Source organism: Epinephelus lanceolatus, chromosome 1, assembly GCF_041903045.1.
Source record: "Epinephelus lanceolatus isolate andai-2023 chromosome 1, ASM4190304v1, whole genome shotgun sequence".
NCBI classification, from domain to species: Eukaryota; Metazoa; Chordata; class Actinopteri; order Perciformes; family Serranidae; genus Epinephelus; species Epinephelus lanceolatus.
Genome location: NC_135734.1, coordinates 44740028 through 44812116, shown reverse-complemented (window position 1 = coordinate 44812116; position 72089 = coordinate 44740028). Strand labels below are relative to the sequence as shown.

Here is a 72089-nt window from a genome sequence, read left to right as displayed (position 1 = left end):
TTCTCTAGTACTAGTACTTTCTTCTTCGTGTCTCACTAGAGCTACGTATCGGGTAGTGACAGCAACACTGCCCCCACGGTTTCCGGTGGTACTGCTCTGTTTGGCCCGTATCCGTAAGCTTTATGGAAACGTGCAGAAATACGAAATGAATGCAGAGCACTGACAGAAGGCTCCGTCTGTATCCGGATCTAACGTCAGGATTTAATGTTGAGCATAAATAGGCCTTAAGGAGTCAGATGTTCTGTTTTTCTGGTAAATAGTTTACAAAAAAAGAAAAATTATGGTTTTAAGCCTGTTTTTGCTAGCAAAATTTAGCATTAGCATTCTCACAGTCAACCATAGCTGTAAACGCACCATGCTAATCAAGCTAGCAGCTTGTGTTAGGGTTAGCTCCACCCTCTTATCTAAATATAGTCATTTCTGACCTGGAAAATCCAAGATGGCGACTGCGAAAAAAAAAGCCAAACTTTCAAAACGGGAGTCCACAAAGCAGTGGCTGACATCATGGTGGCTACATCCATTTTTACAGTCTATGATTGAAACATCATAATTTAACTTTTGTGGTATGAAGTAAGTCCTTTTCTTCATAGTCGTTACTTTCTGATCGCCTGGCACTTTTTGTATGAAATGTGCTCTCCTTCAACTCCAGGATTATCTAATTCTATAATATCCGTACCTGTTTGATTACTTAACGGTAGTCAGTATTTCTGTTAAAGTCCGTAATTCTGTGCTTAGTCCTTCACAATTAAATATATCCTTATTATCTTTTTAATTATGTCAAATGATTGCATTACCAGTCAAAGTGCAGCTGTAAATATCTGGAACTGGAGTTCTGAGCAGTCTAAAGTAAAGCTGAGATATCCTGAGTTTGAGTTACTCGTAAAAAATCTCCTTCATATAACCTACGACACAGTGATAAATATATCACTAGGGGCAGATATCTGCATGGATATCTAGAGAGCAGAGTCAGGTATTAAACCTGTGACGAACCCTGACCAATCATTTTTTATTATTTTGGTCTCGAGGCGGCGAGCTGCAGCCAAAACATTCCTGCCTGAAATAGAGTGAGTGTAGGATTTCACCGACCTGACCCGCTCGGCTGCATTACACAGATCGTATCCCCAGTGATGACATAGTAGCACATTTAGCTCCGAATGAGGCGTGGGCGGGGCTTACTGCTGCTGCAGGACAGCCAGCCAACCGGCAGCGTCGGCGCCATCTCTGCTGAAACACATGATCAGGAGTAAAGACTGGATCACCGGGACTTTGCATTAGTGTTAAGTGTAAATCGTTAACATTTAAAAGCGCTGCATGCTTTTGACTTTGTGAGTAGGAATAAACACTTTTCCTCCACCATTTTTAAAAGTCATATCTAAAGATGTTCTTCTATTTGAGTTCTTCATTCTTCAACATGTCTCCAAAGTGGATACAATGTACTGCAGGTTGAAATTAAACCTGACAAATATAGAATGACTCTGCAGCCAAACACAGTTTAAGCTCAGTGTCACTCCTCGAACACACGTCGCCTGAAGAAAGAGAGAGTGAGAGAGAGAGAAAAAAAAAACTCCCGCCAACCAGCTGTCCACAAAGAGTGCTGCTGCTTTTGAGTCCAAGAACCACCCAGTGAACCTGAAGGAGGAGGGGGTGGAGGGGGGTCGTCAGGTTCTTGGGTTCAGTCATGGTCACATAGAGAGAGAGGGAACAGCGGGGGAATGTGTGTGTGTGTGTGTGTGTGTGTGTGTGTGTGTGTGGGACAGCAACAGGCTGCCAAATATGGCGAGGGGAGACGAGCATCCAAACATGTCCGACGACTACAGTATGTTCCCCTCACACTGCGGGTGATGAGTGTGTGTGTGTGTGTGTGTGTGTGTGTGTGTGTGTTGCTCTTGCTCTTTATTGGTATCAGCTGATGTTGGACATGTTTCATGCCTCCATCCAAAGACAAAAGCTAAGTAAAGCAGACTCACTGAAGTGTCCCAGTCATGTGAGGTCAGAGCACAGATGGAGCAGAGGGGTACTTGCCAGTAAGTCAGGATGTTGCTGTAATCGTTCCTTCTAAGCAATCTTTAAATGTCCCTACTGACAATATTGCTTTAAGAAAAACAAAGATATACAAAGTTGTTGGCCAAAAAAAAGCTGAGGAGAGAGAGTTGCATATAGATATTTATATCTACGGACCGGAGATGTTACAATACCCATAAGTGTCCACAATGTATAGAGAGTAAGCACTATTTTCAGCCTGCTCTCATTCCCAACTTGTCAAATACCACCGCTAGTATCTGAGATTTCAGCGTGAAAAGGCATTTTTCGCAGTGATGTGATACGCTTCCAGGTGACGTCAGTTGGTAACGCTGCGGGGCAGTGTGAGATTGAAACGCTACTGGCAACTACATAATGTAAAGAGCTGGAAAGTCCCTATAGGGTGAGAGGGAGGGGTTGTGTATGGGTCCAACGCTTCCTATGTGAATGTTGAGCCTAAACCTAACCACATGCTTTGTTGCACAAGGAAATAAACATAAAAACAAGTGTATGTATTTAAAGAGCAGAGACTGAGCATTTCCTGTGAAAACAGAAGTGTATTTTGAAAAGCCACAATGCATGTAACAAATGTGAATTGACACGGCATCCCAGAACTTTCACGACAGATGCAGGAGGCTACCTCGCGTGTCGTATTTAGACGTGAAAGTCCACTGACAAAGCAGCAATATTTGATGAGCTGCGAGGTCATGCTACTATTTTACACAAGGGCATGCTGAGATCAAACAATCAGATCAATAAACTGGTGAGGTTATCTTTCAGTAATATGTATACAAATTTTTTTAGGTTTTTATATTACTCTGCAGCTTTCCAGTTGTGTTACTGATGTATTCAAACCTGTAAATTCAAATTTTGGTTAAAGTGTTTACGTTTTAGCCTTAAAAATACTATTTTCTCAAGCCTCTCTAATGTTTTGTTTACACTAGGTGTGAACAAAACAATTCGCATGAGTAAATAACATGTAAAGTCATTGTAAAGACATGTTAACACACGAATTCCAGGCTGGCGGCACGATGGATGTGATGCAAATGACTCAAAATATGCAAATTAAGCAGCATGAATGAAGCGAGTTGCATGATTTCAAGAGTTGAAAAATTTGAACTTCCGCAACCAATTTGCGCTGCAATAGCCAATCAGCATTTAGATCCTCTGGGGATGTATGAAGCCAAGGATGTATCGGCAGAAGTTCATTCCTGACAGGAGTTATTCGCTCATATTAAGCGAGTCAACACATTAAAATTTGCATCACGTTTGGTGTGAAAACAACATAAAAACTTTTACTGCTGCTCCCGCCCACAGCCACCAGACTCCACCAGAGACAAAAAGTTACTGGTTACTACTGCTGCTGATTGGTTAGCAGCTTCTGTTATTCTGCAATTCTGTGCCCCAGTAGGCTACTTCTGTCTGCTGCTCCACACTGGGATCAGTGATGCAGGCCTCAATTACATCACCACTTTTTAAAAATGGTCAAGTGGGAGTTTTCATTTGCACAGGAAAAGAACGGAGATCGACCCACCTTTTAACTTCCCCCATAGAGTCTTGCCACCGTTGTCTCTTACGTTTATATTTTGTTGCCTTTGCAAAACCCCTGATGACTGAAGGTTGATTGCTGACAGTGTTAGTTGGGTTTTGGTCCGGCTACTCTTTGAGGATGGAGTCAGGGTCAAAAGTTATGTATTCTGTTGGATGGTGAGTTTTAAGATGGGAGCTAAGATTTGTGATGTTTCCATCTTTGGTCCCAATTTAGCATACAGCTTTCAAATCACTTTGTTTATGTTCTCTGGCTCTCCTTTGTCCTTTGGTATAAAACCAAAGAATCGCCAAGTGGGCACATTTGCATTCGTCTTGTTAACAAGAGCGGACAGTTTTCATGCTAGAGAGATATGAGACGGAATTGTCAACGCGAACTTGGTAAGTGGGCAGATTCCAAGGTCTGGACCCAGGCAAGGAGGTAGGACTATATAGGTTATGATGTACAACATCATATGTATGCTAGCATATTGTTATTTTTTTAATATGTTACAACAATGCGATGATGAGAAAGAGACTTAATACCACATAATTCATAACAGGTGTTGCATAGTTTAATGTCTTTCTTTGGCCGTGGACACGTAAGAGCCATTGTTGTGGCCAACCAGTGTTGTATTTAACAATCATCTTGTCATATCCCCCTCAGCCGAACTCCTCCTGGTCACACTGGCCATAAAAAGATCCAAGACTGCAGTGATGTATGAAGCTACAGCAGAGTGACATCAGGACACTCTCAGGACCTTTGAGCGGAATAATCTGCTAAAATGCACAGACGTATAAATATTTATAATAATAAAGATAGATCAATTTATTTCTGCATGTCTTTCTCCCTCTCTGTGTCTCTTTCTTCTCATAGTCCTAAAAATAAAGTCCTCTGGTAACACCACTCCACCACACTAACCCTGATCTCCCGCCCTGTTTCCACTCCTCCTCCTCCTCCTCCTCCTCCTCCTCCTCCTCCTCATGGTTCGTTCCTGAAGTTCCTAGAATCTTCCACAGTTCCACTTTCAGGGAACGTGGGGAACGTCCAGAAGCTGCCAGCTCCAAAAACTGTGGTTGGCCTCAGACGATCCCTTGTTCCTTCTGTCTCTCCACATGTAGTTCACATGTGAGACTGTACGTCTGTTCAGCTGCCTTATTGGCTGACAACAGACCTGTCTGCTTCTGCAGCATTTGCACTGATCAAGGTTTATATCCAATTACACATATTTAAAGGAATACTTCACCACAAAATGACCATTTGTATCTCAGTTACTCACCACATTACCTTGAACTTGTGAAAAGTATTCTCGCATGCCTCCACGGTGAACTGAGAATCCAACATGGCGAACAGTCTTCATTAATTGAAGTAAATGGGGTCCACATTCAACAACAGCAAAACTATCAAAATATCCTTGAACAAACTCCCACACAACTTGTGGAGTACAATCCATGTCTGATTTATCCAGTTCTCCAGTTCACAAAGATGTTACAATATAAAACACTTCAAGGCCAAACTTGATTTCTCACCTGAAGAGCCGAACTCCAGAGCTATGACCCTCCAGGCAGAATCTTAGTGGCCATGGTCTTTATGATGTCGGGATTGTGGGTTGTTCAGCTCGAGATATTTCTTGACCTCAACAATGAGTCTCTCCCCATCTATTCTTTGTCACAGATGAGACACAGCAGCAGTTACAGAATTGACCTATGGCTAAGCCACGCCCCCTCCACTCACTCTGACAAACCATCAACATTCAGTGACCGGCACTATGGCAGGTGTCACAGTACACGGCATTTCACAGGAGGCAGTTGATGATTTTTGGAGACATAACGATCAGATGTCATTGAGAAGTAGCAAAAGGGCCTAAACTACGCATTGGAGGGATATATTAATCATTTTATTGTTGAGAAGGTCGATGAAAAGCTTTAATTACAAGACAAAATTTACAGGTCACAGTGTACGCTTGTGAACCGCATCTCGTTGCCGTCGCCATCAAAGACAACAAGTTAAAGTGCCACTGAAGTTAAGGTTTTTGGCTCAGAATATGAGAAAAGGATAACGGCCTTTTTACCATCTTTACCAAGAGTGTCTCTCCGTTAGTTTGGTGCTACAGTATTTACACTGAATCATTCAGCATAACGTTTGCCAACCTTTGTTATCTCTGCCATTACTGATAAGTTAATGAAGCTAAGCTCCAGAAGTTAACGTTAGCTTAACTAGAGCCCTTTGGACAACAGCTAACGATGTACGATCACCAAATAACAAAACTAGAACAAAACAGGCTAATGAACTCCCAGCAAACAAGGTGACATGATGAACAATGCAGCTAGGAGCTAACGTTAGGCTAACTTTAGCTAACGTTAGCTAGAGATGTTAAAGATAACTTTATATTTCTTTCCAGCAAAGTGACAATATGTTGCCTCAAACACAATGTTGACTTACCTTAGAACAGATGTAGACATCATTGTTAATCTTATTCACGTTGAGTTGATGTTGTGGTCTAACGTTACCACACAACTTTATCCAAAGGAGACACTTTTCTCGGTTGAGATGTGGTTTAAAGTGTAAAAAATACACCTGGTCGCCCAGCCTCTCAGGATACCTTGTGTTGGAGTTGCATGTACCCCATGCACACCGTTTGACCATTTTAAAACTTCAAATCTCTGAAAAAGCTCATAAAACCGAACAAAACTGACTTTCTGTAATGCATTTCAATGAACGTCCAGGCAGAGAATGTCCAAGTGTATGGGAATGGCTATACGCACTGTGATTGGCTCATCGCATTTGAGGGCAGCACTAGCCATAGGTCAATTCTCTTTATGCATCCATGGTGAGGAGAGGAGTCAAGCTGCCATAGGAGCAGAGAATAAGAGCTGCTACAGGAGCTGGAATGTACAAGCAGAGAGCGTGTGGTGGAAAAAACATTTAATTGTAGGGGCAGTGAGGCTGGAAATAGGACAGTGGTGTGAAGTGGTATGTGGTGTCACGTCCAGGAGTGCTGACATGCATTTTGGCCGCGGTGGGGTTGAAAGTATTGGGGCATATTTTTTGATGTGCAGCATTCACTGTCAGTGTGTTTGAGCCTTTTGAGACTGTCTGGTGAAGACAGTGGAGCTTTTAGCAGCTAAAGAGACAGACATTTCCCTCAGGAGTTGGTGGGGACCAAAAACAGAGCTAAAAGGACAATAATTATTTGTTAAATTTGTTGGGGGACCAGACACACAGCTCCAAATGAATAATAATGTTGCTCTATGTTGGCTGGATGTGTGAATAAGCAGCTGGAGACATATAATATAATCTGTAATGGTGATGATACGTCACTGTTGTATTTACAGTTTGTTGCTCTGTCCCCAGGTGGCTTAAAAAATCAATTATTAATGCTTTCAATACAACAAGTGAATGAGTTAATGAACAAACCCTGACTCAACAGCAAGCTGTAAATTTTTATGTCACTGTAACATCAGTTTTCAATGTGGGAGTGGGACTGCTTAATATTTATGCACAGTAGTATGCACAGTAGTTATAGGCTATGGACAAATTATTTTGAAACAAGTCTTTGTCTGTGTTATCTGCCAAACATCTATAGCTGTGAATTTTGTTATTCGGCAACTGAATGATGGCCCAGTGTTGGCTCACACTTCAACTTTAATTTTCACCCATGAAACAACATCTGAATCTAGCAGCAAGACTAAAGCCATGACTGACTTCATCTAGGCAAACTTACAGTCTGAAAATACAATGGTTTTTGAACAACACAATGGGCAGCACTGATGGCGGTGTGTTGTGTGTGTGTGTGTGGCACTGGTAAGAAAACTATCATTTATTAAATACAACGTGCAGTATTCTTTAATAAGTTGCATCAATGTCTTTCTAAAACAGAGGATTCACTCTTCCCCTGCTACAGAACATAAAAGTGTCAAATCGAGTTAAACGATAAATGGATCGTGAGACAGAATGTTCCCAAACTGAGATGTGCCAGGAACCGTGACATTAAAACGTCCTGGAGCTCCTTCCTTAAGTAATATAATAACCAACCGGAAAAAAGGACATGTGATGAGACACGGGAAAAATGTCTCCACGGGGCTGTAGGGGTGTTCGATCACACAAAGGAGCATCTGTGACTGTGTGTTTAGAGGCCTGCAGGGGATTAACTTGTGCTCAATAGGACAGTGTGTTTTGTTTATGTGTGTGTACAATATTGGCTGAGTGACAATAGGGGCAGTGTAACTGAATGACTGTACCATAAGTGGGGCAGGCCGGTGGCTCAGCAGGCGGGAACGACTCACTCTGAGCCGGCGGCAGTTCGACGCTCGCTACTGGCTTTTGGCCTTCTCAGAGAATCGACCGTGAAATGTCATGAAAATTATCTTTTAAAGAAAAATGGTGTCTTTATACCGCAAACATTAGAGGGTTGTATCAGGAGGAAATTAAATGTCAGAGCAATTCTTAAGGGGAGGAGATATTTATTTATTGCCCTTAAATCTTGTTTTGATATGTGTTAATTCACATACTATTTAGTTATTTACTCTGTCCTCCTCTTTGGCACTAATTCCTGTGATGTACTGCTAAAGATGACAGGTCGCTGCCCTTTTCTTTGTCTGTTCATCTCTGGTGGCTAATGTTCCTACAGCCACAGCTGTACCAAAATGTCACTTCACACATTGCATTTACTTTATATAATCTTTTTAATGATATAATAAATAAGTGAATTAAAGCTGAAATCACCCTTTTTAAAAACACTATTACACAGTTGAGGGTGTCAGAGTTGCATACGAACAGGAAGTCCTGATTAGAATTCAATGCAGTCTCAGGAATTTCTGGGCAGACATTTTTCAATTGTACAGTAGTATATATATCAAACATTTAGTCCCCAACTCTCTCACTGTGATACTGGGCTGTTCTGATTACTCTTTGACCCGCCCGCATTATTACAGCGAGCTCTTTAATTTGGTATAGTCACAGCAAAAATGGTTATTTGGTGAGAATGGAAACTGCTTCCCCTCCTTGCTTTACAAAACGGATAAATGTCATGGTGTCTTGTCTGCATCTTGAAGAAATTCAGTACACTCTGTCTCACCCCCTCATCAAGTTTTCTAAAATCTGGGGACATTTTATTGAACACATGAAACAGATGAGGAGTCAGGCTGACTAATTGAATTGGACTACTTCCTTATACTGGACTGTACACTGTGCTTCAATCTGCCAGTACACTATGTCTCCATTGGACCTTCCCTGACCACTCATGGTCTTTACCCCATGGATGCTATCGCTCTCTCTCTCTCTGCCCCAACCCTCCTATGGACATAGTACAAACTGGTGTATAATTGTACTGTTTTTCCTCTAGCTGGCAGTGTGTTATCATTTAACTTTATAATTTTTTATCATTATCATTACTTCTACTTTTCCTCATTTGATTTATTTAGTTTGTGTTGTCGTATTTTTCTCTTTTTTCTGTCCTGTGTTTCCTATGTCCATGTTAGTGTATTATTAAAATGTTAAAAACTCAGAGACAAAGTCTATTAAAAAAAGAATTCATATTAGTTCATTAATTCTGAGCAGGTCTTTATGTAGTTTGCAAATAAGATTGTTTTGGAACAGTTTTTTCTCCACAGATTCAATTCATCCAGATATGAACTACTCTATACTTCTATAGGGAGCACAAGCCAGGGTACACCCAGGATCTCTGCCTGGCAACCATTCATGACACCTATTCATGACAGCTGCGGCATGTTGCACAGAGCACATCGCTTTCCTGCTCCAGGCGCTGTATGTTAGATAGAGAAACAGTATGAATATGAGGATTTTTTTTGATAACTAAAACACAGTCACAAATCTTTGATCCATGTCATTCATAATGGGCTTTTAACAGTTGTCAGTGACAGCATAAAAAAAACAGGCTTTTCAACAACTGTGAGTCAGCGGAACCACGTGAGGTCTCTGAGCGTACAGTTATAAATGTGCACACAAAATATTTTAGGGGTTGGCCCAGTACTTTGAGAGATTAGCTGCAGATAGACGGATAGAGATACACACACACACACACACACACACACACACACACACACACACACACATGCATGACACACTCATACACAAACTACTAAACATATGATCCTCCCCAGCTTTACACCTGGTGACCATAATAACGATTCACGCAATCATATATAGCTACGAGCAACTGAGAGTCACTGGCCTGTCTTTGGATTTTGGGAGGAAACAGTCGTACCCAGAGGAACCCCATGCAGACAAACAGAACATGAAAACCCCAACGCGTTCTCATCCTAAGTTTTCACCTTGTCAGTGGCCTTTCACATCTACGTATTACTCGCTACGTATCCTCCTGCATCTGCTGTGGACGCACTGGGATGCTGCTACCAACGCTGGGACGTCAACAAAAGCACATGGTAAGGTTTAGACAAAAGCATCAGGGTGTGGGTCTACGTCCACATGGGAAGTGAACACTGGTCTCCCAGGAGAAAGTCCAGGGTTTGTTGGATCTCTTTCTGTCTGTGGTACAGGAACTCTCCAGCTCCTTATGTCCGTTACCAGCGGGTTTCAACCTGACACAGTCCAGCCACATATCATACCACCATGACAGCTGCCATCCAGCCGACCTGCAGCATATCATAGCACCGTAAAAGGTTCCATCCGGTGCCAAAAAGCGTCTTTTGGTGTCAGGTGTCTGACGCCTAAATCACTGACATTGTGGCGGTATTTGATGACTTCAGAATGAAATTCCACAAAGACTGAATCCAGCCGGCTGGTGCATTCAAACCATCAACTATGTAAAATAATGGACGTAACCACTGAAACATCACCCACTTGTTAATGAACTCCGGTTTTGAAGCCTCGAGTCTGGCATTTTGGCTGTTGCATCTTGGATTTTTGGAGCAAAATGTGACCATATTTGGACAAGGGGGTGGAGCTGTGTAGGAGAGAGGGTGGTGACACTCATGCCCTTAATTATGCTTAACTTTAAGCCTTAATGAAACTTAAAAGGGTGTTTTATAGAAATTCGCCGTTTCATGAACTGAGAAATTAGCTATAGAGACCAAAACCATTTTTGCACCAGGCTGTAAAAATGTTAATTTCTGCTGTAAAGTTGGATATTTTAACATAGGGTGGTTTTAAGGGGATTGACTCGCTTCTGGAGCCAGCCTCAAGTGGATATTAGAGGGACTGCAGTTTTCGGCACTTTCATTTTGGCTTAATTTTTCAGCCCCGGAGGTTTGCCACGTGGTTTGAACCCAGGACTGCCATGCTGTTAGCCACTTTAAGGCCTTATTCAGGCTGTCAAAAAGTTAAACCTCGCTTAATTTTACCATCACAATGCTGCATTGGCCAATCAAAAATAGAGAAAGACAAACTCCTGGTAGATGGAAGATAAACCAATTGTAGCTGCGGTAACTTTCCATAGATGTAGACTGCTATGTTATAGTAATATTCTATATAAATACACATAACTGTATAATAATTATACACAATATACAAAACTGTCCGGCATGTAATACAGAAAAAGGATCTGTTGAAACCCTGCTGACTGTTCCTGTTAACAGCTCTTTACTCCTCCCTGATGACAAAAGGGTTGGGGTTGGTTTTTTTAGGGTGTTCTCAAAGACAGACATATATGACCTGCTGTCTGCATGCAACACATTCTCAATTGTGACACGCAGAGTCCAGAACATCCTATATTTTCTATTATTAAGCAGAAAGAGGAAGAGTTGGTCGGGCGGTAAGGGTGATGGAGGCCTCTTCCTCTTCCTCCCTTTCCTGTTGCATGAATGAGCGGGTTTCAAGCTGACTAAATGGAGAAGTGGCGCGTGTCTGTGCAGACTGCAGGCTGATCTCGTATCATTCATGTTTTTTATCTATTCAATATGTGTATGAATGTTGGCTGACTTTGGTGATCCACTGACTTTTCATCCAGTGACAATAAGAGGTTGACATTTCTCAACAACTATTGGACGTATTTCTATGAAATTTGGTGCAGATATTCATAGTGCCCTGAAGATGAATGCTAATGACTTTGGTGATCTCTTTTAATCTAGTGCCAACATCAGAACAAATTGGTCCCAAACAAATGACATGCCAATCATCATCAGCTGTACTTTATTGTTAATCAGCAATGTTAGCATGTTATCTGGCTTAAAGTGAGTGTTGTGAGCTGACATTAGCATTTAGCTCAAGTACTTGTGCTTGGTGCATGGTTATAGACTCTTAGTTTTGTTTTATTATTACCAGCATAGACATTGTTTAAATAAACTGGACCCTGGTGCCTGGTTTTACTGAATTCAACTCCAAACCAGCTAAACCTTTAAATTAAAACTGTCCATTTAACTGCTACTTTCAAATCCTCTGTTACCCAACTGACATACCCAGTTTGACATTACACTTTGTCCACACTTTGTCTTTTGGAACAGTGGTATTCATAGATGTCTTCAGCAGAAGTGATGCGGATTAAGATCTCACTGATGTGTATAAAAAGCCTCACAGTGAAATTTACCGCAAGTTCTGGTAGCACAGCTTCCTCTCAGCAAAGCTAATAAGATCATGTCTAAAGGCCCTTTAGGTCTAAAGGTCCTTATCAGCTCTCTAATGTTTGTGTGCTCCTAATGCTGCCATACAGTGACACATAAAAGTCAACTTATTGCTCAAAAAGCACCAAGAGTACGAAGAACACAGACTGAAGCACTGATTGACGACTGATGATTTAACATGTTGCTTGCAGAGCCAGTCACAGAAGGAACATTTTGCATTGTACATCTTTGCAAAACACAGATATGTTACATTTGCACCTTTCATATTAATGATATCAACGTTTCTAAAGTGATGTTGTATATGAGCTGACTTTGTCATCATTAGGTGGAGGGGTTGCTGGATGATGTGAAACCTGCCAAGCGGCAGACCACTGTTCAAGACCAACAAACCAAATAAAACCAGTTGTTCTTTAGTGATTAATATTTGTGTATCAAGCAGCTTTTTAGCCACAAAATGTGGGTATTTTTTTGCCACTCATCATTTTTCCACGAGGGACAGTGGCACAAAAAGTGATTGTTCTTTACTGAGACATTTACGGCTTCTCCAGCCATGATTGTGCCACCGAAATCATGCTTTTTAAGCCAAAACACCGTAACCGAGTAGTTTTCGTGCCTAAACCTAACCAAAGTTCATTCATTTAGGGCTGGCTCAGGCTTGCCTTGCACCAGCCCCTAGTTAGACTGACTTAGGCCTAGTCTGCCGTGGGACCTCCTATAATACACCGGGCACCTTCTCTCTTTCTCGCTCTCTCTCTCTCTCTCTCTCTCTCTCTCTCTCTCTCTCTCTCTCTCTCTCACATGTCCTGTTACTACATCTTGCTAACTTGGCCGTACTGCATGTCACTAACTCGGCTTCTTATCCGGAGCCTTTGTGCTCCACTGTTTTGCAGGTTAACTTATATTGCAGCGGTGCCTGGATAGTGTGACGTGTGTGGTTGTGCTGCTGCCGTGGTCCTGCCAGATGCCTCCTGCTGCTGCTGTTATCATTAATCATACTTCTACTGTTATTATACACATATGATTATTGTCACATATGTATACTGTCAGATATTGTTCTTTCAACATATTGCACCACAATAGCCAGAATTATAATTATAATATTATTACTTTCATTAATGTTGTTGTAAGCTACTGTCATTACCGTCTGTCCTGCATCTCTCTCTCTCTCTCTTTCTGTCTCATTGTGTCATACAGATGGAAGAGGGATCCTTCCTCAGTTGCTCTTCCTGAAGTTTCTACCATTTTTTCCCCAGTTAAAGGTTTTTTGAGGAGTTTTTCCTTATCCGCTGCGAGTGTCATAAGGACAGAGGGATGTCGTATGCTGTAAAGCCCTGTGAGGCAAATTGTGATTTGTGATATTGGGCTTTATAAATAAAATTGATTCATTCATTCATTTTCCGTAACTACTTATCCTTTTAGGGGTCACTTGGGGACGAGACACAATCCCTGCTGACACTGGGCGAGAAGCGGGCATATCCTGGATAGGTTGCCAGATGATCACAGGGCTGACACATAGAGACAGACAACCACTCATACCTGCGGTCAATCTAGAGCACAGAGCTCCACACGGACAGGCCTGAACCCCACACCCCAGGTTTGAACCAGGAACCCTCTTGCAGCTAAGTTACAATGCCAACTACTGCACCATCGTGTCTCCAAAATCAGTTTCACCGTTACAAAGGTCAAATATCTTTTTTGCTGTGGCCGCAGGGGATTTTGTGGCCACTGTGAAATATTGGCTGCAAGGCTGAGCAGTGTTCCCGGGGGCCTGGTCTGGACCAAACTGTAGCTTCTGCTGGTCATTACTGACACATGAGGGACTGACTGACATCCGATTACACGTTGCCTAGCAATGACAGCACTGCCAAAAATGCATCAGTGTGATGGGAATCAGAGCTGCAGGAAGTCTTTGTGTAAGTGCCTTGATTTTTTTTTTTTTTTTTTTTTTTTTTTTTGACTGATCGTCCCATGAAGCCGCCACCACATCTGCCATCTTGGTTGCTATGGGTACAGGTATAGCTGAAAGTGGAGCCTGTGTTTACCTACTGATAAACACACATAATAGTACTCAGGCAAGGCAAAGTTCATTTATTTATACAACAAATCACAGCAAGAAGGCAATTCAAAGTGCTTTACATAAAACATCAAAAGCAGACAAAATGCAAAAGAAACACATTATAAAAGGACATTTAAATACAATTAAAAACGCCATTAAAGAGCCAGAGGATAGAAAAGTGCAGTGCAGTGTAAGGAATGGAGACATATTTGATTTAATAAAGTGGCAAACAGGAAAGTCGGGGTGATTCATACTGTAGCAGAAGATCAGAAATGTATTTGGGCCCTAAACCATTTTGTGCTTTATAAACCAAGAGTAGTATTTTGAAATTGATTCTGGAGTGATGCGATCTACTTTCTTGGTCTTAGTGAGGCCCTAAGCAGAAGTGTTCTGAATAAGCTGCAGCTGTCTGATTTTTTAGGGATACCTGAAGACATCGTACAGTAGTCAAGTCTACTGAAAATAAAAGCATGAAGAACTTTTTCCAAATCCTGCTTGCTCAAATTATTTGCCAGTTTACAGGTATATCATATCACTGTTACGCTGACGACATTCAACTGTATGTCTCTTTTAAGCCTGATAACACAAACTTGCTTTCTTCACAACTCTTTGATTCCCATCAAGGAGTGGATTCAAACAGCTACTAACAATTAAACACAGACAAAATGAAGGTACTGACAATGGATAGTATAGCTTCAAAGATTGTCCATAGCATTGGGTCCCTTTCGTCAGCTATATGGTCAAGTTTTAGGAATCTTGGTGTTATTTTTGATCAGGCCATGCACTTTGATCATCATGTTTAATCACTAACCCATACTTGTTTTATTCAGCTAAAAATTATTACAAAAAGCACGGATAATCATCTTCAGCCCAGGTCAAGACACCAAAGACCTGGGCTGAAGATGATTATCCGTGCTTTTGTGTCCTCCCGTCTGGACTACTGTAATTCAGTTTATACTTGTCCAAACAAATCTCCTCTGAATCGTCTTCAAATAATCCAGAACGCTGCTGCTCAGATGTTAACCACGTCCAGCAGGTCGACCCACACCACTCCTATTTTAGTTTCTTTACACTGGCTTCCCATCAGGTTCAAGGTTCACTTAAAGACGTACAGAGCCCTCCACTGTCAGGCACCTGAATACATCAGTAATCTCCTCCATTCATATTTCAACAGTAGGTCCCTTAGGTCTTCTGACCACGACTACTGGCTGCCAACCGCTCCAGACTCAAAACAAAAGTTGATCGTACCTTTGAAGTAGCGGCTCCAAGACTATGGAACTAGGTTTACGATCTGCACTCTCCTCAGAAAGTTTTTGAAAAGCAACGGATGACCCACCTTTTCAAGATGGCCTTTGTCCCACTCTAAATTGTCCAGTGCTCGCTCCCTGGTATGTTTCTTTTTGGGGCTTCAGTAGCCTGTATTTGCTATGTTTTACTTTCTTTCCATTGCCTTGTTTTATTTGTTTTATTGTCACATATTCTGCACCGGATATTCAGGAACTGACTGCTTCTTTAATTTACTGAATTTTGTCAGTGAAGAAGAAGGCAAATTCATTGCAGGCCCTGGCGCACAGAAGTTCAGAGACTACTGACACAGGAAGGTTTGTTGGCTGTTCAACAGAGGCAAACGAGGCATGTGCATTGTCACAGTTTTGCAATGATGTCAGAGAAGAAGGAATACCTCTCATTTCTCAGTTCTATATTATGAATGCAAAGTCTCTCTGTATAGATGTCATAAGCGGGTCACTCTGAGCTCACATTTACCAGACATACAAGGTTTGCGTGTGTGTGTTTATGTTGAGGGTGTGTGTTTCTGAGGAAAAAACACTTTCTCTAACGTTTCTTCACTTAAACAGAAGTCAGAAGTTTCAGTAACCGTGATAATGGTCAAGTGTGTGTGTGTGTGTGTGTGTGTGTGTGTGTGGTTACAGGCAGGAGGAAGTGGAATGTGTGTGTGGAGTCAAGTGATAGTGTGTGTCTGTGTGTGATCAGATGCCCTGTGTTGCATTATACGGCCAGCTTTCTTATCAATGAGCTCGTGTCTGGTGTGTGTATGCCTAACGTGTGTGTGTGTGTTTGTGTGTGTGTTTGTCTGTCAGGACAGCAGCATGTTGTTTCTGATAGCACTCCGGGGATGAACAGTGTTTTTCTGTTTTCCATTGATTGTCAGTCAGGATTCACTTATCTGTCCTGACACAGCAAGCAACTGATTATACACACACACACACACACACACACACACACACACACACACACACACACAAGCAACTGATTTCCTCTCTGTTGAAACACAACGGTAGTACAGAGATGGAGCTTTCCCGTAGCAGGAGGTTAAAAATCAACCAATTAGCTGATATCTGATGATGTCATTATTACAGTTAGACTCTGACAAAACTGCAACTATTGTTTTAAAAAACGGATGCACTCAGACATTTTACATTTCGGTTTTCTCCTTATACAGTTCCAACTGCTGTCATGTAAATAACTTCTATAAGCCGAATCACAAAGAAAAGTTTTGCCAGTAATGTGCATGTATGTACGTTTGTGTGTGGGGGGGCTTATTGGAACAGTGTTTCTAATAAGAAAAGGAGGAGATGTGACAGAAGGGAATAGACAATGACATCATGGCACACTGCATTCTGAACAGTAGCTCCAATACGTTAGGACGGGTCCATGTCATTGGTTCGACAGCCCATTGGTTCGACATCCCATTAGTCCGACTGTCCGCGGTGCTGAACGGCTCGCGGCGGGGGTATGGTGCGCCGCGACCAGCTTGAGGCGGAGCAGGCTCACAGCTTATGTGTTTGTCATTTTCTTTTTCATTTTAACCCACACCATGATCTTTTCCTGACCCTAACCAAGTGTTTTTTTGTGCCTAAACCTAACCAGACCTTAACCACAGGGCATCATGATGATTTTGGAACGGACTTAGGAACAATGAGTTTAATATGGTCGGAACAATGGGCTGTCGAACCAATGGGCAGTTCCCGTTAGGACACGCTTCTTTAACAGAGACAAAAAAACAAAAATGGACTGATCAAAGAGCAAGTTCAACACTTCCTAAGAGAGAAGCTGAACAAGGAAGCGAAAATTAAAGGAAATAAACCATGACCATGAGGTCAGGCGATTCGGGTAAGCTTGTAAAAAAATCATTAGTTTCGGGCAGGTTTCTAACAAACGACGATCTTTTCCTAACCCTAACCATAACCAAGTAATTTTTGTGCCTAAACCTAACCACACATTAACCACAGCAGTGTTGAACCATATAGTCTTAACATATCTGCTATATAATAACATACAAATGTTACGTATGGGTGGTTTGCAGAAACATACAATGCCAACATTTATTCTGGCAATTGGGCTGCTTCTGTCTAACATGCACTTAAAATCACCAAAATTCAAACTTGGACTTAATATCGACCTCTCCTCTCCTGTCTGAGACACACACACATCTTTGTCCTTATGAACCCATGCAGATCAGTCTGCTTTTGTTTGTTAATGCACAAACACACACACATTACTGGGAATCTGTACTGTGTTTTGTGTGCGTGTGTGAATGTGTGAATAGATATAAATATCTTACAGCTGATTTCCGCTCTCCGATCAGCTGATGGAGCTTCAGGATCTGAAACTGTTCTTCAGGGGGAAGGAGGTTCTGAATGTGCTGTTGTGTGCTGACTCTTAAAGTATACAGTGTTACTGACTGCTCAGAGCTCTGAGCCCATTGGTTCCTACTGTATATCAATATATAGTTTAATTTTTGAAAAATGCTCATTCATTTCCTTGAATCGTTGGTCATTGTTGTTTTTATCAAATGTCTCTCAAACAGGAGGAAATAGGGGATTTGTTGGACTACTTTAACTATTTTCAGCAATGGATTAATCCACATTTGGTGCTCTGGTGAATATTTGTGGCAACAGGATAGTGTATATGAAGTCAAAGTAAACTACAGTGTGTTTGTTCACGGTAATGAAGGAACATGTCACCCAGTGCAACAGTGCAACCTGGTCTCACTCTGAAGTCATCGAAATCCAGCATTTGATCAGGGACTTCCAGCTTCAGACACCGACAAGAAAAGCTGTTTTTTCATGTTGGCATGATACGCAGCCGGTCACCATTATTGTTTAACAGCACCCAACAGCATCCTGGGGAAACGCGACGGGTTTAACAATGAAAGTTAAGGCAGCTGAAGTCCCGGAGAGGAGGGTTGGTGGATGGGTCCAACAACCGCCGGGTTTCACCCAGGAGGCTGGTGTTAGCAAGATTGTTATCTCAGAATTCTGAGAAATATATTAATGGAAAAAATCTGCTCTTGCTTTTCTTAATGAATGCAATAGGAATGTTTTTCATTATGGAAAATGAGAATTAAGATTAGAGTTCGTATGATATCCTAAGAAAATGTCCACGTCTGTTCATAAGATATCCTACAAATTAGCAGCCCACAAATGATGTGATGTTTCCAACATAAGGTTACGTTTTAAAGTTAAATTACTATAGTTAAGTTTAGGGAAAGACATACTGTGAAATGACTGAAATTTAACATGGTTCATAACACCGGTGTCCTGGGGAAAGTCCTGTGTTTTATGACCCATCAACCATCCCAACCTGCCTCCTAACTAGCCTGTTCAGGACCACTTCCTTCTTTACACCTGTCAGCACATTGATGACGTGATTGCAGCCTTTTAAAATACACAGATTATGCGCAAATTATTGGCTCAACATTACATGGTTTATGTATGAATTTTGGTGCATTACTTTTCGTTGGAAATGTACAAACAGTGCATGAGAATCGCCCAAATAACTGTACAACTGTCTCCAGAGTATCTCTTCAGCCTGCTGCTGTTTGATAATCAGCTGATAACACTGGCTGCCTCCTGCCTACACTCAGCTTTAAAGGGTTCCCTGGTTTACTGCTGCAGTCAAATGGAGCACAACCATTGCTGCACACAGCACATGAAAATTCCCACATGTCAGCATACACGCTCAGCTGCTACCTGAGCAGAGGTCTGATCAGACAGAGTAACTGAAAACACCTGTGTGAGAGTGCAGGGCTGACAACCAATGTGTCTCCTGCAGAACTGACTGCTATTTTTTAACACATCCTGTGTTGGTCCTTATAAGGACATAAGCACAGGAAAAAACACACACACACACACACACACACACACACACACACACACAGAGACAACCCTGGAGAAAGTGCAACAGGATGCACTTTTACTTGTTCCTGGCAAAGCTGTGGTTACTTCCTTTGATGACTACCACCAAGCATGCTGAACCACACATACCAGCACACACACACAGGCACACACACCACATGAAGGCTGTTCCCAGAAGGAATGCTCCACGGCTGCCGGCCTCTCTTTCTCCTTTTTCTTCCAGCAGCTAACTGAGGTCAGACGGACGTTCGTTCCCATTAAAATCCTTAAGGGAGAAACTCCACCCAAAACCACTTAAACCCTTTAAAAACCAGCTGCTGGTGGTCTGCCTTAGATTTTCCGTTCTTTCATTGTATTGTTCTTTTTCCTGGCTGTGAAGTCAAGTCCTGATATTTCCAGTATATTGGCACATCATGTTTTCCCTGGTCTGAAAAAAATGTAACTGTTGGAATTTGGTGTCAGTTTTTATAAAGATTTCCACGTTCCGAAGTTGTAATGAAAGCTGGTGTTTTTTTTTTCTTTTTTTAAAATTCCAGCACCCCTGGAAATTACTCACTTTTATTTCTTGGGATGAATTGTCTTGTCTGAAGTTGCAATCAGGTTTAACGCAAGGCACAAGTTTGCCTCAGTTTATTTGCTCTTTCCCACCATTGGAACCTTTCCAAGGACCTGAGTACAAATAGCCTAATTTAACTGTTTGTTGTGCATGTGACAATAAAGAACCATAACTTTAAAGAACTTCCATTTCCCTGCATCTTAATTACTGCATCTATTCTGTACACAGGACATTGCATGTCTGTCTGTCCTGGGAGAGGGATCCCTCCTCGGCTTCTCATTCTGAGGTTTCCTCCATTTTGTGGGAGTTGTTCCACATTAAGGGTCCAAGGACAGAGAATGATTTATGCTGTACAGACTGTGTGCACCCCTTGAGTCAAGGAGATATTGGTCATATGTGATATCGGGTTATAAAAATAACTTCAACTTTACTTATTTATATGGCACCTTTGATACAAATATGGAGACCCAAAGTGCCAGAAATGCAAACAAATCAATTTAAAAAAACATATGCAAGACTAAAAATGACAACAAAAAGACAATAAAATGTGAAAAATCAAAAAATAAAAATAAGTAAAAGGCAATGGAATAAGATAAAATCAACACCAAGGACAAAAAAAAAAGGTATTAACCAATAAAGAATTGACTTGTCCTGACATCTCTTCATGTTTAAATATCCAGACTAACATATTTTAATTTAAGCAAATTCTCATTTTGGTTCCCCTTACATATAAAATGATTTTTCAGTTTTGGGATGGATCATTAAACAGTGACAGTCAGCTATTGCATTGTACATTCCTTTCCCACAATAAATGATATGACCTGAGAAATCCATTGAAAATGTGGTGTCCATTCAACTCCATTTTGACTTGAAAAGCACAGGTAGACTCCACAGACCCCCATGTTAAAATGCCTGGTACAAGGAAACAGTTTTGGTCTCTGTAGCTGATTTCAACTTTTTTTTTTTTTGCTGTAATACTGTGAGTGGCCACTGGGGTCCTGCTTCTGGCTCCAAACGTCTGTCAAAATGCCAAAATGTCATGTTTGTAGCCAAACTCGAGGCTCCAAAATGGCAGTCCCCAAAACAATGAGTGATGTCCATGGATGTATTAAGAGACCTGGAGACAGCATTGGAGGCGGGGCCCTGTTTATTCCTCTGAAAGTTGCTCAGTGTTACGTGAAGCCAAAAAAGCTTTGTCTCAATGTTATGAAATTACCTGGATAATCCACATAGTGGGGCCCATAGAGCAAGCGCACAAGAGACTTATGGCCGCCAAGCTAGGCCGAGTGCAGCAAGGCAGCCAAACTTCCTCCAGTCAAGCAGCTGACTTATGATCAGTGCTCTGTGAACTTGAAGAGGGATAAAATAATTTCATCTAGCAGCTCTGCTAAACTTTAAAAATGTTATCAGGCCGAATGGATCAAATCCTGATGGTGAAACTAGTCATTTTTAAGGGGGGTGTGATGCTCAAATATGTATCCGCTGATTTACAGACGTCTCTTTCCCAATTTAAGTGTATTGGAAAAAGTCTTTTTGGGCCCCATGGCGTCACATGATGGACCCAGTTGTTGTAATTCCACTTTTGGCCACTATAAAATTGGCTTCAAAGTCCAGCACTGTCCCTCGGGGCTTAGTGACATCACAGTGACTACGTCTATCATTAGCCATGTTTCCATCAGCCGGTTTAGATGCGCATCTAGAAGTATCGCATCGGAAAATTATGAACGCCAAAATTCGAATTAAAATCCCCTGATTCGCACAAACTAAAATACGCTCGCTTTAACCGGGTTTTGGTTGATTCAAAAAATGATTCGCAAAATGGGGGATGGAAACAGTTATGTTCGAATTAAGTCGTAGCGCACCTCTCTCCATGGTGATATCCACACTCCGGGTCGGGAAGGCGGTAATGCATTTACAAGCTGGTTGCCAACCGCCAGAAAATGTAGAAGAAGAAGAATGCGAGAATTGTTTTGTTTCCGGTTCTGCAGAAAACTCGTGCGAGTTTGTAGTTTTCACCGTACATTTAATGGAAACACACAGGATTTGTATTTCTTTTAATGCGCATTTCCCAATGATTCGAATCACTTTTGGATGGAAACATAGCTACTGTTATACAGTCTGCGATAAATAGGCCTACCGATAGAGGTAAATACATTTTTTTACGTTATAACCACGTGTAACTGTAAATAAAAAATACGATCAGAGAGGAGTTACCTTATTGGACAAACTGATGAAGAATGAAGTAACAACATGGAGTAACATCACAGTTGCTTCAGTCCATTATTAACTGTACCTGTTTTTCTGTTGCCTTCATTCAGTCCGTGTCCCTTGTTGTTGCTGTGACGACTCTGTGGACAGGCTGAAGGTCGTCAGGGAGATTTTGCTCCACTGGTCTGTGACATTATGTAAGCTAGTGTGTCCTCATCCCTGGCTTTTGTCTGGTGATATTTGGCTTGTTCTCTGCACCACACAACATTCCTACAGCACATTTTCCTCTCATTTATGCTTCACAAACACGACTTATTTTGGTTTGTAGCTTCTTTTCTATTTTCCACGGGCAAAAATATTTGAAGTTACAACTCATGTGTGTGGTCTTCCCTCTTTGGTCTCTGCTCCTGAGCTGGGTTGTGACAGTTGCTAAGTACTTACAGTCAACACCGTGATGTTGGTAGCACTCTTTACTTTGTTTTTCAGCCATGATGGCAACGGTCCGTGTCTTCTTCTTCTATTTATTGGAAGCAACCAGGAAACATAAAACACATCACTGCATGTGCGCGCGTGGATGATTTTTCTCAGAACAAATTTATATACAGCTCTTCAACACAACAGCACTAACATCTAGAGGGAGAGAGAGAGAGTGTGTGTGTTAGTGTTCAGGTCTGTCATTACACAGTTTGGTGAGATCCTGTGGTGATACTCTGAGAGCTGTAATTTCAGAGGAATGAGGAGAAGAAGGGGATGAGTCTCTCTTTCTCTGTGTGACCTTAGTGAACTGCAATAATGACAGAAAAAAACTCCTCACTTTCTAATTTTGTCCTTCTCTCCTCCCTTACTCCTGGTAAAGATGGTGTGAAAGTTGTCCTTTTTAGCATCCTGAAGAAATGGCATATATGCTATTCAGGGACTAATACTGATCTGATATTAAGTGTCATATCAGTGATATCACCAGCTCGTGTGATTGTCACAAAGTAAGTGAAGCAATAAAACAAGCAATTGTAAGTATTTAATTGTTAATAGGATGTAATTTAGAGGCAGCTGCCTGTGTCACATTCTCATTCTAACTCGTCGCTTTGTCAGTGGACCTATATGTCAAAATATGATGCATTAGGTGCCCCTTTGCATCAGTTTTGGACGTTTAGGGACAGCATGTCAATTTACACATATTACATATATTGTGTCTTCTCAAAATTCATTTGTTTTCACAGGAAATTTAAGTTTATTTCAAAAAAGACTATGTATGTAACGAGCAGAAACTGTACAACGTAGGTAAAACACTTCATTTCTGGGTTTATTTCGCCAGGTTTAATCTAGAAAAGCAAGTGGTTAGGTTTAGAAAAAAAACGTCATGGATTGGCTTAAAATTCACATGAAAACTGAATAGCAGGCTCCGAGGCGAAAGGAGTTTGTTTGACCAATCCACCCATCCTATACAGACTTTCTCATTCTTTATATTACAGTAGTTGCTCACAGCGTTACAAACAGCGACCCTTCAGTGCGTATCATACAGCAGCGAAAGGTACCTCTATGTGTGTCGGTCTCTGACACCAAAGTCATTGACAAAGTGTTGGTATTTGATGAGTTAGGAGTGACAATGGCATACCTGTCAAGTTTTGGATTTGAAAATAAGGGAAATTTTCCGGCGCCCACCGCAAGCCATCCCACCACCCCAACCAAGCTCCAGTATCCCTTACATTTTAAGACAGGTGTACAGGAAATCTAAAATAACCACTTGTCAACCAGACCCGCTGTCGACACTAACCTCACGACAGCTGCCACCCAGGCTACTGCAGGTGGCAGTTCTCAAGAGGCTAGTGACAGAGTTCAGTTTGGAGAGGCAGAGGAATGTTTTTTTTTTTTTTTTATTGTATTATAATACGGGAGATTTACGGGAAAATACTAATACGGGAGGACGGCGGGAAAGAGGGGTAAAATACGATAGTTTCCCGGCCAATATGTGAGACTTGACAGCTATGCAATGGGCTGGCTGCCTGGAAAAAGAGAGGCTTTACCGGGTCAGACTCTGAGATAACGTCATTTTCTGCCTTTTGCTCCGAAGTGGTGAATTATCTAGTGTCTTCAAAAAATGTTGTAGCATGTTTCTAATCTGTCGTTAGTGTAGTTAGTGAGAGTTTGTTGTGCAGCACAACAAACAAGTTTGTTGTGTAGTTTGTTGTGCAGCACTTTGGTAACCCTGTGTTTTTAAAATGTGCTATATAAATAAAAGTGGATTGGACTGGAGTGCACATTTGCTAGGAGGGCTAACCTGGCATGTTTACCATATTTCGTGAATGTCTCTGTCACCTTGAACGTTCCGCTGAAACCTGTTCAAACTAGTCTCACTGACATAATTGTGAGTTGGGTATAGCCCTACTATAATGGGACTGCAGCTATTGCGTACTGTCCAAGCTGCAACCTCTGGGGCTGAAAAATAAGGCCAACACAGAAGTGCCAAAAATTGCAGTTCCTCTAATGGCCACTTGAGGCTGGCTCAAGTAGCGAGTCAATCCCCATCAACTCCATTGTTAAAATGCACATCTTTACAGCAGACATGAACATGTTTACAACCTGGTGCAAAAAAGAGTTTTAGTCTCTATAGCTAATTACTCTATTCATGACAACTGCTCACGGGATGAATTTTTATATAACTCACCTGCTTACATTTTATTAAGGCCTGCCAGGTGTCACCCCAGCCTATGAGTCAGACCCACCCCTCGCTCCTCCACAGCTTCATGCGCTTGTTCAAATATGGTCACCTTTGGCTCCAAAAAACAAGATGGCGACGGCCAAAATGCCAAACTCAAGGCCTCAAAACAGCAGTCCACAAACCAATGGGTGACATCACAGTAGCTACATCTATTATTTTATACAGTCTATGATTTGAACTGAGAGCTACAAATAAAAGCCTCTGTGGCAAAACTGAAAAGGAAGTAAAATTAAAGTTTCTTTGACTTTTTGAAACAGATGGATTTAGGTTTTATTTTCAAGAAGACTGATATCACAAATCTCTCTGCACATGTTAATCTACCCTGAGTCCGTCCATCGTCACCCGTGGACCACAGCCAGCCCTCAGACCAGAGTTTGGGAACCAAGTGATGTGTGTGTGTGGGGAGCTTATTCAGTAGCCACTACTGTCTAATTTAAGCAGGCAGAAAGACAGGCTGCCGCTGCCTGTCTGTCTGCACAGAGACACACTGCAGGATGAAGAGTCCTAATAAGGAGGAGGAGATCACAGCAGTGGGCGCAAACACACACTCACACACACACATTCACACAAGCACACACAGAGCGATGATCCCATTCCCAGGCTGTCTCTCACCCCTGGGGCTTCGGCTGTGTGTGTCCTATTAGCTTACTAATGCCGTCTAGTTCACTGGGCCAGTAAACCTGTCAGTCGGTCAGTCGGTCAGTCAATTAACCTTTTACCCCGTCAGTCAGCAATTTGAGTATTTAAACTGACAAGTAATTAGAAGACATTAAGCATCAAACTAAAATGTGGGATTGCACACTTAATGACAGACTTTGGCAACTTATGCCCACCATAGAGGACTTTGAAAATAATTTAAAATACTTTAGAAAGACTAAAGTCTGACACCCTGTCACATCTAAAGACTGTGAGTCACACACTAAAAAATGTTACAAAGACTGGAGATCTTGCAGAGTCACGACGCCAGTTGGTGGATCAGACACATGCCCAATTAAACACTGACAGAGTTCCTTCTCCTTTTCCACAGAACAAGAGACTTATTCACATTCTTGCACCACCCCAGAGTCCCCTCCATGTTTACTGTCTGACAATGTACACGTCATGCACATTAGTGCTCAGTATTCATGCAGTTTGGCAACAATGAAATCATCATAGTTTTCATTTGAATATTAGCGCGAGCAGGCAATTTTTCAGTGATTTACCCTGTCAACTACCAGTGAAGAAGTCAAGTGTCATTTCAAAGTCACTTCAGTGGAAACCAGTCAGCCGGTCAGCATTTCAACATGTTCAGTGAGTCAGCAGGTAGTCAGTGAGGCGGCACTTTGACTCAGCAAACCAAGGGTCACAGATGTTCATCTTTTGACTCTCACACATAAATGTCTGATTTCATTGGAGATTTCAAGCAGTCAGCCAGCGAGGAGGTCAGAGGTTACTGCAGTGAAGTTTAGAGTTCTCACACAAATTTCACACCAAAAGCAGAAGTGCAAGAGAGCAAGGTCATTATTCCAACAGCAGACAGTAGCGGCATCCTCTCTGGGCAATCTGGTTTCACAGAATTATGTGAAATGACTACAACCTCTTAACACCACATTACACAGTGGCGACAAGGAATGTGATAAAATGACATGCCAACAATATGGAGACAAAGCCAATGAAAAGTCAATTAGGATACTTCGTCATGGTGGACACAGGAATTCCCTGGTCCAACGATGTCATGTGACCGTTAATGTAAGTACCTATAGGTAGTATAAAGAGCAAGGAAGTCCAGTTAGGGAGGACAGTAGGATGGTAGAAGTCAACCAAACCCAGGACTTTCACCCAGGAGATCACTCAGTACGTTTACATGCACAGTAAAATCAAGCTACAGTTATAGCTAATAGACTAATGTCGTTGTTCCAGTATACAAGCAATTTATTGTAGTACGTCCAACTCCACTACGATAGATGGCGATATGCCCCCTTTTCCAGTTGACCTATTACGTCATAGACAAACAAGTTAGCTATGGTTAGCTAGTGGCAAACTGGAACCATGGTGGACAACTTTACAGCTCTGTATATTTAGTCAATCTAAAAATGCACGGCTGTGGATGCAGATTTCTCCATGTTGTTACCAGCTTCTTCTTCTGTTATGCATTTAATGCTATTCGACTTCCGGGGGAGAAACTGTTGAGCATGCCCAGAGCGTCTAGGCCGGTTTGGGTCCGACTGACTGTATACATGCAGGAGAAATTTGAAGTAGTAAATGCTGACTTCTTCTAACTTTATGTACTTGCGTCCTTTGCTTAGTTACTTAACATTATGACATACTTACGTCTCATACACAGGAAAAGCAGTTATTTTAGCTGAAAACACAAGCTTTTTCCAAACATAACCAAGTAGTTTTGGTGTCTTAAACCCATCCAACCAACTCGAAATGCAGTGTTTAAAGATCGTCATCATTTCACGCATATGTCTGCCAGATCACATTGCGGGACCTGTGTGAACTGAAGTGGCAAAAGAAAAAGTTAAACTAAATTAAACATTAACCTAAAATATGTTTATGACCACAACACACATCCGATGGGATTCTGACTTTAAGTTATGGAGTTAGGACTATTTCACTGCAGAGAAGAAAGGGGTAATCCTTAATTTCCAGAGTCATATCCGCTCATTGATCCCACCAGAATTTGTGCAGAAGTAATGAGAAAGAAAATGAGAGCACTTTGTAATAAAATTCCTCTTGAGATTGGTCCCATGTAGGCGTATAGCATCACAATTGTGCTGCTCTTTATTTTGGGAATTACCTTGCACAACCTGTTTATGCTTTCGCTGACCTGTTAAAATGTAAGTGAACGGGCAACCTCCAAGTGCAAAGTTAGTCCACTAAACAAGCTTTTTTTCCACAAAGACCGCCTCATATCATTAGGAGAAATGTCAGAGAACATATAGAAAACGACTTGTAAATGTGTTGTCTTACCTTACCGGTGTGCTGCCATTTTTGTTTACAATTTAGCTCTGCTTTCCAAAGCGTGGCCGAAATCTCACAAGAACAAGCAGCAACAGCTGGCAGGCAGAACCGGACAGTAGCCTGAAAAGTTCATTCATTTATTTTATTAAAGATTTATAGAATAATGGCTGACTTTTTGCCAGACTTCGACTTTGTGGAGGAGGAATTTGATTTTGCAGAATGTGATGGCTGCCTTTATTTATTTGAGCCAGAATACACTGACGAAGAGCTTCGTGAAATTGAAGAACAGAGGAGGAGAGAGAGAGAGGCGCAACAGGTAGAGGACGAGAGAGGAGGAATGGCTGCTGCAAGGCTGCGTAGCTCTGGAGATTGGTGGTGTACCTGTGAATGCTGTGCCCCAATGCCCACAGAAGAGGAATGCCTCTGTTGCAAGGAATGGGACCGGTTGCAGCCTTATTTTCAAGGTCTGGATGTGACCGAGGACGAGACACCTCCACCTGGAGTAACGTTAGTATCCAGTTGGGCTGTATCTAGAGCTCGCAGATATATTTCGGCCGCGCTTTGGAAAGCAGAGCTAGATGGTAAACAAACATGGCAGCACACCGGTAAGGTAAGACAACACGTTTACATGTCGTTTTCTATATGCTCTCTGACATTTATCCTAACGATATGAGGCGGTCTTTGTGGAAAAAAAGCTTGTTTAGTGGACTAACTTTGCACTTGAAGGGATGCCCATTCACTTACGTTTTAACAGGTCTGACGCTACTATGCGCCCCAGCTGTATCTAGGCTAACGGCTAACATGCTAACTATTATTTTTATGTCACTAGTCACTTGAAACAAATTTAGGACGATAGGAGACAGGTTGAAATAAACCGAAATTTCCCTTTAAATGCTGAAAACACACTTAGCAGTGATAGAGTGTGACTCACTGCAATGATTACATTTTTCTGTGGCTGGGAAGTGCGTTCAGGCAGCAAAGGAATTCTTCTGTAGCGTAAATCAACGTGTCACAGGAGTCACAGGACTCTGTTCATTGACTGGATGCAGGTATCCTCTGGCCAAAATTTGCTGCTAAAAGCTGAACTATTCCTAACTTTTAGTTTGGCTGCACTCCACCAAAATCAAATGGCCACAGCTTTCCATAGAAATGTCATGGCAGCCTGCCGCAGGTCACACTTTACCATGTCAGCCAACCTCGTCAGGCAGTTGGTTGACATAGCAGGGTCGTTGCCTTGATTAAGCGCACCTGGGCCTTTCAGACTATAAAAGCTGTTCACTCAGTCTGTTCCCTCCTACAGCAGACGTCCACCCTACATCGTTGCTTTTTGGTTTTGCACCTTCAACACCTCTGCAGCACACCGGACACACATTCATGCTTGGCTTTCATTACTTACTTTGCTGACCTACACACTCCATAAATTCTGATTATTTTAACTAAATCTTTTGTATGGACTCCGTAGTTGTCGCATTCACTGAGTCAGTTTGCGACAAAACCTAATAATATGTGGTGTAAATCTCAGTGAGTCAACATGTGGAGTGTGTGGATAAAGGTTGCTCATCATCATCGTTGGAATCAGGAAAAAGGCCTGTGACTCATTTAAGACACCGTAGTTTTGATAAGACAGAGGTGTTTCTGTTTAACCAAACGCATCACATGCTGGAGAGTTTGGTGATAAATTAAAAATGATCCTTATAAAAAGCACAGCTTGTAGGACATTCATTTACTTAATAAGGAAGGAGGTGATAAGCAGTTTCACCTTCATTTAATTTAAACTCAGTACGTTTACATGCACAGTTAAGTCAAGCTACAGTAATAGCTTGACTAGGCCATTTAATTGGACTACTGTCCTTGTCTCAGTGTACAAGCTTTGGAGGGGAATCCATTTATTGACAAAAGTATGTCCAACTCCACTACAATAGGTGGCGATATGCCCCCTCTCAGCTTGTTAGTGTTGGTCCATTTTCCAGTTGACCTATTACGTCACTGTTACAAGACACCTAACGTTATGCCTGACTTGTTACCTGACACTCCTAACACTGGTAACTGTAACCTTTAACTAAGCTTCGTTATTTCCCTGCGGTGTGCAGTTGGACTTGAACGTATGCCTCACTTACCTAATGTGTGTAGATCTCTGAGCTGTCTAGGGGGTAAATGGGTTACTCACCCTTCATCAGACCCGACCGCTACTGTAGGCGGCCACCCCGACCCGATGCTTTGGGCGTCCCCTCCGGTCGACGGCCAGGCTGGGCCAGCACAAGCAGCGTTGTTGTGATTTCAGTTCATAGGGGGGGTTGAACGCAACCCCAGATCAGGTGAGGTGTGTAGTGGCATTCTCGGATTTTGTCTCCGGATTTCTGAATGTCTGTTGGAATTTTCTGCAGAAATGTGGCGTGGCAGTCTGTCGGCGTCTCCAGCAACCACCCCAGACTCCAATCAACCGCCGCCTTTTCAGGTGTGTGAGCTCCTGGGAAGGGGAGTTACCCAATACCCCAAGTGGAACATCAGCCTCTCCCTGCTTCCTAACTCCACCCCTAACCATACACCTAGGCCTCCTAATTATGTGCCACAACAGTCACCGACTAAAAATGAGCGTCATCCAGCTGTTCTGCCACTTTTTTGAACAGGATGTCATCCCATGCTTTCCTCTCATTCATGTATTTTGTGTGAACTGTTTCTCCTTGTCTGACCAAAAATGCATGGCTCTCTATGTTGGTTTCACCATGTTGTTACTGGCTTCTTCTTCTGTCATGCATTTAATGCTTCCGGATCAAAACCTGGGGCAGATTCAGTACAATTTCAGTTGGACTAACATGTTAACATGTATTTTAAAAGTCTGGTTTTAGTCACATTAACACAATAAATCCTTTCATTTTCCATAACCGCTTATTCCATTAGGGGACGGGGTGTGCTGGAGCCTATCCCAGCCAACATTGGGCAAGAGGCAGGGTACACCCTGGACAGGTCACCAGACTATCACAGGGCCGACACATAGAGACAAACCATTCACACCTACAACCAAATTAGAGTCACCAATTAACCTGCATGTCTTTGGACAGTGGGAGGAAGCTGGAGGGAAAACCCACGCTGACACAGGGGAACATGCAAACTCTGCACAGAAAGGCCAGTTTGTGTTTGATTGACTGTACACATGCAGGAGTAATGTGACTCCCAATCACATTATCTGGGTGTTAGTCCGACTTAGATAAACTCGATTTTGCACGATTTCAGATGGACTAACATGTTTACATGTAATTTAAAAGTCCAGATTTAGTCAGACTAACACAATAAATCAATTTTCTCTGATGTCATGTAAACATACAGACCGACAAACTTGTAATCATCCTGAGCTGATGACAAAAGATCAACTGACCTCTCAGTGATCTGGACTGTGAGTTTTGCAAACGTTAAAATCATTCATTTTGAATGTATGCCCTAATACTGATCTGTTTTGGGTGGGATTTCTGTGAAACAATTTGGAAATCCCAGAATTGACCAGTTAGTCAGAAACTAAACCAGTGAGTCACTCCGCCAGCCAAGAGGTTTAGTATCCAGAGCTGAAACCAGGCCAGTCAGTCAGTCTGCCAGTTGGCCTGTAGGTGGCACATTAACCCAGTTCTTCACATCCACATCCCTCCTGCTTTGTGTGCAAAATGTTCTTTTCTGCTGTGCTGCTGTGATCCGCCCTACATCAGCTGCTACAGACAGAAACCCCATCCTGCCAATGTAGCACAGCAGACTTTTCATAAAAATGCTGCGCAGGTTTTTTTTATTTCTTTGTAGGATTATGCTGCAGTCCCCCTTCTCTGGGAAGTGGAGGGCATTTACACTCAGCAGAAATAGTTTCCATGTGGCAGACTCCCAACAAGGCTGTGATTATATCCCTAGAAGTGCAGAATGTATACAGTAAGGGCATGGATAAATAACAATAAATATACAGGAGATGTTTATTTACATGTATGGTTACACACAAGGGTGTAATTCAGCTTAATTCACCAACTTGTGTTTGGTGTAGACCAGACTTCATGCACATTTTTACCATTTTAACATAAATAAGCAGTGATTATTACTGCAAGGATAGATAATAGAAATAACTGAGCCATTGTAATGTATAGTGCGCTGTTTAAAAAATATATGTTAAATCCCATGTGATCACCAACTGGACCGTCTCAAATGAAAATATCATATTATATGGGCGTGTGCGTGTATTTAAAGGGCTGTATATAAATGCATGTGTACGGTCGGTATGGAGACTTCGAGCTCCTGTTACAAGATCCCTTGGAGCTTGTCGAGAACTCACGTGAACCGGGGCTGACTCGCGCTCTGATTGGCCGCCGCGCCCGCACGTGTACCGGCGAATCCCCGTCCGTTATGTAACGTGCAGTGCATGAGAGGAAAGCTACAAGAGGCGGAGGATGAGGAGGGAGGGCTGCGGTATCTGAGTGGGGCAGCTTGGAGTTCATTCATCCCAGTGCACAGCCAGTTCACCCAATTACTATGTATTTATTTATTTATTTATGCATGATATCAGTTTTGTTTTGACGGAAGTTTTTGCTGTTTTTTTTTTTGTTTGTTTGTTTGTTTTATTTCAGGTTTTTATTTTTGCACAGAAATAAATGTGCAAAAATAAAATATGAGCACTTAAAATGTGTCTATGGCATGCAACTAATTTCACAACAAATATGAATATGCATACAGTAGCCTACACAAGAGTGAGTTTGCATTAAACTGAACTTAAAGTGCAGTAATGTCCACTGTTCTGCTTTAACACCAGGCCTGTAGATGACAGTTTGAGATAGTCTGTGCGGTTGTAGTAGTAATAGTAGGCTCGTAGTGAGAGGTGGAGGAGGAGGAGGAGGAGGAGGAGTTGGGGACAGATGGATGGATGGTGAAACACCCCTGCAAGAGTTGGAATTGGAGGACAACGTGGCTCTGAAAGCATTCAGCCTGTCTACCTGCCCGCCTGTCTGTCTGCCACAACACTACAGACAGGGAGAGTCAAACACACTGTGATCTCACTGTTCCTAACATGCCATAAAAATACCACACCGGCTTACTGAACCACATCCCCCACACATGGCTGTGAAAGTTTATCTTTTGTGTGACTAATCATTAATGCATCTAAATAGGCGGAGCAGCCCCTGAATGCATCGCTTATTTGGTTGTTTATTCTGAATGTAGTTTTAAAATGATGATTAAAACAGTTTTAAATTGCTTTCGCTCCGTTTTGCGGCGCCCCGAGGCAGGACAGACAGACAGGCAGGCAGACAGGCAGGCAGACACCCGGCATCTCCTCACAATCCACGTGTGTTTCTGTCCTAACTTTTACCCGCCACCATTTTCCTGGAATCCCAGCATGAGCGGTATTACTCCGCGGGGAAGGCAACATAGACCCAGACTTCAGTGCGAAATTACCGGAAACGCCGCATTTTTCGGTGTTTCCGCCTGGACTCGTTCAAAACAGGGACCGACTGAGGATATATAGGCGATATGCTCGCTTGCCGTTAAAGACATTTCGTCGGTTTGTACGTTTTGGCGCGATTTTGATTAAGGCGGAAGCACACCGGCGGGTGGCGGACATATAAACCGAGCGACCCCGACGGCCACACCTACTCTGTCTGCCCGTAGCGGAGGAGGAATCTGACAAGGAGATAAACACAATGCTGCCCTGTTGTAACTTTAATTTTACACGCAGAAAATCTCACTCGAGTTGATAACTCAAGTTCTTGCTCTCCCTGTGGACTTTACTCGGACATTTCATCCAGTTTTCTTCGTGTTGAATTTCCCGTGAGGACAGTTGAAGGTAAGACAGCTGCATGCCGGTGAATTGAGGTTAAGATAACTTGCACACACAGACACAGGGCGTTTAAAGTCAGCAAAGTCATGGTTGCGTGTTGAGTTGTGCTTTTGTGCGTGTATTGGTTGTAATTTTGCATTTCGTGTGATTTAAAGTGGTAAACTGAAGAATAAAGAACACCGGTTTCACGTGGGGACCCAGTGTTGCTCAACCCATGCCGGGTTTAAATGACCCGTGCATCGGGTTAACCTTTGGATTTTTAACAGACTTCCTTTGTGCTCTTATTGCACCCGGAAACACTGAATTTGCGCAGACACACGGCTTGTTGCATGCTTGGTGTAAATTTCGAAATGTGATTTCATATTTGTGTACACGGTGTTCAGTTTTAATATAAACTCAGTGTGGTGCAAGAGCGTGCAGTCCACGCGACCTAACAGGAAAGCGTCACTGAATCTCCATTCAAATCCTCATTGGGAATTTCACATTTTTTTTACATGCTTCATTTTGTGTACTCTCTATGCACAGTCTGTGCTCAGTCGCTGCTAGTGCAAGATAATGGCATGCATTCGTCTGCGGTTAACAGTCATATAGTGTGAAGATAAATGTGGAAATGTCATTTAAAACACTATTAATGACTCATTTCTACTGTCTTGTCACGGCGCAGACTGGTCTGTGTTGAAGTGTTAGCTCGGGTTTCCCAGGCTGTGATGGTAAAGAAAGGCAGCCTTTAACTGCCAGAGTGTCTGCACCGCACACACTGCTGCTTTGTTCTCCAACACTGCCTGCTATACATGCACATACCATGAGACCCCATAGAAATCTCACAGGATTTTCCATTTCAGTTCCACTTCCAGTTAGGTGTAATCAGAGAATTGGTTGCTTTGTTTTTTTTTTAACAGCATTTTGAAGTTTTTCTTCATTATGATGGTTGGTTTATGAATGGCAGCAGAAAACCAGCATGTCCTGACTGGGTTGTGTTATCATACAAGATTCTTGGGGCTTTTTTAAAAGATAATTACCGAGGCTTTGTGTGGAGTAAAGTAGTATTTAAAAGAAGGTGAGAGTGTCTTGATTCTCTGCAGGGAGGCTGTGGGTCATGCATGTGAAACAGAAGCAGAGGTTTTAAGTGTTGAGTAACAAAAAGAAGGACTAACAAAAGCCACCCAGGCTCTTTTTATTTCTTAAGGTTTTGTTTTCCGTGTCAGCCAGGCTCCACTTACTCCAGTTTTTATTAACTTTCTGAGAAGGAAAAACGTGAATTGTGGAAAGAGGTGTAAAGTTTCTGCCCCTGTATCTCCCAGCTGTTCCTATGATGTCATGCGGAGGGGGAGTTTTTTGGGGTGATTTACGGCCTCCCCTGGGGAGCAGTGGGGCGGGGCTACAGTGATGTAAACACAGATAAAAGATGCCTCACTACCGGCTGGGGTCTCAGTTTGGAGAAACTGGCCTAAACTTTCACTACAACACGTGTTGGTGCTGCTGGGATTTACGGCGTACTGACACGGAGCTGCTTTAAACACACTACTGGTTCAGCTTCTCTGGATTTAAACTTCACTACCTCTCTGATTTTTATTCTTTTGTCCTGGTTTTTGTTATTTTCTCCAGATTCTACAAGCAAACATGTTGCAAAGCTTCTCTCAGTCGCAGGACTGGCTTTACTCGGAGCCGCTGCTGTTTGACGATGAGTTCTGCCAAAGTTTGATGAAGGACCTCCAGTCGCTGCCGACACCCCCTCAGTCCCCACCGATGAAGAGCGGGCTGGGTGGCACTAAGCCCCTGTCCAAGGAGGACCAGCTGAGTTATGTATCAGACATCCTGCTGGAGGACCATGACATGCAGCTCAACTGGAACTACGATTTCTTCCACTCCGATGCTGCTGAGAAGGAAGGCGAGCCCAGCCAGCCCTGCTCCCCTCTGGAGGAGGGCGGCGAGGACTGCCTGTGGCAGTGCCTGGCAGGGGACAAGAGCCTGGAGGAGAAGCTGGTTTCCTCGATGCTCGGCTCCAGCCCGCTGCTGTCCGACATCAACACCAGCATCTTTGAAGAGATCGCCGGCTCCACACTGGACTGCCAGAATCTGATGGACACTCAGGAGCCCAGCGAGGCCACATCAGACTATGGCTCAACAGGTGGCGAGCTGTCTACATATTCATCTAGTGACTCTGGTGAGTTCAGACCTCCTCTTACATTCATGATTTTATTTCATATGAAAGCTAAGCCGTAATATTTGCACTTGTCGTGAGCGTTCAATCAGCGATTCCTTTTAGAATCTTGTTTTTAATGAAATGCTGCCTTGTTGGATTATTGTCAGTGTTTCCATTCTGATACTTTAATCTCATTCCTGCCTTGTCATTGTGCAGCTTATCAGTATAAACACTTCTCGCCCCAAACAGCCTCGCTGACATTTCATTGATAATTCACAGTTAATGTTTAGTGGCACTGAGCCCAAAATTGTTCTTTGCACTCGGCTTATCTGGATGCCAGCCGCCCACCTGAAATCCGCAGGAGCCTTTATGACTCGAGGATGTTGTTTCAGTGTGGGCGGGGTTTTAGCCGTTGACTGACATGAGTAGATGAGAGGTTTTAGGAGAGATAATTGACTGGGAGGGTGTGTGTATGTGTGTGAGTGACTCATGCTCAGCAAGCACAGTTGCGGCTCCATCCATTAACTCTTAATGAGTCATTTCACTGACTCGAGCCCTCCGGCATCCTTGGCTATGAACCTGAGAGGAAGCGGCAGATTGGCATTTATTGAATTTACTTTCAAGGAAAACTCATTGTGAAAAATATGTTTTTAGTAAAAAGTGACTTTTTTTAAGTATTTGACACAGCATAGCTATCTATTCATTTTAACTGTGAATAGCTTTCATGCTCAAGTTCCATGTGAAATACTTAATTGTACATTTCAGAGCATCAAAGTTTAACAACTGTTTATACGTTCAACTGTTGCTGTAATCTTGAGCGGCCTTTACTCAGTGACAGAGTTATGGTTTGCAAACAGTTGTAAGCTTCTGTACGTTTATGGCTGTTTACAGTGGGACAGATTTTCACTACTGACTGGCGTGTGTGCGCGCCAAGCTCACGTTGGTGTGCTGTGTACACTATCTACACTCTTGTTGTTGGTGTCAGCGTTACTCTGAAATGTCGTCACGCCGTCACAGGGTAGATGAACTTACCACAAGGGTCAGAAGATGAGGTTGTGCCAGAGAGTCCATCTAACCCTTCTCCACTTTCTTTTTTCTCTGACAGAGGAGGAGATTGACGTGGTGACTGTGGTGCGCTGTCCCTCCAGCCCCTCCCCTCGGCCCTCTTTGGCTGACCTGTCTGTCCGTCAGCAGAAGCAGGAAGAGGAGCAGCGAGCTCTCCAACGTCACCACTTTGAGATCCAGCTGCAACACAACTACGCTGCACCGTGTCCCGCCTCACCGCCAGTTTCATCATCCTCCTCATCCAACAAGCGATCACGAGGGAGCGATGGCTCATCGCGGTACCATCACTCCTCTCGCAGCTCTTCATCATCGTCATCATCATCATCCTCATCGCGGTACCACCACCACCACCATTCGTCGCGGAATTCTACAGAGACCGAAGATGAGGAGGAGAGGCGGCGGACACACAACGTGATGGAGCGGCAGCGGCGTAACGAGTTGAAGAATTGCTTCGTGCGCCTCCGCGACAACGTGCCTGAGCTGTCGCACAATGACAAGGCATCCAAGGTGGTGATCCTGAAGAAGGCCAGAGACTGCATCTACGGCCTGGAGGACGAAGGCCATAGACTGCAATCCAAGAGGGACAAACTAAGAGCAAAACAGGAAGAGCTGAAAGCGAGGCTGGAGCAGCTTCGCAGCTAATGGTCCAAGACCGAACCATGGGCTGCATTTTTAGCTGTGTAGAGACAATGCGGGTGGGGGGTGAGGGTGGATAAGGGAAGAGACTTTGTACAAAGACAGAGGGTTAGGTGGGGAGAAAGGATGGCGTGTCATGCTGAAAAGAGTGCACAAAGATTGACATTTCAAGGACTTGATGGTAACAGTAGCTCTGAACTGTAAAGAGTCACACATGCAACTGTTGCCATGGACAAACACGACACACTCATTGCCTCAGAACTGATCATTCTCATGCCTTGACTGCTGACTGTTGTAGAGAGTAGGATGTTTTTTAAAACGAGGATGGAGCGAGCAGATTTTTTTATTTTTTAGCTTGGCTGAATGCACATTGAAAGACAAGGACAGTATATTTTTGTTATCGTTTGTTTTTTTAATTTCATTCCATTTGGGAATCTTAAGTCTTGGGGATGCCAAATGGCACATGTGAAATTGATGCGAGGCAGAAGTGCCTGTTGAGTCAAATAACTTGGAGCCCCATCAGCTCAGTAGTTGAATGAAACTTGAATATTGTTTTCAGGATGTCCTATAGCCATACTAACCAGTGATCCCTCCACTCTGACAGGTGGTTGATGGTGGCTTCGAAGTTATTTGGGCAGCTGCACTTCTGTCAATTCCAGTTAAATTCCAAATCTGATATTATGAAATTTGTCTTGGTTAGGAAAAAGGTTTTTCAGTGTGCTTTCAGTCCTGTTTGGCCTCAGGCGGACCCTTGGGCCCAACACCACTCTGTTAATCAGGTTAATGTGTGTCAATGACAGTACTGTATAGACCAGGTTTGATACTGTACACATAACAATGCTCGGCCTCGGTTCAGTTCACCACCACCTCAGTCACTTCAGAGTGTGTGTGTGTGTGTGTTTTCTGGAGTTGTGAAATTGGAAATTACTTTGTGTATTTAAGTATTTGTCATTAACTAACTCAAAGGTAGCCATATTAAAGCATTCAGGTTGTGAGGAGACTGAGCTGCAAAGTGAACTGAACCATGGGCCGTGCTGTCGTAGCAAATCAGCCAAAGTCGGGAAGGAAAACCAATGCATAACATTTGATATTTGCATGTCGGAAATGGAGCGACAAACCGATGGTGTCCTGACGTTATTTAAAGGTTCTAGTTGGAGGAAGCTGCAACCGCAGTAATACTGTGATCTTTAGTTCCATAGCTCGGAGAGCAGCCGTTTGCTAAGTGTAAATTAAGGAAAATGGTCCACATATTTATTATTGGACGACCATTAATCTCATGGAAATTGTTTAAATGTCAGTGATTTATTTGTCAGTGGCCCTCTTTGGTCAAACGTTCTTCATCACATTATGAGGATGACCCTGAAGATGCTGTAATTAAGTGACCGATTGATCACGACCTTAAGCCTGTGATAACTAAATGTGTTGTCAGTTTTAACATAAGATTTGAGCCATGTACATGTTACATGAATGAGGGCCACTGACCAACATTCCCATTTTTCAAAGATGGACGGCCTCGCTGGAGCCATTTTGTGCCCAATAAAAGATATATTTTATTACATGGACACAAAATGGCAGCTGGAGAGAGCCGTGACGCCAAGTAATATTTTAAGAAAGTAAAAGAATACTGTACATGTTCACCAGGATCCTGTTATATCCATTTACTACAGGGTGTTTTGTTGAACTTGTACTTTGGGCTGTATCTGAAGTTTGAGATATCAATAATGGGGATACATGTTTAATTGAATGCTATTTTACTCTAAATATCAATTATTGTAAATGTTATCCATTCATGTGCTATTTGACACGGATAAGCAAATGTTCTCCATTTGCACATTTCATTACAAATGTCTTAAGTGCATCCTGTTTCGTATTACGAGTTCTTCCTCCTTCAGACTGAGTGTACTTGAACAGACCCTTGGTTGGTAGGAATAATGAGATTTGAGGTTTTTTGGTGTTTTTAAACCTGTTCTGCCTTGAAATGAATTCTGTTCAGGTCTTCTTGTTTCCTGTTTGATTATGTGGCTGTCTGGTTAAAACCTCATCTCCTTCAAACACGAGCGGAGGCTTCCTGATTTTTCTTCCAAACGTCTCCCAGTTGATTTTTTTTATTTTTTTCTCCTTGTGTGAAGCCTCCCAGCCATGATGAACCACCTTCTGAAGTCAAGAGGTTTTAACCAGACAGCAGGGATGATTTTTGTTCTTAGCATGATAAAACCTACCTCCACCTGACTGCAGTCTGGCCTGTAATGTTTTGAGTTTTTTTCTTTCTGGTTAAAATATTGTACAGATTTTTTTAAATGTCAATATTTTTGTTATTGTATCATAAATTATTTTAGTCTTTTTTTCCTCCTTTGTTCATTTTGAATTTGAATTTAAAAGAAATGTTATTCTTTACCAAGCAGCACTTTTTTTTAATATTGATGTAATTAAATAATGAATGAGAGTTGGAAAGTCTGTGTGGTTTTATTGCACACACAAACAAACAAACAAACAAACACACAAACAAACAAACACACACACACAGAGCTGTAGAGTAAAAGAGATACACAAGGGAAGGCAGGGACATTTTGCATGTTTCCATATATTTTAATTGTTAAGATGTGAATCCTGTATTCGTCCCACAGCAGGGAAATTTGCAACATTACAACAATCGGAATTTATATTATTGCACGTATCAAATGTAGATATTTCAGTTAATATATACAGATACAGATACTGCACACGAGTGATGATTGTCCACAGTTTTAGTATGTGTGTGAGGTCTACTCAGAGCAGTGTTGGATGTAAAGTCTGACAGCAACAGGAAGGATATAACTTAAGAATATTGAATAACACACTGAAGCATATCCATGCAGCTCTGACTACAGCTGAGTTACAATTTTCTTAAAATGAAAAGGGAACAATAAATATGAAGTCTCATTTCACGTCAGTCCCACAGTTATACTTGTCTTAATATGTGAGCAGTAAATATTCAAAAGGATCAACTGAGAAAACAAACCTAAACTGTCACCGTTCTTATTGACGAAGGTTAATCAACTTCAGACCCTGTTGATTGTTGATGACACTGCACAAACTCAGAGGAGCTCCTGCATCTCTGCAATGCAATCAGTCTTGTCATTCACACTAAAGAATGATGAATCGTTGGTCAGTGACGTTTCTGTAACATCATATTGAGCTTACATAGCCCACCTACATATAAGCAGGATGCTGAATCAATGCAATAAAATTAATATTTTGTCTTAATGCAGGGGTAGGCAACCTGTTGCTCTGGAGCCACATGCAGCTCTCTCGCCCTTCTTCAATTGAGAACCTCCAGGTGGGGGTTTCTGCGGGTTCTCCGGCTTCCTTCTGCAATCAGGTTAACTGGTGACTCTAAATTGTCCATAAGTGTGAATGTGAGCGTGAATGGCTGTCTGTCTCTAGTCCCTTTTACACTGCCAGATTTTTGGCGAATGTTGGGCCGTTTTGCAGGCAAGCTGTGAGCGTTTAGACACAGAGCCGGAGAGTTGATCCGAGGCGCCCAATTTTCCACCTCGTAGGGTAGACATATTGGCGGAACCTTTTTGGTTTAAACAGAACGAGGCGGCCTTCCGCAATGGGAGGAGCTGTTGATGACGCCACACGTGCGACCCACTGGCGGTGGATAAACAGGAAACAGCTGATAGCAGGAATTAGCAAGCAGCTAGTAGCAAGAGGGAAACACAACCCTGACAGACACTGTAAAGATGAGCAACTGGGGAGACAAGGAAGCAGCCTCCTTGTCCTCGCAAATGAAGAGGCCATTAACTGTCAGATGACAGGGACGGTGAAGAACGGGCCAACTTATGAGAGAATTGCCGAAGGACTGACCAGCCACGGCTTCCCTCCTACGTCACCGTTTACATCACATGCTGAGCTACACATTTTGTTACTTGCTCACGCCCCCCATTGCCCCGAAAAAGGCACATTCTGTATGAACAAAAGTAGGTAGGCGGCATTTTGCTGCACTCTCCGATTTTGTTTTTATAGTGCCAATGCTGAAAGAAGACTGATTGGGCTTTCCTGCAAATTTGCACAATTCCTATTTACAGTAAAAAGGGCTACTATTTGGTGTCTGCTGCATTCTCCTCTTACACTTATTTTGGTGGAACAAATTCGTGGTGACCAGATCATTCCTAGCATAGCTCCTCCCACCTCCAGTCTGAGGGCTAATCAGCAGATCAAATGAAAACATTTGTGTGGACAGGGCCTTTAAAGTGATATTTTCTCCTGTCTGTACTGGCTGTGAAGGTTTTTCTTCCCTCTGCAACTCAGCTGTAATGGTACAGGTCAATGATACAATTTTGGAAAGCAAAACGAACTTTGGCACTGTGCTGAGAAGCAGCCGGGACAGGAAATTGAATGGATAGAACTATAAGCACAAACTGTGGGAGGTAGCGAGGCTTTGTAAATTATCCAGCGTCTTTATACTTTACTGTCATTAACCTGTCACTGCCCTTGCTCACTGCAGCCAAGCAGCATTCCTCTTTCTCTGCTGCTTGTAATGTTTTGCTGTGCGGTTATATAAGCACGGATAAGAAAAATCAGTATATCCTGATATTCTGACAGAGAGGTCAATCCCATGCCCCCAGCTGGCAGGACACTGGAGAACCAAAATTTCAAAATTTAGTCGCTATACCATGAGAGTTACACTATGCCTGTTGTGCGCAAAAATGCTCACCATCACACACCTGTCACCGTCAGCAGCCCCTCCCAGGTGTAGAGATATGGGAATGTTTTCTCAGGGCAAAGTGTGAGGTAGCAGGTAGAAGTTGTGCAACCTGAGCTCAGTCCATGTGTCGCAATGTGCATGTGGTGCAGGTGGACATGTGCCAGTCAGGTGTGTATGTGTGTGTGTGTGTGTGTGTTTTACTCTCCAGAGTTTCTATGTTATCTTGTTCCTGTGCAGCGTGGGTGTTTCTTTTAAATTCACTTCTGGAAAACGTTCAACAGCACAGGTTCAACAGCCTGAATGTTCAAATATTTTCTTCATTCCCTGCTGATTTTAACCTTAAAAAAGCTGAACTGTTCAGACCTCAGAGTTCTAAAGGGGAGTCATAACTTCAGCAATAACTTACAATTGTGATGATACATTTGTGTAGAGTGGCATTTATTAAAACATGGGTTTAAAGTTCTTTGCATTTACAAGGTAAACTGAAAAGGAAATATTGATTTGTTGGCTGAGTTTTGGGTCAGAGGAGTCACATCTGATGATGATTACTATTCATATACTGGAGATTTTAAAAAAGCAGAAATAGGTTCCAAAACACGTTGGGTCCGGATTCATGAACTCCCACTCTGCTTTCTGCCACCCTATATACTTTAAACCTTATTGGGGCAGCTGTGGCTCAAAGGTAGTGTTCGTCGTCGGTTGGCGGTTTGATCCCCTGCTCCTCCAGCTCGTTGAAGTATCTTTGAGCAAGATACTGAACCCCAAATTGCGGGGTACAACTTGTGTGAGTGAATGGTTACTGAGTAGCAGGTGGCACCTTGTGTGAATGGGCGAATGTGACATGTAGTTTGCTTTGAGCTTTGAGTAGTCAGAAGACTAGAAAAGCGCTATACAAGTGCAGGCTATTTACCATCTATGTATACTCGTGTTACTTTCAGTAACAGTTCCACCTCTTTGTCGATCCAATCAAAAGCCATTTTTAAACAGGAATTGTGTAAATTTGCAGGAAAGCCCAATCAGTCTTTTTTCAGCATTGGCAGTATAAAAACAAAATCGGGGAGTGCAGCAAAATGCCGCCTGCCTACTTTTGTTTATACAGAATGCGCCTTTTTCGGGGCAATGGGGGGCGTGAGCAAGTAATAAAACGTGTTGTTCAGCGTGTGACGTAAACAGTGACGTGGGAGGGGAAGCCACGGCTGGTCAGTCCTTCGGTCATTCTCTCGTAAGTTAGCCCGTCATTTGACGGTTAATGGCCTCTTCATTTGCGAGGGCAAGGAGGGTGCACAATTCCTTGTCTCCCCAGTTGCTCATCTTTACAGTGTCTGTCAGGTTTGTGTTTCCCTCTTGCTACTAGCTGCTCATTCCTGCTATCAGCTGTTTCCTGTTAGTCCACCGCCAGTGGGTCGCATGTGCGGCGTCATCAACAGCTCCTCCCACAAGTCATCAACAGCCCCTCCCGTGGCGGAAGGCCGCGTCGGTCTTTTTAAACTAAAAGGGTTCTGCCAATATGTCTACCCTACGAGGTGGAAAATTGGGCACCTTGGATCAACTCGCCAATCCGGCTCTGTGTGTATAAACGCTCACAGCTTGCCGCCAAAACGGCCCAACATTCGCGGAAAATCTGGCAGTGTAAAAGGGGCTAAAGAAAACTCTGGTCTTACTTTTTACCAAACAATCAAACAACCGCAGAGCAGACAATCTGCTTCCTGTGTACATCGGCATGCACATGCCCAGTGTACATCAATTGTTTTTGTTTTAAAATGCTGTTTTAAAATTAAACCATACTAATGTGAATATAGTCTTAGTGTCAGACCACTTTTACCAACTCATTCACTCCTTTTCACTTTAATTCCAAGACACATGAGCAAGATTACTGAGGTTGTAATCATCTTTCATTCATATAAAAGCAGTCAGAATTAATGTTAAAGGCTTAAACAGGGAAAATGATGAATAAAAAACATGTTGGAATTGTCCTTTAAATGGAGACTTGACAGGTTGACAAGTGCTGTATTTTGGAATTAAACGTTTTAAATGTTCACAAATGAAAAGAGAAGTAGAAAAGGACAGTTGTTTGTGTGGATGGAGGTTAGGATGAGTTTGTTTTAGGGTCTGAGAAAGAATGTCAATCAGCAAAGCGTTACACAGTAATATAACGATAACTGTGAAGTGTGTGTGTGTGTGTGTGTGTGTAGAGCTATGTAGGTCAAGGCAAGAAAGATGTGACTGTCAGGTGCGTCAGATAGCAGCTAACAGATCGGGTCAGATGCCATAAAAGCCTTTTCATCAGTGAGTGACAGATTAGGTTTGTTGTTTTATGAAAGAGTGCAGGGAGAGGCCTGATAGTACATGTGCTAAATACACAAACATACACACATTATCTCAGTGTGTGTTTTCCTACACACACTGTTAAAAACATGTAGTTGTTGGAAGGAGGTGAAGAGGTGGAGCTCTGATAAAACCTGGCATCAGTGGCAGGCGTTCATCCAACATGTTTTCATTTCCAGGTGGTCAAATACTGACACTTTGTCAGACATGGATTTTATCAGCCGATACCTATACGATAACCGATAATTTCACATTTTGGTATTTAAAAAGAAGTTAATAACCTGTAGTTTGTGCATGCTTGAGGGTAAGAAAGGCTAAGATGTAGTGAGCAAAGGTGGATGATTTAATATTCCGTAGCTCTGACATCATCACATTTTGTTTTCAGTTATCAAAAAACTTTATAAACATATTTTGTTTTTTACAGAGCACTTTGCCTAAGAAGGCACGTCAACATGTTATACACAAATATTCATAACACAAAGTAAAGTTCCTCTGCTTCCCCGCCAAGACACTAGGAGACTACTGCTGAGCCGATGCTGCTGTGTTAGCTTATGCTAACCGGGCAGACACTGATCATTTGCCAATAGGAAAGCAGCCCCGAAGACGTTCCTTGCTAAACTAGTGGGGAGTCAGGCTGTCGGGATCAGACACTCGGTGCAATCGTGTTGTCGTCCTCTGAAACTGTTAAAGACGTTCACACAGACGGCGACATGTTTTGCTCTCTAGTAAGTTTGCCACGCTCTCCGTGTTATCTGGCAGCTTGCAAACCAACTCCAAACGGTAGCGCCATGTACTGTGTCAAGGTGTGTATGTAGATGCTGCCCTTGTCAGTCAGTGAGAGCAACTTGGCTTTGTATTCATTCATTCATTCATTCATTCATTCATTTTCTGTAACCACTTGTCCTGTTAGGGGACGCAGGGGCTGGAGCCTATCCCAGCTGACACTGGGCGAGAGGCAGGGTACACCCTGGACAGGTCGCCAGACTATCACAGGGCTGACACATAGAGACAGACAACCATTCACACACATTCGCACCTACGGACAATTTAGAGTCACCAATTAACCTGCATGTCTTTGGACTGTGGGAGGAAGCCGGAGCACCTGGAGGAAACCCACGCTGACACAGGGAGAACATGCAAACTCTGCACAGAAGGGCTCCCCCATCCCAGGGTTCGAACCCTCTTGTTGTTAGGCTACAATACTAACCACTGCAGCACCGTTCTGCTTCATATAATGGGCTCTATTTATCGGTTATAATTTAAAATTACGTAACGTTGCGTCAAAACAACATTGACTTTTGGTTTCAAACAGGACAGGAACTGTGGTCTCCTGGATGAAAGTCCTGTTTTGTTTGACCCATCCACCTACCCTTCTCCCGCTTTATGTGAACTTTCTTGCTCTTTGCACCACATCAGTTGCTCTCAGCGTCAAGTATTGCAGAGGATGGTTTTACTTTGGAGTTGAAAGACTGATGCATCTCATGAACACACTGAAGGGTGCCTTTAGCATCGGTATCGCACATCAAGGGCCGTGACAAAGCATTTTTATTTGACAACCTGGGAACGAGAACGGGCTGGTTCATCTGTGTTTACATTTCTTATTTACAGGCTATTGGTTTTTATCTTACTGCTTATTCCCATGCTGCCTTAGTATAACTGAGTCATACAAGTTTATGTTAGTCAGAGGTCAGAAATGTCTGACTGACCAACATTGCCATTTACCCCCCCATATGAGTCAGCCACACTGTTGCACTGGGTTGCATGATCCTTCATCACCATAAACACACACACTGTAGTTTATTTTGACTCAGTACCACACACACCATCCTGCTGCCACAAACACTCCCTACAGCAACTAATGTGGATCAATCCACCACTGAAAATAGTCCCCATATGTTCATTGTTTGCGAGAAACTACAGTTATTTTAAGGAAATACTGAGACATATGTCATAACCAGTGGGCTAATCAATAGACTAGAGCGATAAATGGCTTCACTTTCTTTTCGTCTTGATGCTTTTTTCTGCCGTGAAAACTTTATTGGAACTTATTGTAAGTGACATAAGTTGAGCATGACTGCTGCTTTCTATGAAAGAGGAAACTAAAAACCTTTTCCAAAGCCACGGGGCAGAGTATTTGATTTAGTTTTTAGATTTTGGGTGGAGTGTCACTTTTTAGTCAAACTATAACAGACCAAGCCTAGTGTGTGTATATTAGTGCGTGTGTGTGTGTGGGCGTTGTACAGTAGCTGACTGTGTTTGCTTCTCATGTGGTTCAGTGACCCAAATATTCTGACTCATTCATTCTGATCCGCCACATCACGACTTAAAGGGAGAGAGAGAGAATGGAGAGATGGAAAAAGAATTCAAGAGAGAGGAAACAAATGAGACAGAGGTGAGGAAAGACGGAGAGGACGGAGAGGGAAAAAAAGTAAGGAGCAGAGAAAATGAAGAGTGAGAGATAAAAAAAAAGCAATGAGGCTAAAGTTCATCCCTTTTTTATTTTTCCTACAGTGCAGGAAATAATGACAGAGCTCAGAGAGACGGTTATAACACAGCTCGGTCCAAACCACATTATGAATACAGACACTGAGCCACAATACAACACGCACACACACATACACACACACACGAGTCATAAATGGAAAAATGGCTCTGAAGCGTTCCTGCAGGAATGCAGCTGTAGTGAGCTGCGTTTACAGCAGTTACGTTAGATTCCAGTGAGTTGTGGCAAAAAATGAATGTGTCCAAATTTGTCAAAATGTCCCTATAAACCACTCAAACCAGTACACTGACATAATTAAAATCTCCATGGACCACCAGTACGCTCAATACGTTCCAGACCATCAAATTTCAGACGCAATATGACAAAATATGGCTACAAACATAGGATAAAATTGCTGCTAGCTCAGTTGGCATTTAGCTTCACGTCGCTACGTAAATGCAGATGTTTAACAGAAATGATCCACAATATGGCGAAACACACTTTTGTGTGTTCACACCATGTCAGCAGAATAAAAAGAAAAAAAAAAAAAAAAACGTGTTGGTTTTGGAGCAAATTGATTTCCCCAACTGCTAGTCCTGACAAATGGAAGATAGCCTACATTACTATACATACAAACAGTGTAGAGCTCCCTCCTGATTAGCTGAATTGACCATATCATTGCTATTTACAGCCATTTTTCCACCTCTTTTTTTATACTGTTATAGTAGCAGTATGTATATATATATGTGCATCTGTGACTCCACATTGCAACTTCGAGGCTGACATGAGTAATTTTGCCCATTTAGCTGCTCATAATTAGCCATCTCTGCAATAACCCTGCATAGCTAAACAAATGCAGGTAGAACATGCCAAATATCTAAACAGCTAACCATGCTCACACCTTGAGAAATGTTTACACTGTACAAAATATTTGCGACATTTGAAGCAGCAAACTTATTGAACTGTTGCGCTGGCATTGGAAACATCTTTGTCTTGTAAATGCCATTTTTCTGATGTGAGTCATATCTAAAAGATACAACATAAAACAGTAAAATTGGTGATCTGGCAACCCTATCAGGTGCAAGATTTTGTTATGCCCACAATGTCCCAAACAGTAAAAATTGGGTCTGAATATACTCAATGTTCCAATTTTCAGTAATCACAGCACAGTTAAAAATCAAACAATTTTGTTGTTACTTACTTACAAAAGTTTGAAAAAAAAAAAATCACGTGCTGACAATAGTGACGCCATGGAGTGCACCCGCGGAGAGGCTCTTTGTCTGGGCAGTCTTGTGCTCATTCCTCATGAGGTAAAACCACTGCTTCAGGGATAAACATCTCAAATAAGCTGGACTGGTCTACTATGAAGCTGTGGTTTCATGAGCCAGTGATTTGAGTGAGTTTGTTTGAGTGTGTTTGGCACATTAAATGCAGTTCATATGACACTGATCCTTTTTTTTATTTTGAGGCAGTTGTAGCCTGTTGCAGTTTCATCTTGAGTCTCCTGATCCTTGTTTAGAGCTGATACGTGGGCTTATGTAAGGTTTAACATTATAGTATTGTTAACTTGCAATTACGTGACAGAGCATCTCAGATTATGTTGCAGAGTGATGCAAGCAGAGAATCAAATGTGAGAGTGAGGGGGCTGCCTTGGACAGACGCCTCCAGCAGCACGGGGTTTCGGAGTTCGGTGTTATGTTTGAGGGCACTTCGGCAGTGCCCAGGAGGCAAACTGGCACCTCTCCAGCTACTTGTCCACAATGCATATTTGGTCTGGATAAGGACTTGAGCTAATAACCCTTCGTTTCTCAACCCCAGTCCCTCTGGACTTTGCTACGGCTAGCCCAGAAATGACTTTCTCCAGGGAGTAATTCAGTAAAATAAGACATTACTCTTTTTAAAAGTAACAAGTAATATATAATATATTACTTTTATAATAATTACACCATTTAATATGTATATCTTAAGCCCTTTTAAAACAGGAATTGTGCAAATTTGCAGGAAAGCCAAATCAGTCTTTTTTCAGCATTGGCAGTATAAAAACAAAATCGGAGAGTGCAGCAAAATGCTGCCTACCTACTTTTGTTTATACAGAATGTGCCTTTTTTGGGGCAATGGGGGGCGTGAGCAAGTAACAAAACGTGTAGCTCAGCGTGTGACGTAAACAGTGACGTAGGAGGGAAGCCGCAGCTGGTCAGTCCTTCGGTCATTCTCTCATAAGTCGGCACCTTCACCGTTCCCTTCATTTGACGGTTAATGGCCTCTTCATTTGCGAGGACAAGGAGGGCGCGCAATTCCTTGTCTCCCCAGTTGCTCATCTTTATGGTGTCTTTCAAGTTTGTGTTTCCCTCTTGCTACTAGCTGCTCATTCCTGCTATCAGCTGTTTCCTGTTTATCCACCACCAGTGGGTCGCACGTGCTGTGTCATCAACAGCTCCTCCCACAAGTCATCAACAGCTCCTCCCATGGCGGAGGGCCGCCTTGTTCTTTTTAAATCAAATAGGTTCTGCCAATATGTCTACCCTACGAGGCGGAAAATTGGGCACATCGGATCAACTCGCCAATCCGGCTCTGTGTGTCTAAACGCTCGCAGCTTGCCGGCAAAATGGCCCAACATTCGTGGAAAATCTGGCAGTGTAAAAGGGGCTATAGAGTAATGTCAAGCTGTAAAATGAGAGAGCAAACGTTCTCATTTCACAGCTAAACAGTACACTACAATGTTTCTGAAAGCATTTGAGGTGAGAAATAGGCAATGCAGTAACAGACTCCAGATTCATATTTAATCAGTGCTGCCCACTTTGGCATTCTGACCGCAATGTTTGACAGCAGAGTAACAGGATTATCTGTGTCATGTATACTACTGTCTGGATATAATGATGGCTTTAGCAAATATGTAAATTCTTTTTTCTAAAAGTTACCAACAGTGACATTTGGTGACGAATTTGTAACATGTGACTCATTGACAACCCCAAAATTTCCTGTCACCTCCTGGGTGTCTAAACAGCCTCACTGCTCTTCAAAGTTCAAACCACTCACACAAACCTTTAACTTTGTTGTCAAGCTTCTGAGTTTTCCTGCTGACCTTCAGGCTAAAATGATAAATGAGAGTCACTGTTATGTAAAATATTGATTTCCTCTCAATGAAGAGTGAGATAATGGATACTCTGGGGAGAAAAAAAAAGCTTTTTCTGAGGGTTCAACTTTTCCTCTGAGTTGTTTCTGAACAATATTGTTAATGTATGAAAATTTCATGTGTGATAAAATCTCTCCACTTTATTATTCAAACAGTCAGTGAGAGGCAGCTGTTCTCAGTCATCATCTTCATCATCATGTGTTCACGCTGAGATATTAAATCTGCATTTAGCCTGGATGTGACTCAACAGCCGGTAAGTCTACTGTCCTTCTCGCTTGTTCCAAAGCTGACGCAGCTGCCCTACATTCCCCTCATCTGTAACCCATTACCCAGAACCCTTTGCTCTAGTGCCTGGCCAGGAGCTCCCTCAAGGGTTGCCAGCCGGCTCTGACGATGCATTTCCTGTTCGCACGTCACTGGCTATGAGCGTCATGTTAAAATAATAAGGCTATTATATCAGAGCTCTGTCACAAGCACGAGATCCAGAGCCGGGCTGGCTGGCTGGCACTGTGTGTGCGCAGCCTGCGGCGATGCCAAGAAAGTGTAAATGGGTGCTTGTTCGTGTGTGTGTGTGTTTGTCTTTGTCTCTCTGTGTGCAGTCGCTCTCGTTTATCTAGTTTCACGTAGAGAAAATGTATGTAATTTGCTGCCAGTCTGTTCTGAGGTATAAAAGCTTCACACTCAAACTATAGACAAGGAGCTTAATGTACTAAGTCTCACTAATGATGTTTTTTCTAAACAGGCTGTCTTGAAAAGTGAACTTTCTGAAGGTGCAGCACCAAATGTGAGAGAAAAGATTTTGAGCACAACAGACACAGGCAAATGAACATAAAAGCAAAATAAAATCAGACAAAATATCACAAATATGATTCCTGCTGGATTAATATTTGATTGTTGCATTTGGCAGTTCTCATTTTAAATCAGTTTCAACCGAGAGCAGACGGATACTAATTCTGCCTGTCGCCATTATTACCTTCAGACGTGATGTGTAAGTGAACTGAGTGTATTGATCGTGCCCAGCTCTGTGCAGACGCTGTCTCTTAGAAGCGCTGTCTGATGAATGTCTGATTGATCACTTCACAATGACCAAGGGACAGTTTTTAGAGCTTCAGTTTTCATGTGTTACACCACCTTTAATCACTGATTTGCACACACAGATTAAAAAAAATGTCTTTGTATAAAATGTACCTTACACAATCACATTTTTAAATGGAACAATTCAGATTTTTCGAAGTGGGGTTGTATGTGATACTTATCCATCGTAAGGGTATTACACATAGTGGATGTTTGTCGACTCGCCCCCAGTTTGGAGAAGTGGCAGGAGTGTTGACAAGGAAGCTAAAGCCTAGTTCACATTACGCTATTTTCACCCTGATTTTGCGTTGCAGGGACTATCGTAATCTTTTGAGTGTTCATACCTGGCGACGTGTGTTTCTGTCAGTGGGAGTCTCGCCAACTGCATTACGACCTGTTTGTGCACACCACAAGATTTCACCACCGAGCCCTCACCGACAGAGCCCCAGATAATGCGGTGACATCACCAAACTTGGAGACGACACATCGTAAAGGCATGGATATTCTTCCCAGTGTTGAATCAGATCTGCCTCCAGGGCCTGGGTCCAAACACAACGTGCTCCCCGTGATCCTGTGGACGCCACCATTGTTGTTGTTGCTTGCCGGCTTGTCAGTGTTGCCAGATTTGAGAGAGAAACAAGCAACCAGGGCTATGGAAACAAGCCCAAAATAACTTACTGGACTTATTAGACGGATACATATAGAGAAAGGTGACGTTTAGAGAGCAAGCCCAAATAAGTAACTCCACTTTAGAAACAAGCCCAAAGTCGAGCCTAATAACCAGACCTGGCAACCCTGCGGCTTGTCCTCCTCACATTTCTTCTGTCCTCCTGCGTGCTGACGTGAGATGTATCCTGCCTCTCATTGGCTGATGGTCTTTGTCAGTCATGTCACACTTCTCCAGTTTTCTAGCATGCCAGATATCCAGTCCCAGTCGCAGACGAGGCGGCGACTTGCTCATAGCCTTGTTCACACATGAGGACTTGTCGTGGCAGACTATCTGCTGACTCACCTCCGACCCAAGGTGGCTCTCAAGATCCTCTGCGACGTCAAAATCGCGGTGAAAATCCTGTAATGTGAACTAGGCTTAAGCAATGTCCTGCTGTGGATGGGGGGCAGCAACAAAATGTATATTAGCAATCTAAAAAAAAGTCTTGTCTAAAAGCATCTGTAAGAGTTTAAGTGTATGTTATATTGAGAGTATTTTCACTGCTTCACTTTTCCATCAGACTGCTCGTTGCAGTAGGGAAGCAGTTATTGGATTCAGTTCTCCATCTATGCTCTTGTGAAAGTCACCAGACTCCATTGAGAAAAACAGTATTTTTAGCTCACTGAAAACAAGAGCAGCTGGCCTACGACTGCCTCCATCAGTTAGTTTATTTACATTATTTTGTGACTTTGGCGAATCTGCACAAGCCCTTATAAACACCAAAGTCACAAAATAACACAAACAAAAGGCAGCAGTAGGCCAGCAGCTCCTGTTTTCAGCGATGTTAAATTACTGGTTTTCTCAATGGAGTCTGGCCTCTAAGTTTCGGTTCCCCTTCAGAAATAATTGCCTGACAGTAACGTATAAATATGTTCTAATATAGCATACACTTAAACTGATATTGATTTTATAGGTGTCCTGTTGCTTCTCCTATCTACAGCAGTACATTGCTTAGCTTCCTTGTCCGACTTCTGTCTGCTTCTCTAAAATGGGGGTGCGCTGACCACCATCTCCTGTGGATAATACACTGACTATGAATGTGTATCTCATACAACCCCCTTCAAAAAAATATTTTTTCTGATTCCAGTGAAGGGAGGTCTTAATGCTACAGCATACAACAACTTATCAGTGCCCCCGTGCATAAGGCCACATCCATTTTAAAATGGTTTTTCCCAATTTGGTGTGGAAGAACTTGACTGGCCTGCACATGCTGACCTCAACTCCATCCAACACAAGCCAGACCTGACCATTCAACATCACTAATGCTAATGTGGCTGAATGGGAGCAAATCCCTGCTGCCAGGTTCAAAACTCTGGTTGAGATGCTGAAACTGGAAGAGTGGAGGCTGTTGGAGCAACGCAGTAATGTCTTTGGTTTTGGTATGAATGGGGTGTCCACATAGTTTTGGCCATGTAGTGTACTTTAGTGTCCAGTTACACACTGAACAAGTTCAAATGAGAAATGTGAATCTCCTGCTATTCCACATCAGCAACTACCCCCAGTGAAATAATGACCCTTCTCCTCCAGTGTCCTCAACTGACATGATGTCAAGGTGTTAATGTATTTCTGATACAATGCCTGAGAAGAAACACCTCAACCTGAGTTCACACTACACTTCTTGCTTTCTTGTAATCGCGACTCTTGGAGCTGTTGTGGTTTTCACACTACACAACTGACGGATAACAAGAGGTCACACACTGCGAGATCTTTCACTGGGAGGAATCCCCACTGTCTGGTCAGGTCAGGCAGGTGCTTACAAAATATCACAGGTTATTAATAACTTACAAAGAAGCTCTATGCTAAAGTCCACCTTCGACCTGCTCTTCACCACTCTCTGTCACTTTCTCTCTCCCTTGAAACACACACACACACACCTTGGAGTGTCGCAGCGCTCAGTCCTTGTCTCTATCCTCAACCTGTGTCTTGGCTTTCATTAAGTGAAGCTTGCCAACAAGGTCACCGGCTGGTCTGGATATGCAGCCTGCTAGATATCTGGGGTGCATCTGTAATGCAGCAAGCCTTTTGGCTTGAGCACAGATCTGTGAGCACAGAGCCAACGCCACTTCCCCTCTGATTTGGAGCGTTTACAGGGAAGCCCCAAAAACTGTCAGCAAGTGGAAAATCATGGCTAAAGTTTTGCAGTGTGAACTAGGCATTAAGGGGTGTTTGACTTTAGGGAACATGTCAGAGCCCCCTACTTTGACGTAATGTTATTAGCTGTGGGTCGTCGCTGCCTGCATGCCATGAATGGAGTTTGTGTGTGACAGTGTCACAGTGAGTTCATGTGTAAATGTGACAGATGCAGCGGCTGCAAGTTTTCACCTGATAATTTAGAGGCTTGTTTACGCCTCCTGTTTGCCCTCATTCCAACTACACCCCTCCACCACCACCACCACCACCTTCTGCCTCACTGACCCAGCCCCACTGTACCTACAATGTGTGAAACTAGTCTCAGTGAAACTATTGACACATCATTAGGAAGCAGATAACTGTTTCTCACACATTCATATTCTCTCTGCTGTGGTTTGGTGTCGTTGGATCAAAGCTGGGAGGTGCAGGAGACTCCGCAGAGTCTGCTTCCTAAACCTCTGACATGAGTGAGTGGAGCAACATTCACACGGCTTGTTACACTTTAACACTGCTTAATTCTGACAAAAATATTTGTCCTTATTTACAGAATATATAGTGAGAGTTTCAGATGGTGAGAATTATTTATGTACACCTGCAGACAGGTACCCTGGAAATCCAGAGTTCTCGCGAGAGCACAATTTGAATTTGCTCAGTGAGTCACTCTGGCAATCAGTAGTGATGCTCATTACCTATGCCCATGAAACCGAGCTGCACCAATCACATCGGTGTATCTGATATAGGCGGGCCAGAGGCGAGCTAAACAGATGACGACAGCGCTGCGACGACGAAGTCCGGAATCAGTCAGTAAACATTGCAAGATGGCTACGGATGAACACCAGTTGTTTGAAACGGCTTTGGCCGCTACAATGAACGAGTTAGACTTGGCTTTTTCTCTAAAAGAGGAACAGAAGACGGCGCTTGAATCTTTCCTTTGCAAGAAGGACGTTTTTGCTGTTTTGCCAACCGGATACGGCAAGAGTCTAATCTACCAGTTAGCTCCACTGGTAGCTAAGCTCTGGATACGTCACCCCGTGTATTGTTCTGATTGGTCGTAGTGTTATCCAATTGTGTGCAGTGATATTTTCAAATGCATGCTTGGTGCCGCCCCTCGAGTTGGGCCATTTGCATTACTCATAGCCAGACCCTAAATCTTTCTAGATTTGGGTCTGGATTTCCAGGCTAGCAGACAGGTGCATAGAAAAATAAAATTGTGCGAAAGACAAGTTGACTTTTTGCATTGTATCCTTGGTTAATAACAGGGCAGAATGCTGTATAATAAGTATTTTTTGGACATACACCTGGGTCAGACATGAACCATATTCATATTTGATTAAAAAAAAATAAAATTAGACAAAAAAATAGATATAAAAATCCATATAATACAAATTAGGTTCCTGGTTTGAACCCCAGGATGGGGGAGCCCTTCTGTGCAGACTTTGCATGTTCTCCCTGTGTCAGTGTGGGTTTTCTCCAGGTACTCCAGCTTCCTCCCACAGTCCAAAGACATGCAGGTTAATTGGTGACTCTAAATTGTCCATTGGTGTGAATGTGAGTGTGAATGGTTGTCTCTGTGCATCAGCCCTGTGATATTTTTTTAATTTTAATTTTATATACTTTATTAATCCTCTGAGGGGAAATTCAATTTTTCACTCTGTTGTCAATTACACACTGGTCCGAACACACACATGCACAAACTGGACCTATACATGTACTAAGTGGAGAGATGTCAGAGTGGGCTGGCCATGACAGGCGCTCCGAGCGGTTGGGGGGTTTGGTGCCTTGCTCAGGGGCACCTCGGCAGTGCCCAGGAGGTGAACTGGCACCTCTCCAGCTACCAGTCCACGCTCCATATTTTGGTCCGGACGGGGACTTGAACAGACGACCCTCCGGTTCCCAACCTAAGTCCCTATGGACTTGGACCTGTCCACGGTGTACCCTGCCTCACGGCTAGTGTCAGCTGGGATAGGCTCCAGCTCTCCCGCAACTCCTAACAGGATAAGCTGTTATGGAAAATGAATGAATAAATGAGCATCAGATTTAAAATTACAAACACCACAAAACCAGCTGTATTTTGGGAAAGATTGGTTTTTAAATGAGGTCTCAAAAGCTTACTTATTTCTAGTTCTTTTTGTTGTTGTTGTTGTTGTTGTTGTTGTTGTTGTTAGGCTGTCAGCAAATAATTTGTTGGGCTCAGGGAAACACAGATCTGTGTGGGTACATGAGACCCTAAAAAAGAGGGTGGATCACAGGGAGTACCACCAGTTAATCCAGGACCTTCGCTTTGATGATGGCCATTTCAAGTACTGCACTTATATGCTTCCACACCTGCTGTTTTCAGTTGAGATGGTGGTCACAGTGGTTTGTTAATTCATACAGCTCTGAGTATACAGTGACCACTGTCACCAGTTTCTCTTCCATTGTTTAACAACTGTAAACTTGTTGTTATGACCACCTATTGGACAATGAAAAAAAAAGTGATGATGTTGGGAGCTTTTCCACTCTGAGTTGAAGTTTTTTTCAACTTGACGTCAGAGCGCTCCAGCAGAAACGGCAGACGCCCATAGTGCAGAAACACGAGGTGCATAGCAACGCAAAAAAAGCAAGCAAAAAACTTAATTCTTATTCAAAACAATTACAAAAAGCCGCCTCTACCTCTAAAATGCTTTCTGCATGATCGGGACCTCCCTTTTAATTTTCAAAGCATACTATAGGTTTTTAAATTAATAAATACACTGTGTTCCTACAACTTTACCACAAGCCCCCGAACACACCCTCAAGGAAGAGTTTCCAAATCAGCCTTATTTACATGATGTTCTCTGTCATAGATCACTGCACTTTCATGTCCATGCAAGGTGATTCTCACAGTGTGAAGAAATGATTAGAGACCAACTGCAGTCTGAAAGATTGTGAAACCGTCTGTATGACTAAAAACCCATGATCTTTCATGATATGTTAAGTGGATAGTTTGGTCTCATTTGGGTTGACACTATATTCCTCACTATGTGTTGCCACCATGGACGCTGGTAGTGGAGAGTTGAGGGGTCTGACTAAAAACAGTGTCTTGGTATTATCATTATCACCACACGTCCTTCCAGAGATTACACTGACGGTCAGAAAAAAATCATACAAATTCAGGTGTTTGAGGTCAGATTTCTGCTGACTTTGCACTTTGATCATGCTGATACTTCTATCTGCTTCTTCGCAGAATCAGGGTTACTGAGTGCATGTAAATGAGAGTGATGAGGGGAGGTCCCACTCTGTCACTTTGAGTGGAAAAACAAATGCAGAGTCTTGAAAATTCCCCCATGACATCTGACATGTTTCCTTCGTGGTTTGAAGAGAGAATGTGAGAGAGACACACACACAACAACAGCTTTAATTAGATTTAGATTCATTTTTAGGTTTGTGGAGGATTTGGTGAAAGGTTCAGTCATGTAGTGGGCTTCATCATTGCCTTGTGTTTCATGTTCACGCTGGATTATTCAACACATTCTCACTCCCAACTTGTCAAACACCAACAACGCCAGTGCCCCTACGTGTCTACACTATGATGCTCTAGTGGTGTTGAGGTATTTGATCCGGTGGGTGTACTACTAAGTAGATTGATAACTGATAACTGGGTATACTGTAAACAGCCAGAAAAAGAAGTGGGTATACCCTGCATACCTTCGTATACCCTCCACTACACTTCTGGCTCTAGGTACTCCTCTAGTGCAGTGGTTCCCAACTGGTACACAGGGTCCTGAGTTCTGCTTAGCCATCTATTCATAGTTGGGCCATGTCGCCGAGCTAGTTTGTTGTCTTTGTCATGTAGCTGTCTGATTGTCACCCACTCCACAGCAGGAAGCAGCGCATCAAAATAAAACCTGTGTGCCTGAAATTCACTTTACTTCAAAATAAAGTGTCTTGACACATTAGCGACCCACTTTTGGGCCGCGACCCACTAGCTGGGAACCACTGCTCTAGTGCCATCATGCTGCTCATATGTTAAGGCTTGGTATTGGTACTCAATATCTTTAAGTTATTGAGGGAGATAACCCAGCACCAAGTATTCACAAAACTTCTCCAGTCAAATTATTATTATTAATTATTAAGTATTTGTAATGTAATTTTCTTAACACTACCCAGCCTTACCATTTGGTCGCTCAAAAACTGCCAGAAACAGTCAGCCCAGTCGCCAGAAGAAAATGTTGGCATTGTATATTTCTTCAAACTACAGATACGTTACATTTGTACATTTTATACGTGTCATAGCAATGTTTCTCAAGTGACATAGGACATAAGCTGACTTTGTCATTGGGAGGTGGGGGGGGGGGGTAGATGGTATGTCACCAGGATGCCAGCAAACAACAAAACGTATGCAACATTTATTCTGGCGATTGGGTTGAAATAGACGTGTTACCACTGAACAATGAGAGCTTGAGAGAAGCTCAAACCCTGGCTTTTTCCTCACCCCTGCACAGCTGACCAGTCACTCTGTGAATTTGCCGTGAACATTAGGTTTTGGAAATTTACCCAAACTGTTTACTATAGCCTTCCCAGTTCCGACGTTGGAAAGGTGTATGAGCGGAGTGCCCCCTTTACTGTTTCACTAATAATGCTGCAGGCTGAAATTAGAGCAGAGAAGGAGAATGAAACCCAGACTGGTGCTAACATAACAAAATGCTAACATCAGTGGTAACAGATGCTGCCTTGTAACATTTCTCTATCTGTGTGTACATGCAACAGTTGCATGAGATGAGAAACAAGAGAGAGATTAGTGTTTGGGGGGAAATCCCTGCAGTGCATTAAAAGTGTGACTCATCACCATGAATCATCACAGCTCAGGGCAGGTGAAAGTAAAGACGAGAGGTTTATTTGTCCAGCAGACAATGTCAGCTGACTGTGTGTTGGAACATTTCAACACTTGGATGCACATGAAAGACTAGTGGTTTAATTAACGGCACAAAGACACAATAGATATCAAATGCTGAGGGATAAATCCAGTGAGGGAGCTTTATATTCTGTTGCATGACAGCTCAAGGCCAAGTGAAATTTGAGGTTAATAAGCAGCTGGTGAATACAGTCCCAAACAAAGTCGCTTTTCCTTTCCTGTTTGAGTAACATTTGCTAACAGCTACAGTGCCCAGTTCTAGAAATATACAAAGCCTTATATGTAATATAGAACTATTTAGTTGTGAGTTTAGTGATAGCCACCATAAGCTCATGACATAGGTGTGGACGCTTCCATTTGCTTCTCTGTCAGCTCCACTAAATTTGTGCTGAATTGAGGCTCTTGTGTCTATTTTGCAGGTGTTGGTGGTGCTTTTTGTGGTTGGCTTCAGATGGTGATGGTGTGTGGCTGAGAATCACTAACTGGGATGAGGAAATCAACCTGTATTTCCTCTCCTCCTGATGACTTCTAGCTAGCTGCTAGCTAGCCAGGCCAAGGATTTCCAATGTAAGCATCAGCTAACATTGAGGAAAAGATGGAGAAGAAATTCTGAACTAGCATTCCGCCAGCCGTTGTACATTCATTTTTCATAACCACTTATCCTGTTGGGGGTGGCTGGTGGGCTGGAGCCTATCCCACCTGACAGTGGGTGAGAGGTGGGGTACGCCCTGGACAGGTCACCAGACTATCAAATGGCTCACACATAGACATACAACCATTCACACTCAAATTCACACCTACAGGCAATTGACCTATGGCTAAGTCCCGCCCTCAAAAGCGATGAGCCAATCACAGTGCGTATAGCCATTCCCATACACTCGGACATTCTCTGCCTGGACGTTCATTGAAATGCATTACAGAAAGTCAGTTTTGTTCAGTTTTATGAGCTTTTTCAGAGATTTGAAGTTTAAAAATGGTCAAACGGTGTGCATGGGGTACATGCAACTCCGACACAAGGTATCCTGAGAGGCTGGGCGACGAGGTGTATTTTTTACACTTTAAACCACATCTCAACCGAGAAAATTGTCTCCTTTGGATAAAGTTGTGTGGTAACGTTAGACCACAACATCAACTCAACGTGAATAAGATTAACAATGATGTCTACATCTGTTCTAAGGTAAGTCAACATCGTGTTTGAGGCAACATATTGTCACTTTGCTGGAAAGAAATATAAAGTTATCTTTAACATCTCTAGCTAACGTTAGCTAAAGTTAGCCTAACGTTAGCCTAACGTTAGCTCCTAGCTGCGTTGTTCATCATGTCACCTTGTTTGCTGGGAGTTCATTAGCCTGTTTTGTTCTAGTTTTGTACTTTGGTGATCGTACATCATTGTTAGCTGTTGTCCAAAGGGCTCTAGTTAAGCTAACGTTAACTTCTGGAGCTTAGCTTCATTAACTTATCAGTAATGGCAGAGATAACAAAGGTTGGCAAACGTTATGCTGAATGATTCAGTGTAAATACTGTAGCACCAAACTAACGGAGAGACACTCTTAGTAAAGATGGTAAAAAGGTCGTTATCCTTTTCTCATATTCTGAGCCAAAAACCTTAACTTCAGTGGCACTTTAACTTCTTGTCTTTGATGGCGACGGCAACGAGATGCGGTTCACAAGCGTACACTGTGACCTGTAAATTTTGTCTTGTAATTTAAGTTTTTCATTGACCTTCTCAACAATAAAATGATGAATATATCTCTCCAATGCGTAGTTTAGGCCCTTTTGGTTACTTCTCAATGACATCTGATCGTTATTTCCCCAAAAATAATCAGTTGCCTCCTGTGAAATGCCGTGTACTGTGACACCTGCCATAGCGCCGGTCACTGAATGTTGATTGTTTGTCCGAGTGAGTGGAGGGGGGCGTGGCTTAGCCATAGGTCAATTAGAGTAACCACCACTCTGCACAGAAGGGATTGAACCTCCCATCCCAGGTTCGAACAAGGAACCCTCCTATTGTGAGGTAACAATGCCAACCACTGCACCACCATGCCACCTAGCTATTGTACAGGCATTTGAAAATTAACTGGACATTCTCCATGCTACATCAATTTCCAACAGAATATTAGAACCTATAACATCCTTTGATTAATCAAGGTTTCGCCAGTTCTTGAAAGGTCCCATTTGACCAGGTGACTGTTATTCTGTGCTGATCATGCGGAACGGAAGCCTCTTGCAAGAGAGGTACAAGAGGCATGTGCTTTGCTGTGATGCAACGTAACGGAGCTGTTGTAATCACATTTCACTGGAGTTCTACCTTGTATAATTACATTTGACAAATAAATGATTGATTGATTGATGCTCGAGATTGATTTCAGATTTAGTAGGGACCAGTGGGCTTGGAGCTGAGAGTCACAGACAGGAAGTCAGTGATACTTTTTTCCCACCAAAATTAGTGTTTCTAAGTAGGTTTTTTAAACATGGGAAAACCACTTAAAATAGGTGATAGACTCCTTTCCAATTGCCAGTAGACTAGAGCCATGTACACGGCTCTGCAGCAGAGGAGTGTGTTTTTTTTTGTTGTTCTTTTTTACTGGTGTGTCACGTTCAATGTCACGGACAGGCCAGAAAACAGGTTAGCAAACTATGTAAAGCAGCATGGAGGCCAGTGAAAAATGTTTCAATTTGATTTCACTATCAAACTCAGTGCAAACTCATTTTGAACATGTCATTGCAACAAGCAGGTAAAGACGCTAAACTTAGTGTGTTCACCCAGGTGTTGTCTTTCCATTACTGCTGATCTGGAGCTGATAAATACCTGTGACTACTGCAGAGACATTTGGCCCAGGTGTGAAGCTGATTGTAACTTTTTCCATTAAAAATAAAAACCAGATGATGGTGGGTTTTAGTGGGGTTTAAGTATCGAGAGGTTTTGGTCTTTTCATGGAATTTGTTGACAGTACAAAATCTATTATGCAAGCCATATCCTTTAATGAATATTGTGGTTACTGTTAAACTCTCCAGTATGAGGGTGAGCCAACATGTCCTTGTGTACTCCTTCATGTGTTGCTGTTTGGTTTGAGCTGTTTACTCTGCACACAGCCAGCCTTAGCTGTCAAACACTATGGAAGCTTAAAAACTGCATGCGAAATGTTTCTGAAACAAGAGAGACTAAAGTCAAACATCTGTGTGCAGACGACAGGAATGTATCGCTCCTCTGGCAGCTTGTTTGGAGGTACTGAGCTCCTCTCTGAACACATCTGATTAGCACAGTAGCTAATGGCCCCTGAACATCAACAATAGCTCAGCAGCACAAACCCCCAGGCTCCTCATTCATTTCAATGAGAGCACTGTATTAGTGCTGCGGGGGTCCTCCGAGGGCGTTCCAGAGAAAACAAAGACAGAAAAAATGCAGGGTAGAAGAGCAGAGAGTAAGAGTTATAAAATGGGATTAGCTGCTGGTTTGGGTTTTCCACTGAAAATTCCCATTTCAGAGATTTTATTCAGTGATCTCTCCTCAGTGTTTCTCCACAGGAACACAGGAGTATTAATGATACTCTAGGTTCATGTTCCGACAACTTTTTTTTCCCATAGAAATCGTGTCAGTTTGGCATCCTAAGTGCCTCTAAACACTACGATACCCATGAGTCTCATCTGCTGTTGCCAAGGAGAGAAAGTCAGTTAGTCAAGATGTTGTACCAAAAACATAGTTGCTGAATTAAGTCAAAACTAATTTGGAATCTGAAAGTGATCGGTCCTGTTTAAATTAAGTTCCTATTTTCATGTTTATCTTTCATTTGTGTGCATTTCTTTTTAAAATGTTCACTTTTGGAATTATGTCACTTTTGCAATAATCTTTAAAACTCTAAAAACTGCACAGACCTTGTTGTGAGCAGTTTTATGAAGGAACCTTTTTCTTTCTACCGTACTACACCCACCAAGCGTTTCATAGCGCAGAAGGATAAGTACATCTACTCATGGATTAGAGGCTCCTGAATGTGACAGTACAAGATGTAAAGATTAATGGCATCCCCCTTAAGCCTAGTTCACATTACACGATTTTGACGTCGCAGAGGATCTTGAGAGCCACCTTGGGTCGGAGTTGAGTCGGCAGATAGTCTGCCATGATGAGTTCTCATGTGTGAACAAGCCTACAAGCAAGTCGCCCACTCGCCTGAGGCTGGGACTGGATATCTGGCATGCTAGAAAACTGGAGAAGTGTGACACGACTGACAAAGAGCATCAGCCAATGAGAGGCAGGATACGTCCCACGTCAGCACACAGGAGGATGGAAGAAATGTGAGGAGGACAAGCTGCAGAGTTGCCACTTGCCAGGTCCGCTTATTAGCCGTGACTTTGGGCTTGTTTCTAAAGTGGAGTTGCTTATTTGGACTTGCTCTCTAAACATCACCTTTCTCTCTATATATATCCATCTAATAAGTTATTTAAACGCATGATAGTATGTCAGACTGCAGTCACTTCTTTTGGGCTTGTTTCCATAGCCCTGGTTGCTTGTTTATCTCCCAAGATCTGGCAACACTGACAAGCTGGCAAGCAACAACAAAAATGGCGGCGTCCACAGGATCACGGGGAGCGCGTTGTGTTTGGACCCAGGCCCTGGAGGCAGATCTGATTCAACACTTGGAAGAATATCCATGCCTTTATGATGTGTCGTCTCACAAGTTAAAAAACGTAGTTTAGTGACGTCACCGCATTATCTGGGGCTCTGTCGGCGAGGGCTCGGTGGAGAAATCTTGTTGTGTGCACACACAGGTCATAACGCAGTTGGTGAGACTCCCACTGACAGAAACACACGTCACCAGGTATGAACACTCAAAAGATTACGATAGTCCCTGTGACGCAAAATCCGTTAATGATGAGGCCCGTTAGTGCACATCTGCTCCTCATTGGCCTGATTGGAGTCTCACCTTATAAAACAGCCTGTTCCATCTCCACACTGTGTGCTGTCCTTACATTCAGCTCATCTGATCTGAACTGTGGTTGTGTTTTCTTGAGCAGTGTCATAATTTTCCCATGCCGTTTTAAGTCAGTGTTAAGTCTTACCTGGAAATATTCTAAGTATGTTGAAACAAATCATGTGCATTTTACAGGTTCCTCCAAGTGAAGCAAATGAATAATCTAGTTTTTATTTAGCCTCGGTGGTTTGAATGAATTATGATGGAGAGCTGTCTATTTTAACCTCCTCATTTTCCCTTGTCCTATGCCAAAGCTGTGTCATTCCTGTGGCCAAGCATATTTTAGAAGAACTGCTGGGGGGGAAGCCACAAGGTAGACACCCTTACAAAAAGCTGTGGATGCCTCTATAAATGTCTAATCAAAGTTTCAGAGGAATCCGGCTGAATTGCTGACCTCTTGCGCAATGCTCTAGTTAACTTTCAAAGTGTGATTATGATCAAATGGAAGCTCAAAAACCTGAAAGGAAAAATGGTCAGCACTTTGTGAAGCAGGAAATAGATCATTCAGATCTAAGAACAGTGAAAGTAGAGGCTTCATACATCAACAGGGACAGTCAGGAGGCTGAAAATGAAAGAGCTCCAGGTTGTAGCTAACGAGGTGCCTGCAGTGGCTTTCATCCCCTACCCTCCCCCCGTTTATGGCGGTCTCACTGAGGTTCAGGCTCCAAGAAATGTTCAGATTTGAGGTTTTTGCGCGCGTCAACCTGCCATATGACTGTAGTTGTTGCTCTTTACATGCCTGTGTAGCTCCCTGCAGGTTATGAATCACTTTACGAGGGTTTGAAAGCAACAACACAAGCATAAACCCACAAACTGGATGGTTTATCTTTCAAGTAATTTGAATATTTTAACCTGCAAACAACAAACTTTATTTTAAATGATTGCTGATCATTTTCCTTTGTGTACCATGAGGGATTTGGGAAGATTTTCCTGCCTCCCAAGAATGTAGTGGAAATTAATTTGGAGTTTGATTGAAATAAAGAATCATTATTTTTGTTTGTTTGTTTGTTTGTTTGTTTGTTTGTTTGTTTAAACTGTGGTGCAGGGATACTTTCACCCCTTTTCCACCAACAAGCAGCTGGTTCCCCTGTAGTTTCCACACCTATTTTTCAACCATTCAGAGCATTTCAATAAAGTTCCTATGTTAACAGAATGAGTTCAGGCTGAGTTAAGTGTTCACAAAATATATATGTAAATTAATAAAATAACCTAATGTCCATTATATTTCTCTGAACTAAAAAACACAACATAGAAATAAAAATCAAAATGACAAACATCCTCCTCATTCCCTGAAGTAGTTGTTTACAGCAGATGGGTGAATAAAAACGGGACAGGATTTCTCAGTTAGAGGAAGACAAATGTTTACTGGGAGGAGACGTGCTGCATTTCCAGGAAAATGTGTTGAGTTTAACAAGTTGTTGTTGTTGTTGTTGTTGTTTCCAGGAGTTTGTCGGTCTTTCTGAGATATTTTGGCCTGAGGACAAGCTAATGGGGGATAACTGAGGAGAAGAGTCACTGGAAATTAAGCTTTGAAAACAACTTGTTACTTCCATATCTTTAGTTCGTAGATTAATTTAATTTGTGAGTTTTTTTTATTTATTTTTTATTTATTTTTACATTTTTTAAAAAAATATTGACTTTGAAAGATGAATTATTGTATTTATTTTTCTATAAATCTTCAACTGACTTAAATTTGGGATAAATTTCATCATGATTTATGAAGTAATTACATTTTATTTCAGTCTTTTCTCTTACAACATACTGTCACCATCAACTGTCTATACAGCACTAGATCCACATCCACATGAGCAAGACAGTTTAGCCTAACTTCTGATGCTAGTTCTGCTTTGGTATTTGTAAACATTATTCATTGCTCTTTCTGGCATCCCAGAACATCAACAGCAGACGCAGCTGGCTAATCTGTTTGCATTTCCCACTGTAAGCAAACCGTTCCAGGGTTCACTTGCAAGTGAACAGAGGCCCCCAGTTTTCAAGCGGACCAGGGTTTGCTCATTTGGTCTGCACCAGAGTTTGAATGAGCGTTCACACTACTCCAGACAAACCAAATGTTTGCATTACAGTTCAGACTGGAATCATACATTTCAATGTAGTCATGACTCCCATCTTGCCTAAAAAAATGCACCCAATTCCTACAAAGTTTTCACCACACATTTTATGAGTCTGGACAAACATGGACGTTATGCACAACCTGACTGGTTCGGTGGTAATTCTACTTTATTTGTGAACGTTTGTTGATTCAGCATCTCGTCTTCTGCTGTGAAACGGCAGTTGTACTATTTTAGATGAGAAGAAAATACAAGCCTTTTCTGAAAACAGGAAGACTTCACTAAGACCCCACACCACATCACACACACACACACACACACACACACACACACACACACACACACACAACCTCCACCTCTCTTATTGTAAGACCTGATGTGCTGATGGGAACTCAAATACAGAACTGAAAGTGGGCTCCCAGTGTGTGTGTGTGTGTGTGTGTGTGTGTGTGAGGAAGTCAGCAGTGGGTGAGTACGCACTAACGGACGAGGAGGTTGGGGTCGTGTGTGAGTGTTAACGGTTCTTCCAACACCAACCTCCTCATTCATGTCAATGGGAGGACTGTGTTAGTGCAGAGCGGGTATCACTGCAGATGCTTTGGAAGAAAAAACCACAGGGTTGGTCTGGTTCAACTTTTGCCACAACGCAATGTAAATGTCACATGACGAGACATCCAGCAACCACACACTAGTAACATTTAACCAGACCACATCCCTTACAGTATACAATAACATATTTACATACTTTTATTTACTTTGGGTCTGGCAGGAAAAACCAGTCGGGGCTCTTTTTCCTGGTTCTGTAGGGGCCTTATTCTTGTTTCAGCATGACAATGTCCTCCTGTGGACAGGGACAGGTACATAAAAGTTTCCCAGTTTGTTGTGACAGAACTTCACTGGCCTGCACAGTGCCCTGAACTCAGCCCTCGCCAAAACCTTTGAGATGAACTGGAACACTGACTGAGAATATGTCCACATTAAGCAGCACATTAAGAATGCAGTTTTTTCCTCCACCTAAGGGCAGCTTTATAGAAAGACGCCAGCTCTAGCCTACACCTGTGCAAATGGCCTATGCCACTGTGAGCATTTATAGTTTGCGGTGTGTGTTGCTCTGCAGTTACACCTCCAAATCACAGTTTTATGTGAAGTACTGTTGAGTTTTTAATTAAATAACATCTCAAACACACATTAAACTCGGCTTAATAGAGACGATATCAACATAAGTACAAAATTCAGCGTCATTATAACTTGCAGGATTCACACAACTTGGTGTTTCAGTCCTTGATCATATTTAAAATATATATTGGGGGAGGCACATCAATGTGCTAGTATGGTCAAAAGATAGAATAAATATATAGTGCTATGCTTCATATGCTTCGACAGGCAACCAAGCACAGTCATCAAAAATATTGATTCCCAAAGCTTTTGATGAACTTGTCCATCTACGTCCCAACTCTCACCTATTGTCATGAGCTCTGGGTAGTGACCGAAAGAATGAGGTCACAGACACAAGCAGCTGAAATTAGTTTCCTCAGTGGAGTGGCTGGGCTCAGCCTTAGAGATAGGGTGAGGAGCTCAGACATCTGGAAGGAGCTCGGAGTAGAGCCACTGCTCCTACTGTCGAAAGGGGTCAGTTGAGGTGGTTCAGGCACCTGATCAGGATGCTTCCTGGGTGCCTCCTGTTAGAGGTGTTCCGGGCATGTCCCACTGGTAGGAGGCCCCGGGGCAGACCCAGAACATGCTGGAGGGATTATATATCTCATCTGGCCTGGGAACGCCTTGGGGAGAGGGATGTCTGGGTGCTCTGCTTGGCTTGCTGCCCCGAAACCTGGCCCTGGATAAGGGGATGAAAATGGATGGATAGATGGAAATATAATCATAAATAAATGTAATAAATTGTCATTATTATTGTTGCTACTGGTTCTAGTATTATGGTGTACTGCAGTTCTGTTTGAGGTTTGTCCAAGTGGTGTTGCTATACCACAGCAGAGGCCACTGCTCAACTGCTGTGGGTACAATTAATGTTACACACTGTCCTGTCTCTGTTTCATTACTTTGAAATATATTACATTCTAGTTTTTCACTTTTTAATATGAGTGTTATGTAGACTATGTCACTGTTGATTGTTATAGTTTTTATAAAGTGTTAGTATGTCATTGAAAATTATATTAAAAAAGTCATATCATAAAAAATGTCATCATATTACAGTATATGTCACTGAGTTATAGCGTGTGCACTTGTCCTGTGTGGCCTTCAGTCATATGCTGGCACCCAAGAATGGTACTCAGTCATCGAAACCTTGAGAACCCCTGATGTAAGATTTGTTTCAAAATGCTCGGAAATGGTCAGTTTCGCTGTTGATTTTCTGAAAAACTCTCCTGGGGGGAACTCCACCCTAAACCCCCTGAGGGTTGGGTTGCAGAGGGTGTAGGTTTAAAATAGCTAGAATGTTGAATAGGTGATCATGACCCTGTTTCAGTCTCTACAAAAACGACTGGAAATGCTAATGTTGGCACAAATTGTCATCATGCCAAAACAGTGTTTTACAACCTGGATAGCTTAATGTGAGGATGTAGTCTCAGAGTCAGACCTTACCACTTAACATCAGTGTAGGACCTCACTAATGCTCTTGTGGCTGAATAGGAGCAAAATCCTGCTGCCGTCCAGTTGTCAGTGACTGAGGTTCAGAAACTTACTACACTTACGACTTTGTTAATAAAATAAAAAACCTTCAGGTACCCAGCCATACCCTCCTTTTCTCCACAGATATTAAATCATTTTATACAAACACTGAAACCCCACTCAGCCTCCGTCCAACATATTTTCAATAAACATCCAAACCCATCCAGGCCTAACAGCCAAATCTTACAGTTGCTCCTCCTCACTCTCACCACAAATGATTTCATGTTCAGTAATCAGCACTATCTCCAGCTGAGTGGCTGTGCTTCCGGTACTTGGATGGCAACTTCAGCCTCTGGGACAACACGTGACAGGACTTGCAGACCTTTGTGGACCTCTTAAACACACATCACCCAAAAATAAAACTTAACACCACTTACAAACACAAACAGTATAGTTTCTGGATACATGTTTCTTCTTCCCGTGACCAGTAAAACAAAAACTGGCCACCAAAATCTATTTCAAAGACACAGACCACCATGCACTCCCACATAAAACCCATTACCACCCCAAGCAGACATACAGAGGTCTGATAAAATCCCAGCTGATACGCTCCCACAGAATCTGATTTCTAACCTATGTAATGGCAGCAACAGAAAGTTTGCTGATTTATCTTAGATTAACTTTAAATTTATGGTTTAATAGGATTGAAGCATGGTTGTTGGGATAAAGTATTTCTGATTCTGATTCAACAAATGAATTTCAAATTGTACTTGTTTTAATTGTTGGCCTTTTACAAGTTCTCGAGTCCTCTATAATGATTTAATGGTAGTGCTCAAATACAGAGTTACTTAAAATGCCTATCCCTAGTATACATGCAGCAATGATCAGATTTGCCCTTACTGTGGAAATCATTGTGGAAACATTACTTACTTAGATATCTGACAACTATTTATCACATGTGAATTATGTTGCATGGCTGCTCTTTGTTTGCTTTAAAGGTGTGTCTTGATTCACATTCTCTTCACAGCATGCAGGTCTAATCATTGTGATGAGGTAAACCGTAAATTAGAGATGTTTAATACTTTTCTCCGGTGTCTTGGTGTTCGATAATCCTTCCAACAGGACCTTCTGGTTTATATCTGACCTTCTGTATCTACATCTTGTACCAACATGCCGACACCAACTCTGACAATTGTGTTGTTTTGCTGGAGGGCTACTTATTGTCAGCCTCAATGTCCTTTAAATTGCTGGTCACTCCCAACTTTAAAGTGTGTGTGTGTGTGTGTGTGTGTATGTAACACTCCTCCCAATCAGCCAGCTTATCTTCACTTGTCTCCACTCAAACATAAAAGGCATTTGTTGAATATCAAACAACCTGACACCCAACTACACTAAAACCTCCTCCTCCTCCTCCTCCTCCTCCTCCTCCTCCTCCTCACTTACATTCCAGTGGCAATTTCACTCCACTGCTTTTATTTGTCAATTGGAGTGACTCTGCAGGATGAAGTTTTACACATCAGTAATAATACATGGCAATATCTTGATTACTGAAAATAATGGGGGTGAAGTGAATAAGCCCCTTTACCACTTAACAAGAAAGCCACTATCACCCACTAATATCTGGCTTTTGGTTTTAGTGGTAAAGGATGCTATCGGCATTCAGCAAGCGGCAATTCATTCCAGGGACAAATGACTCTGCAGTAGTCATGGGTATTTATCAGCTTCTGCTTTCATCGGCAGCGATGGAAGTACAACACCGAGTTGAATGCACAGATTTTCGCCCCTTTTCTGGCACCATACTGTGACATATCATCTGTCTCTGTTCAAGAAGTGCTTGAGCATTAATCCAAATGTTTTGGCACTTTACATGACGCACTAGTTAAAGACAAAAAGGCGTACTCATCTGCTGATAATAGCGGTACGTCATCGGTTAATTACAATACAGAAGAGACTTGATGATCGCTAAAATTAGATGGGGAAAAAAGTGGATATATCGATATCGGTTATCAGTAAAATTAGTTGTTATTTATCGGCATTTCAGATATTTGCAAAAAAATCCATTATCATGCATCCCTATCAAGCAGTCCATTGTTTTTAATGGGTTTTCCCACATTTAAAAAACCTGCACACACCTTTTCAAACCTATGGGAAAAACTCCTGGACAGAAAACCTGACGAATACAGCGATTCTTAAGCCCCATTCCCAGTTTGCAAAAAACCACTAATACTCACTAACATCTGGCTTTTATATTTCATAGGACAGGTTACATTCAGCAATCACACCAGGGTCAAATGACTCTGCAGTCATCATGGGTATCTGTCAGCGCCGACTTTGATCTGCAGTGATGGAAACAGTGGTGTGCACAGACTTTTTGAAGGGCAGGGGCGAAAAGAAAAAAAAGGGCACATACAGCGCGTTCTCCCCACTGAAGAGGGCACTAAGTTCCGCGTGTTTTTGAGGGCACTTTAGACATGTTTACATGTTATACAAATGGCACATTATATAGCCTTAAGACAGACTAACTAGACAGACTACTCAAGTTAGTTTGTAGTTAGGATCAGCATCCACGAGAACTGTGGTCCTCCCCCAGAACATTTTCAATTAAGCAGATGCCATTTCCTGTATTCTAGTGCATTTTAACACCATATTAGCACCAGATAATTCAAACTGGTTCTGTGAGATATAGTTCTGGCTCAATATAGATCAAAAAAGGGTCCAACATAAAAGTCATTGCAACAATAATGTTTTTACCACCCAAGAGGGCAGTTTATCATGTTTTAACCAGCCAAGAGGGCAGTATATTATGTTTTAACCAGCCAAGTGGGCAGTTTATTATGTTTTAACCAGCCAAGAGGGCAGTTTAGTGTGTTTTTTGGCTCCAAAGAGGGCACTTTAGCTGTCAAGAGGGCACTTTAGCGCACGTTTTGGCTCCCAAGAGGGCACTTTAGCTGTCAAGAGGGCACTTTAGCGTGCGTTTTGGCTCCCAGGAGGGCATTTTGGCTGCCAAGAGGGCACTTTAGCTGTCAAGAGGGCACTTTAGCGCGCGTTTTGGCTCCCAGGAGGACACTTTAGCGCACCTTTTTCAACAATTGGGCCACGAGGGGGGGCGACTGCACCGACTGCCCCCACCCCTGTGCACACCACTGGATGGAAACACAACATCTGGGTGAACACACTATTTTTAGCCCCTTTACTACCACAACATATCACTCATCTCCATCTGAGCAGAGAGGTAGCCAACGTAACATTTACACTGGAGCAATGCTGCTTTCTACTGTTTACTAACCTGTTTTCCGGTGTGTAACTGTACGTGACACAAGGTAAAAAGACAAAAAGGCGTATTTGTCGACTGCAGAGCCATATACACAGCTGTGGTCTACGGGCAATGGGAAAGCAGTCTGTCACCTATTTTTAGTGGGTTTTCCCACATTTAAAAAACATGCATTTATGTGTTGATTTGGGTGAAAAAGGGTATTATTTTGACCCTCAGTGGTGGGATAACGTGACCAGTGGTAACCATCGTATGAGCACTGCAGTATGAACACTGTTCGGTGCAGAGCAGCAGGCATTATCAAGCCATTTGAAAGGGTTCCTGTGTGTGTACAGTTGTTTAGTATTGTAGTAGTGGCTCCCTGTAGGTTTAAGGATTGAT

The 72089-nt window shown here is 42.5% G+C and overlaps 1 protein-coding gene across 1 annotated transcript; it reads left to right on the top strand.

The window, feature by feature from the left end:
• Positions 1-33319: 33319 nt before the first annotated feature.
• Positions 33320-39809, top strand: mych (myelocytomatosis oncogene homolog). The gene is made up of 3 exons (XM_033627360.2): positions 33320-33528; positions 35128-35686; positions 36771-39809. Exons 2-3 carry the CDS (start codon positions 35143-35145, stop codon positions 37370-37372), a joined length of 1146 nt encoding a protein of 381 aa, XP_033483251.1. The 5' UTR covers positions 33320-33528; positions 35128-35142; the 3' UTR covers positions 37373-39809.
• The last annotated feature ends 32280 nt before the right edge of the window (positions 39810-72089 follow it).

Coding starts and splice junctions, on each gene's coding strand:
- mych (XM_033627360.2), top strand. CDS start 35,143: ATGTTGCAAAGCTTCTCTCAGTCGCAGGACTGGCTTTACTCGGAGCCG. Junction 35,687..36,770: donor ATATTCATCTAGTGACTCTG/GTGAGTTCAGAC, acceptor TTTCTCTGACAG/AGGAGGAGATTGACGTGGTG.